At 29.6% G+C, this 69,559-nt stretch overlaps 3 protein-coding genes and 1 non-coding gene across 4 annotated transcripts; 2 read left to right on the top strand and 2 right to left on the bottom strand.

Moving 5' to 3' along the window:
* Positions 1 to 13,913: 13,913 nt before the first annotated feature.
* LOC102668006 (bZIP transcription factor 2) lies at positions 13,914 to 14,859 on the bottom strand. Its single transcript, XM_006595934.4, has one exon. It carries the CDS (start codon positions 14,759 to 14,761, stop codon positions 14,321 to 14,323), a length of 441 nt encoding a protein of 146 aa, XP_006595997.1. The 5' UTR covers positions 14,762 to 14,859; the 3' UTR covers positions 13,914 to 14,320.
* A 3,529-nt stretch (positions 14,860 to 18,388) lies between these two features.
* Positions 18,389 to 18,460, top strand: TRNAD-GUC (transfer RNA aspartic acid (anticodon GUC)). The gene has a single exon. It is a non-coding gene; the product is annotated as a tRNA-Asp (tRNA).
* Positions 18,461 to 47,074: 28,614 nt separating this feature from the next.
* PSK5 (phytosulfokines 3-like) lies at positions 47,075 to 47,971 on the top strand. The gene is made up of 2 exons (NM_001253923.3): positions 47,075 to 47,217; positions 47,577 to 47,971. The coding sequence occupies exons 1-2, from the start codon at positions 47,110 to 47,112 to the stop codon at positions 47,706 to 47,708; spliced, it is 240 nt and encodes a 79-aa protein (NP_001240852.1). The 5' UTR covers positions 47,075 to 47,109; the 3' UTR covers positions 47,709 to 47,971.
* A 9,894-nt stretch (positions 47,972 to 57,865) lies between these two features.
* Positions 57,866 to 59,411, bottom strand: LOC100803878 (U-box domain-containing protein 30). Its single transcript, XM_003545299.5, has one exon. The coding sequence runs from the start codon at positions 59,229 to 59,231 to the stop codon at positions 57,939 to 57,941; it is 1,293 nt and encodes a 430-aa protein (XP_003545347.2). The 5' UTR covers positions 59,232 to 59,411; the 3' UTR covers positions 57,866 to 57,938.
* Positions 59,412 to 69,559: the final 10,148 nt, after the last annotated feature.

The following is a 69,559-nucleotide window of genomic DNA, read 5'->3' as shown; positions in this document are numbered from 1 at the left end:
AGATAAATACAAATTTAATTTGTTTGCTTGTTTTTTTTTTTCTGTTTTTGTTAAGTATATTTCTTTTATTTTTATTTTTTAAAAATAAAATATTCTAAGACGGTTATTTAAAAAATTGTCTTAAAAAGTGTATATTCCTCGTTAAAAAATCATTTTAGAAGAGTATCATTTTCTAAGATAGTTTTTTATAGAACGATCGTCGAAAGTCTTTGGACGACGTTGGTTTTAAAGACGATTCAAAATCGTCTTTGAAAGTGGTTTAGAACCGTTGTTGTAGGATCTTTTTGCATTAATGTTATGTTCAACCTACTCAATCAAATTGAATTAGACCGCTTGACACAATTTGTCTTTGAAGTAATATCATCTATTATCCATTATCACTCCTAATTTTGTTTTTCAATTTTGCTTTCTCTTTCTTTTTATTTTTTTTCCTTTAGAATTTCTTCATGTTTAAATCAACGATTTTACTTCTCAAAATCAATGATTTTAACAAGAAGGATTATCTTAATAGCTAAGAGTTTGAATAATATGAATGTAGTTATAGATTATAACCTTTAATTTAATTTTCCTAATCATATAAATACTAATTTAGTCCCAAAACTAATAGATAATGATTATCTTATTTTCTAATATATTAAATGATCATGATTATTATTTTAGTTGGTAAAATCATAAATATAAAGACTTAATGACATGTTACTATTAACGAAGGTTAGATCTAATAGAAGAAATTGATTTATTTATACATGTTAAACTAGGTTTGAATTCTATAAAAAAAGAAGTTAAAATATGTTTTTCGTCCTTATAAAATATCCAAAGTTCATTTGTAGTCCTTGTAAAAAAAATTTGCCATCAAATTCATCCAAACTTAACTTCAAACCAAAAAATCACACAATATAATTTTGTGATGACAAAAAATATATTTTAACAAAAAATTATTCATATTTAGTGTTCAATCATGTCTTAAAAAGAATTGTCTCTAAAAAAGAATACTTTTAAAGGGAAAAAATAGTTATGTTAATTTATCACTTAATAACTATATTAAATTGTTCTTTAAAAAAAACTATATTGATTTTCATTTCTAAACACTAGAGCTAGATACACCAACAAACTTGACCCAAATTGTCCTTGGGTCATTTCCATTTTAATATTTCTCTTTTTATTTTTATTTACATTACTCATTTTTATTTTTATAATTTAATTAACTCTTTTTTCAAACTAACAATATAATCATTGAACACATGAATTAATTGATGTAAAGGTATTCCAACTTAACTAACGATATTAAATTTGAGTCCTAAGTATGTAGTTGCTACTTGAAGGAGTAATTTTATCTTTTACAATATACGATTCTACTAAGTTACCTTTAATAAAAAAAATACATGTGATTTAAATCAATAAAAAAATTCAGTAACATATTAATTGTTTTTTATTAAATGAGTCCTAGACATAACTACACAATCTTACATTCCATTAACATTAATTGATAATAACTTTTATTATTAATAATATTATTTAGAAAAATACATCTCATGTTTTTTTTAAAAAAAAAGAAAAAGAAATAAGAAACTTTTAGTACATGTGCTTATATAAGAACATGATACTTTTTTTAAGCAAGCACCTGATACTTAAAAAGGTCTTATTAGATAAGTTCCAATAAGAGATCTTATAAGATATTAATCTTATTGTGAGAAAAAGAGAATAAGAACCATGCTCTTAAAGACCAAACATTTAAACTGACTAACATTTAAATGATATGTATTTAGTTACAATATAACACGTCAAATCATCTCAGTTGTCTTCATTGATATATAGAATATGAGGATTTTGTTTTTTAAATGGAATATCGAGAGCTTTTTTTTTTTTCTTTGCGTGAATTAATTTGGGTGAGGGTTGAGATGTCGTTTATAGTATTAAAACTTGAATTTTCTTTAATTAAATTGAATTATAAAAATATGGTAATAAGGATATATTTTCTGTACCACACTGTCACTAGAGTCTGAACTGTAGACACATGAACAATTAATGCACAAACTGCTAAACAAACAGTAATGTATGTATGTATACGGAGTATATAGTAAATAATATTCTCTTATCCATTGAAAAGAAGGAAGACTTACACCGCAAATAAATAATGCACAACCATGGTTTGATATCAGATATTGTGGTGTTGCTTATCCTTTTTCTAGAACTCAAGAAAGTGATATTATTATCCATGTGTCTAATCTGCATTTCTAGAACTAAAGAGAGTGATGCACAACGATTTCTGGTAAGTTCTTAGAACTAGCATATGAAGAAATAAAGGAAAAAAAAATAGAAGGCAACCACGAAACATAAAATGAAAAAAAAAGATAGTCAATACTAAGATAATAATATTTGTAAACCCTCGCCCAAAGATATCGTTATCTATATATATATATATATATATATATATATATATATATATATATATATATATATATATATATATATGAGTCTTTCTTAAGGTGTTTTCCTTAATTCTTTTAACTTCTCGAGACTGATTCTTTGTGGATTTCATGGGGCTACAAATCTGAATTCCAAATCGATTCTTTGCATTTGGATAAAAAACAACCAATCATCAAAAAGTGATTGCGACTTTGCTAGCTAGGCGGACTTTACTTGACTTCAATGTGCTTGTCCATAAATTATTGATATTAGGAAACAAAAATATAATATTATTATAGTTATCGAAAAAATATAATATTATTCTAAAAAGTTATTATTTATTAATATTTTTTATTGGAAGTTACTGTTTATTAATATATATATATATATATATATATATATATCAAAAATTAAAATTATCTTTACTAATTTAATTTTGATCTAGTAATAATAATATATGTGATGTTAGTATACAGAGACAGATGAAAAGAGAGAAAGAGAGATATTATTCAAGGAATATAGAAAAGTTATTTTCATCAATAACTCTTTGTAGATATTAAATTTTATGAATTCCCCAGTTAAATTAAAAGTTTGTATTGATAAGTAAAGTCTACATTTTTTTAATAAAAATTAAAACAATTCGATATTTAATTAAGTGTATCATATTGGTGTACTTTAAAAATAAATTTTGACTATTAGATTACGTAATTATAGATATTAGATTTATTTAAAATTTAACATACATAATTGTTGAATTTATATCTAAATATTAAATAATTAAATTATATATATATATATATATATATATATATATAAATTTATTAACGAAATTAACTTTACTATAATTACTCATAAAGTAATTTTCTCTATAAAAAAAGTCACCCGTTTTAGCTGTATTTTATTTATTTATTTGAATGGGTGGATATGTCTTTATAGCATTTTTAATACTATAAAAGATTGATCAAATCACAACAATGCTACATCAACTTTTATCAAATTACACATAACTTTATCTTCTTCTTTTTTTTTTACATTAACTCTTCTTTAAGTTTGAAAACATTAAAACTCTTATATGTTTAAAAATATTACCTTTCTATCTTAGCATCCCCTTTAATTTTACACTAACATCTCCTATGAGAAAGGTAAATATAATAGTTTATAAAATACAAGATATTTATGTAATTACACAAAATCTCAAAAATATTACTGTAATTTGCTCTAAAAAGGTTTAAAATCCGATTTTCATATAGATTGATATTGCTCTCATCTGCATTCACACAAAAAAATATTGCTCTCATGCATCTTGAATAAGTTTCTTCAAATGATGGAAACATTATTTTAAAAAAAAAATTGTATTTATATAAGATTAAATTTATTTTCAGATGACATTAACCATTAATAGTCATCAACACACAACCTATATTTTTTCATGTGAGTCAAACTCAAATATCAAAAAATTTATAATACATCAAAAATTTATAATAACTCGTACATAATAACTTAAAGTACATTCCCTCTCAGAATAAGTTAGTTGTACTTTTCATGACAAGGCTTGTTAATTAAGTTGAAGAGGAGCCACCAAATTATTATGATTCACTCAAATTAACATCTAACCACATGCATCTTCCATATTTTGTGCTTCCGCCACTGAAACTTATTACGGACACTGGTACAAGGAACACCCACATGCATGCGTGCTTATAGGGATCAAATATTGGAGATTAGAGAATTGCTTACGAGGGAGTGGGAGGCTAAGGTGTTTACCATCTCTTGAGAAATGAACGTGGTTGCTGATTAGCTAGCAAAGTTTGCTGATTAGCTGGTAAAGTTTTTTTCAATAGATATTTTTCATAAATGTATATGTGGATGTAAAGGATTATATAATTTATTACTGCATGTTAAATATATAGTAAACTTTAAAGCATATTTATAAATTTTCAATGTAACATTTATAATATTCCCGAAATGCTTCTAACTTTATTTAAAAAGTATTTTCGACCTCCTGAAAGAACGGTATACCAAACAACAAAAGTGGGATGCTTTTTGTCACGGATGAAACAAATCCTATATGCCTAGCTAAGCCCTCCTTGACCACTGAACCTTCGAGGTATATACGTATTTGGCTTCCATATCATACGAATAAGCCTAGCATTTTAATGATGAAACACGTGTAGCTTCATACTTAATCCACAAGACATTAAATATTCTATAGTTTTATATAATTCATAAACTGTACGGATCCATATGGACACATATTTGTTTATTTGTAAAAAATATATAGTTAACCCTTAATAAAGGATAGATTTATATTTATGCTACTTCTCTTGTTTTTGTCATTCCGTTAGCTATTATTTGAACTTCAAACTCCTTTCCCTTGTTTTTCGATCGGGAATTTCAAAATTTTAAGAAATTTAAAATGTTTAAAATTTAAATTGCTTTGATTTTAATTTCTTTTATTTTTTAAATATTTTGTTTGAATAAATCAATTCAAATCTTTTCCATTTTAAATTCTTTGTTTGGATAGGACAATTCAATTTTCTCCATATGCAAAATTTCAATTTTATATTTTAAATAGATGAAATTTTAATATTAAATTTTATAGAAAATAAATACAATCTAATTTTGAAATATTAATTAAAAAATATTTTCAATTTTTAATAATTTATAAATACAAAATATTGATAATTTTAACTAGGGTTGTTTTGTCTGACCACAATCAGTGATGTTTTTAAACCGACATCAACTAAGGCTATTTTTCGGTCGATATCAAATAGGGTTTTTTTGTCAAAGTATGTCGGGAATATTTGTCAGCTGACATCAATCGGGGTTATTTTTTTGCTAACGTTGATTGAGTCTATTTTTCAGCCGATGTTGGCTAAATTTTTTTACCAACGTTGGCTAGGGTTTGTTTGGCCGACACCAGCTAGAGTTTTTTCGAACGACATTGATCAAGGCTATTTTTAGCCAACGTTGGCCTAAAAAATCCTAGCAGGCGTTGACAAAAAAATATACCCAATATCGATTAAAAAATAGCTTGGTCGATGCTGACCAATAGAACCTACCCGATGTCGGCTGAGAAACATCATTGGTCAACATTGGCTGCAAAATCCCTAGTCAAAGTTGGCTAAAAAATAGTCCTGACCAATGTCGGACAAAAAACCCTACCCAACATCGACTATAAATTAGCCTTGGCAGATGTTGGCTAAAAAATAGCTCTAACCGATATCGATCGAAAAAACTCTAGTAGATGTCGACTGTAAGAACCTAGTCGATGTCGACTAAAAATAGACATGCCCAATGTCGATCAGAAATACCTAGTTGGTGTTAGGAGAAAAATCCCTAGCAACATCAACCAAAAAACCCTAGTTGATGTTCGCAAAAAAATCCTAACTAATGTCGGCTAAGAAAATCTAGTTGACATCAACCAAAACACCATAACTAACATCGGCTAAAAAATAACCCTAGCTGATATTGGTTAAAAAATAGCTTGGGCTGATGTTGGCTGGAAAAACCTAGCTGAAGTTGGCTGAAAAATCCTAACAGGTGTCTACTCAAAAGTTAGTCATGACCGATGTCAGTAAAAAAAATCTAACCAACGTCAGCCAAAAAAATCATTGGTCAACATCAACTGAAAAAACCTGGATGACAACGACAAAAAAAAATCCTTAGCCAACGTTAGCAAAAATTTCCCATAACTAACGTCAATGAGAAAATAACCCTAACCAACATCATCTAAAAAAAATCTTAGCTGATATTTGCAAAAAATAACTTTGGTTGACATCATACAAAAAAATTCTGACCGAAAAAACACCGGCCAACGTTAGTGAAAAATAACTTATGTCGATATTAGCCGTAAAAACTTTAGTCACCCATAGTTGTGAGTGTTGAGCGAGAAAGAGTTACTTGCATGAACGTGAATTAGAGTGAGCATTTCCAATTTTTTTTTTCAAATTATATATTTTTTGAGAGAATTTGAAATCTCATTGTTTTAGTCAATCAAAATAATTCATAAAAATACCAAAAATTAAATCTCCTTTCAAATACTCTATCAAAACAAGCTATTTTTATCATGAATCATTTTAAATTCCTTAAAAAAATGAATTTCCCTATTAAATTGTTCCATCCAAACACACTATAGTACATCTGTTATGGTGATCCACTAATACACGGGAGCTTGACCTCAAGCAACAAAGAGGACATAATACTATTGTCGAGTGGGAAAAATTTCCATACAAATCCATTGAAATGTTTGCATTGCTAGCTATTAACAGTCACAGTAATGTACTCCATCATAATTCTTTTCCTTTTTAAGATTTTGACACACTCTTATTCTTTATTTTGTAGGGTAGTTGACTCCAATTAGTTGCTATACAGTTGTTGTTGTGTTAAGCATGTTTATTGAAACAAAATTGGCCTTTTTCACACAAACTACATTAATGTTGTTATGTGATTCTTGGCATGTCAAGATGCTCAGATACTCAGATATCCCAATTCTCTCTTGTAGTCTCTTTTCTTAACATAGATGAAAGGTGTACCTATGAAACGCCTAAATTAGCAAAAAGAATATTGCAAGTGTGAAAATAAGAGGGATTAGAATGTGTCATACACCTCCTTGTAGACCAAGGAAATTACTATATATCTTTATAATAAGGTAACTTCGAAGATATAATAAAGGTGAGAAAGTAAAATTTTGTAATCCTCTTTAATCGTAGATAAATATATTTTAATTAAAATATTTGAAGATTTTTCTGAATTATGATCCTCAAAATTATTGTGGATAGAATATTATTGTTATATATGAAATTTTTTACTAAAAATTCACCAATTTGATTAATTTGTTATTGGACAAATACTAAGAAAGAATGAAAGGTTATGAGAAAGGATTAAAAGATATCATAAAGTTTATGTCTTCTCAACTTTAATAAATGATGTTAGTAGAGTGTTTTCCAATTGGTAAGTCTTATACTTTGTATGATGCAAGTTAATTTGTATATATGAGGATTAAATGACTGAGTTTCTCTATTAAGTATGTAAGAGTTAAAGTACTATTTATATACATATTTTTTTATTTTAATAAAATTGATCTTTGTTTGATAAAAAATAATAATAAAAGAAAACTAAAATTTTAGCAAAAATATCGACATCATGACCTTTTGTGTACATTTTTTCTTAGAATGAGTTCGTAAATGATCATTTATCTTCTTCAAAATATTGTGACTGTCACATGGCTACTAAAATCTCTCCCTTTTAAAAAAAAATTATTTTCATAGTGGCTAATAAAATCTCTTTAACATGAAAATCTTGTGTATGTTTTTTGAAAAGCCAGCATGACGCATGATAAGCTTCATGCTTTAGAAGGATAGGGATGTATCTTGATGAAAGTGCAGCGTGGAGAAAATTGATGTGAGAATTTTTGTTCATTTATTTAATTATTTTCTGCTACAATTGATGTATCTGACCTTCTTTTTTATGAGAAATTTCTTTTTCTTTTCTTATTAAATTTAAGAAAACATGAAACAAATGTAACTTTTGGTTCTCTAGATTCCTTATACCCCATACGTGCATGCACCATTATAAGATGGATGTTAATGTGTCAACGACTCAACGGACTTTTGGAGTTTTGGTTAAGCTGGTATTGGTCTAAGTTTTTATAATTTAAACGGATTGCACTGTGTATTAAACTAGTTAAATTAAATTATAAATAATTAAAATATAAAATATTTTTTTTCATTTTTTATATATAATAATAAATTTAATGAAATATATAATATAAAAGTATTTTTATTGGAAAAATTATTTACTGTACGTGAATGGATATAAATTATTTTGGAAGTAAAGTGTATGAATATTATCAATTGGAACATACAATTAGTAAAAGAAATATAATTATTAATTACGTTAGCATTAATATTCTTTATAATATTGTGTTTCTACACGAAGGCTTGTAGATATGTATTCTCCTTGAATAAAATCCAGAAGCCATAAATAACAAGAAAAAAATTGAAGATAAATGTAAACTGCAATGATGAAAAAAAAATGTAGAAAGATTTGATGGGATTTCATTTCCTTTTTTTGTGTAGCTGATTATATGCACCATAGGTTAGGTCATCCTAACTATAGATTTTGTTGATTTCTCTTTGCTTATGGGTATTGGTACAATTTTCCTATGTTTTTTTTTTATTCCCTTTTTTTCTTTAATGATATTTTGTAAAAATGTTTTTTTTTTCTTTCTTGCATGCGGTGGATTCAACAACAATTTAAAAGGTTGACCCATAAGCATTTTATAGGTATCCACCAAATAAGTTTTTCTTCATTTGAACCTCGCCCTTAACTTTAAGGCCATGTCATCTAAGGTGTGCTAAATAGAAAGATCTTATCATGAAACTAATCCAGTTCATAATGATTAAAATCGAATCATGATCCTCTTAATGAAGTAAATTCAATGAAGTAACAACCAGTACCATAAAAAAGTGCCTATAAATTAGATAAGTTTGATCAATTTGAAGGATCATTTATGTAATTGAAATAACTGAATTTTTGATCGTGTGATCAAGTAAGAAAAACTCAATAAAATTTATAATTGATTCAATATTTTTTTTCTAATTGTCTAAATAGTCAGAAATTAAAACCATTCTAATGCCCTTTTCGGCATGCATAAACTAAACCAACAATTATGATAAATACGAATATGAAAGCTTTTATAAATAGGAATATCCCTAATACATCAAAACTAATTGTCCAAGGAAAAAGAAAAATCATTTCTAACATCAAAAACTACAGAAATGAGATCAAACATATAATAACAGACTCAATTGTAATCAAGCATCACCTATTGGTTCTATTTCTGATTCATAATTAGTCTCTGATTTTTTGTATTCTCCTTCTTTTGTGGAAGTGGGTGTCAACCTAGTTATAACTCATGTTTCTTTCTTGCAACTACAACTTGCAATTAAAAAAAAGAAATAGAAAAAGATAAAAACAAATGAAAAGGAAAAAGATCTACAAAAGAGGTTTAAAAGAAATGAAAAAAAAAACAGAGCAATAAAAAATATCCATACTCCTAATTAATCCCTTATTATCAAGTGCGGGCATAAACTAGTCAAGTTAAGCACGGTAAATTGTTTGGCTTGTCAAAGAATGAATTACTTAAGTTTAACTCATTTATATAAATGAGTATAATTAAAAGTTTAAATTTGACTTATTTAAAAATTAAATAAAGCTTTAGCTTGGTTTGTTTAATTTATTTATAGTTTAAATATTTTTTCTTTTGTAATTAGTTTTTATCTTTACTAATTTCACATTTGATAAATATTTTAATATTAGATAATAATCTATAAATAGAAATATATGCTAAACATGATATGATGTTAGTGAGGCGCACATACACACAAGATATTCAAGAAGAATTAATGTTGATTTTTTTTTTTCATTTATAAGAACTTAAGACACATATCATGAGTTTGTAACAACTTGCTTAGTCTCTACTCCACCAACTTAACTACACCACCCCTCGATGATTAATGTTGAGTTTGTAAAATTGAAATTTGTCTCATTTAAATAATCAAATATAATCTTAAACTTAATTTTGTCATTAAATTAAATAAATTTGAATTTTTAAAACTGAAATTTGTCTTCTTTTTTTTTAAACTAAGTGATTAGGCATAAGTGATTTATGTGTTGAAATTAAGGTTAAATCGTTTAGGTATTATCTGAATTTATTCCTTGACGAAAATAATTCTTGAATAGGCTTTACTTACCTTCCGATGTAACTCTGAATTAGTCAAAATCACTTTATCTTGATATACCGAAGGATTAAAAAAAAGAAAAACTATTTTTTTAGTACAATAAATAAACTAGTTTAATCAAATATTTTACAAATCAAACTCGAATAATTGGTTAAAAAAAAGTCAACTAATAATTTAAAACTCTGTTAAGAAGTTCAATCTCCAACTTCTATAGAGTGAATAGACAATTTAGTCCCTAAGATTGTACCCATTTTACATATTAGTTCCTAACTTAATATTAAATTCAAAATAATCTCTAACTTAATATTAAATTCAAAATAGTCCATATTTTTGCATAAATGTTACAAAATAGTCCTTTCGTTAAATGGTAAAGTAACATCGTTAGTGAGATCAATTTTAGTGTCACGTGGACTATCCAATGTGACACTAAAGGATGACGTGGCATGACACGTGGACGTGCCTCCTAACAGATGTCATGTCATTTGATGATAACAAAACGAGTAAATAGGCAATTTAGTCCCTGACTTTGTTCCCCTGTTGCATATTAGTCTCTAATTTAATGAAAAATTCAAAATAGTCCCTAACTTAATGAAAAATTCAAAATAGTCCCTATTTTTTGCATAAGTGTTGCAAAATAGTCCCTAACTTAAAAGATGCCAGAAATCGTGCTTAAAGTGTCAATGCATTGCAAAGGTTGTGCCTTGCACGATTTCTGGCGACGCAGATTCCTCCTTGGATTCCTTGTCATCTTTTGATTCTTCTAGTTTTTTTTCTTCTTCTTTCTTTTCTTCTTCATTTATTTTTTTCTCCTCCACTTTGTTTTTCTCTGGTTTTTTCTCTTCCTATTCAAAACACATAAAAAAAATCAGAACCCGGAATGATACATTGATGGTAATTGAAGAAAAAAAAAGAGGAAAAGAGAATGGTTATGCAGACCTCGCCCATTGGTGTTGACGGCTACAGAGATAAGGTTGTTGTTGTGGATTTTTGGTTCTTTTTATTTGTGCAAGTGTGTGTGGGTTTTTTTTCGTATATATGCCTCAATTGGTTCAGAACCATCAAATTTGAAGAAACCACTCATTTTATCATCATCAAATGATGTGACACTAAAATTGACCTCAGTAACAGCATTACTTTAAAATTTAATGGAAGGACTATTTTGTAATACTTATGCAAAAGATATGGACTATTTTGAATTTTTCATTAAGTTAGGGACTAATATGCAACAAGGATACAAAATTAGGGACTAAATTGCCCATTTACTCGTTTTGTTATCACCAAATGACGTGACATCTTTTGAGAGACATGTCCACATGTCATGCCACGTCATCCTTTAGTGTCACATTGGATAGTCCACGTGGCACTAAAATTGACTTCACTAACGACGTTACTTTAAAATTTAACGGAAGGACTAGTTTAATCAAAGATTTAACAAACTCGAATAATTGGTTAAAAAAAAGTCAACTAATAATTTAAAACTCTGTTAAGAAGTTCAATCTCCAACTTCTATATATACTTATCATGATTTTCCTTATACAGAGATAATGATCCCGGGAGATGACAATCATTTTCAATTAGGGATGAAAAAGGAGATTAGACCCCATGGATACTCGTAAATATCCACAAGCAGGACAAATAATTACCAATATTATTGGGAGTAAATACAAGATAGATATATACCCATATATATATATGTGTGTGCCCGTATGTATATATATAATATAATTAATATATGTTATAGAATAGTAATTATTATATATATAATTAATTATATTTTTTATGATTAATACGGTAAGTCTCTAATATCTAATGATAACAATATCATAGAGTAGAAAACACTAAACATGTGATTAGAGTTTTTATTAAACGATTAGAATATTAATTTTAACAATCTCAACATTGGATGATTATCTTTATAATTTTGATAAGTATTATACTATTTTTATAACTTGATATAAAATATAATCTTTATTGATTATACCATTAAATTATATATATATATATATTATAAGTTCGCCAATATTAAATTTTATCAAAATTGAACAATAACAAAAAGATAATCAAAGATCCATATTTTAATATATTTTAAAATGTTTATATTATATTAATTTTAATTTATATGAACGAGATAATTAATGATTTTAAAATAATATAAAATTTTGTATATAAGATCCATGTGAAAAGGACTTTCAATCCAACACTAAATTTTTTAAAAAATATTATCTAATTGAAAGTTATAAAATAGTGTAATAATTGTGAATTTGATTTTATATATATATATATACCCGAAGTTACATAAAGGCTCCTAGCAATCAGGTTAACTAATATTATAAAGAGATATAAATATAAGTTAACCCTTAAGTTCAAACAAGATGGAAAATTCCCACCTACCCGCCGTCCCTTCCTTACGAGACTAGACCAAGCAGGCTGTAGTGTTGCTACACCACTGCACGTACGAAACACCAAAGCTCGAGGACAATGCACTAACCCAAGACCAAACCAAAAAGTTAATGTCCTGCACCATAGACTTCGGATCAGCTGAATGTTGAGTGAAGATACACTTCATTTTTTGAAAAATATTTTAATCAACACTCGTGATGTTATCCTACATTTAGAGAGAATTGAAAAAAAAAATGATATAATCTATGATGTGATAAGAAACAAATAATAATAAAAAATATTAATTAAATATTTAAAATAAATAAATAAATATATGTATTATTATTTTATTTATTTTGCTTAAAATCCTAAAGATAACATCACACCAAATGATTTTCCAAATTTGGCTCTCTGCATACGATCTGCCTAGATCCGAGGGAAGCCAGAAGTGACCCACAATCGAATCTGGGACAACCAAGGCAAAATCAAGAGACAACCACCTATAGCATTCAGTCCAAACTGAAGAAGCAATCATACAGTGAATGAAGACATGAGTTAGATTGATAAGTGGTTAATATGATTTTTAAATAGTTATATATTATATAAGTTATATTGATAAGTTGTTAAATGAGTTTTTAATACTATTATTCATATACTCTAACAATAAATCATTCTTCTCATTATAGATATGTCACGCATTTAGTTTTATACTGTATAACCAAAAAAATACTTGGAACTTCTATATTGTGTAGTAATCTCCACATTTAATCACATGTATTGAATAGTCTGAATGTTTTTGCTTTTTAGTGGATGAATAGTCTGAATGCAGCAAAGACCCTTATATACGTAACACTAATTTGAAAGTATTTTTTTCTTAGATTATCTCATTTATTTATTTTAAAAAAGAAGGTAAAGTAGTAATTCCATTTCTTATGATTAACAGAGTTGTTCACATGTGTGGGGTCCTCTATGACCTCATTACCCAAAATTTGGCCCCACTTTTCTTTTCCTTCTTTAATCACTTTTTTTGGGGGGTGTTGGGGCAGCTTTGTTTATTTTAGTATTTTATTTTCTTTAAAGAGAGGGGCAGGGCAGAAGGCATGATCAATCAAATATCTTTGTCCACATCAACTCATAGTCAAATCAACAGTTTCAATTTAGTTGACGATTATCCAAATCCAAAAGACACAAAAAGAAGAAACAACAACGTTATATAGCATTAATTCCTTCCTTGGCCCATAACTAGCCTATTTACATGAAATTCTGATTGGCACAAACAATATATTTCATGAAGATTCCGATAATGGATACTCAAACAATTGTCACTACACAATGCTCGCCAGCTCTTATTAATTTATAGCTCCATCACTCACTAGTAACCTCTTATAATTTAATTACAAAAGCTACCATATATAAGACAAATTAAAGTAGCAACTACACCAAAAAGTAGACACCCCCTAAATTTCTCTAACGTTCTCCAACAACGTGGGGTTTCACGAAAACACCCCATGCACATTTCCTCTTTTCATAATAAAAGAGAAAATAATCTTAGAAAAAAAATAATAAAAAGCTTGAAATCAATAAGAACTAGCTTCTAACTAGCTTGTAGCTACTTCTAACTTTAACACATGTAACCATATCCAAATTTTAATGGTTCTAGTAAGTACATAATCACGAGCTTAATTTATTATACAGTAAGCTAAACGACGTGGTACGTACTCAATTCATATACACATAGTCTCTTTTTGTTGTTGTTACTTTTAGTTAAAATTTGACACTATGTGACACTACTACTGTGAAATCATGGTGCCTAAAATTTGATAGAGATCCGAGAGTCTAGCCATAAGGGTCATGGATTCGGATCTAAGACGTTCATTCTCCAGGGAGAGTAGAAGATTCTGGTGCATGGTTAAGAATAACCGGTTTCTATATTTCTGGTTTTCCATTCTCAACCGGTTCAGTTGGTTCATGAGGTTCTCCAAATGCCGCTTCTTTCTCCAGCGGGACCGCCTGGCCGACTCCCGGTTCGACTGCATTCGCCTAAGCTTTCTCTCGTGCGAGGACCGGACCGCCCGGTTCGAACCCTGCGAACCGGATCCAGACCCCGACCCCGGGCTGGCCGGTTCGTTAACGAGGGAAAACAGCTCCTCTATTTCGCTTGGAGTGAACATGGTTTCGAGAACCGGAAAGTATGAGGACTGAACCGCTTCGGCTTCTTCGTGGAAGAACATTGTTGTTGCAACAAGAAAAATAAGGAGGAAATTGAACCGGGTGTGTTCCAAAAAATGAACCGGAGGGAGGAAAGGAGGGGAAAAGGGAAGAACGTAAGTGTAGGGGACGGGTATTTAAGGTGTGAAAAAAGTTGCAAAACACAACATGTGGGGCCTACCACAACAAAAGAAATTGGAAAGCTATACGCGCATTTGTCCAAAGAAAAAAAAAAGTAGGGTAACGTATGTTTTTAACTTTTAGGTGTTTGAATTTTTACACTTTAAAAATTACTATTATTTTTAAAAAAATATTATAATAAGAGAAGGTACTCTCTCTTATAAGGTCAGAGAAAATCGTTAAGGTCAGTAAAAATTTATGGACAAATTTATATATCGCCTAATAACAAAAAAAAATTGATAAAACTGGACCTAATACGTCAACTTCACTTAAAAAATTATTATTTATATTTTAAAAATAAGTGAAATTTGTCCCCTGTTATAATTTTGTTAGTGTTATTAATTTGTTTACATGACTAATGACTAGTCAGTTGACAACATGTATGATGCGATGATTATATAGTATTTAGAAACTAATTCCGATCCACTGTATTTTAGATAAATGAAAACTAAAATAACAAATTTTAAAATATAAGAATTAAAACTAATTGTATGCCAAATTTTAAGAGATTCGAAACACATTTGTTGGAAAAAAAAATAAAGTGGGTTTTTCAGACTTTCAGATGTTCGTATGGATGGGTGTCTTTCTTTTAGTAAAATCATCAACTGTTCAATTCCATGCAAACTTTAGTGGTGGGGATTCATTGGAGGATGTAAGAGCTCTTTTTTTATATATATTTTTTATATTTGGTTATGGTAAAATAATGGGGTCCTCATGAAGATTGGCTTTAGCTTAATGACGAAGGATCAACCAAAAACGCATATGCAACGAATTGGATTAGAAAGTTACCGGTCACCACTGCCACTACTGCGCCGAAGTCATTTTGGACACGCACATGCATGGAAGGTGAAAAAGGTTGTTCCTCCATGAATATTGTAGAAAAGAAAAGAAAAGACAAAAATTTAATTAGTGTCGTCAAGGTGGACTAATTAGTGTTTAGTACATGGAAAATCATGGCCACATAAGTCCACATAACTCTATGGTTGTGGCTATAAATTTGTTCTTTTTCACTCCCACCCTAATGCACCCACGTTGTTAATCAAAGACTGCAAATCTCTTTGAACGTAGACACTTAACAGTTAACATAATTAAAAATCCAGAAGTCTCATCGTTGTCGCATTTCACAATGAATTTGTCATAATTAAATAAAAAAGGTTTGTGAGTCATAGATCAGCTTCCATAGATATGACTTATCCAAGCCCTTCATGAACATAAATAAAGGGAAATTGTATATAGATAAATACAAAGAAAGTTACTTGCTAGGTTATTTGTTGAATCGAGTGCTTATTACTATGACCAAAGTTAACTTTACATGTATCTTTTGAACTAATATCACTAGCAAATATATATAACAATCTCTCTAGCTATTAATAAGCATGCAATTTAAATTTATTTATCTATAAAATTTCAGCCCAATTAGTGTTGTCATAATAAAATACTGTACGTCAAGCGACCATAGTAATGGTCAAATTGCATATTGGGAGATGGAAAATATAAAGGACAACGAAATTTCCTGTTATAACAAGCAACCAAAACTCATTGATTGCTTTTTTTATCCCTCTCATTCTTTTTGTTGATTTTACTTATAGATACCAAGTAGTTATGACATTCTTGAAGAATATGATTACTTTTTCTACTATTTCACTATACCTAGCATGATGTGATCTAGTGTAAAGATATATATTGCAAAGATTGATGTCGTTATATCACTATATAGTGTACACTCATCTTCAATAGTTTTTTACGTAAAGACATGAGAAAGAATGAGAATCCAAATAATTGCTATTACACATTTGATTTTTAACAACTTTTCAGCAACATGAGCAATATATAATATTTGATAAAATATGGTGAAAATATATTAATAACATTTATTTATTTTAATAATATTTTTTAAATGTTGTCAAAAAAATTTAACAATATTTTTAAGTGTTAGATAAAAAAAAATTGTTAAAGGTTACGAGTAATAGTGAATATACATTTGCCTTAGTCGATGTTTAATATGAAGTCCTAATACTAATGCTTGTAGAGGCTAAATAAATATATAAAAAAAAAAAACAAAAGGAATATTCTTGAGTAGTTTTTATAGTCGAGCACATTCTATAGGTATCATGGGACAGTGTTTTGCTTTGGTTGGAAGTTGGTTCCCCTGAACAATTAGCAAAATACTAAAGTGGTTGTGAGTGGAGGATAACATGCGACCCCTTCTATGCCGTTTCAGTGTACTAAGATTAATTTAACAAGCCGAAAAGAAGAGAATTCAGCAACTTCGTCTTTTAGCAAGCCAAAGTAGTTTGCATGTGCTTCAAGTAAATTTTAATGGAAAGAGGAGTAGTATCATTGGGATGCCCTCTCCTTTAATTTATATCATTTATCAACTGTTTGCACGTTGTCTTGTACATGCATTAGAGGGCATGTCCCTTTTATGTTTCCTTTGATGAGGAGTGGTAATTAAATAAATTAACAACACATTAATTTTAACAAATTCTAGCACATTCTTTAATATTATCAATAAAAAAAATTATTGAATACTATAAAATCATGAATGAATCTTGTTAAATAAAGAGTACAATTTACATAAATTTATGATTTTTTTATAAATTCCAACCAATACTAAAAACTATAAATTATGTTTAAAAAAGTGTATTAGAGAATATGCTATTAACATTTCCCTTTCTTTGATTTTACCTTCCCACCCTCTTGATTTGGGGATGCCCACATCACATGCATCATCTTATTCTCTCATACAGTTGAGTTATAGTTCATGGACTTGAGTGTAATCAGTGGCCGCAGTCATCATTATAATAACCAAATTTTTTTATTTTTTTTAAGTAGTAGAGATGTATAATATTAATCAGCAGAAGAGCCCAAAGGCAATACATGACCATCTTGAACAATGTCAAAAAGCTGAGGAGGAAAATCCTCAATCCAAACAATATCTTTCGATAAAAAAGCTAGTGATGTATAATAAGCAAATCTTGAACACACGGGTATGGAAGTGATGAGAAGAGTGTGCCTATCATGTAAGGTATCATATGCATAGTCCCCTCAATTCTTTTTTTCTTTTTTTTTTTGTCCTTTTTTCCCGAATCGTTAAAACTTACAAGCCAATAACAACTCAGGGGAAGAATTAATTGCATATATGATTTGCTTAAGTATGCGAAATTATATTGGTTCATCAAAGTACATACAATCATATGTCCATGGCAGTACTATATAACACTTTACAATTAGCAGTGCACATATATATATAACTCATCATCCATTTGCCAGTTTATGTGCAAAATTCTAGCTCTTCATTTTCTATTGGACATGAACACTTGATTTTATCCATCAAAACCTACTATGAAATAGTTAGAATAATTCAATCATTGGCAAATTTACGAAGTGTTTATTCTAATTAAAATGGTTTTGTTGGACTATTAATATAAGATTTTTTATATTAAAATAGGATAACACCAACTAAATAAGTCGTTGTAGTATAGTGGTAAGTATTCCCGCCTGTCACGCGGGTGACCCGGGTTCGATCCCCGGCAACGGCGCTTTCATTTTTTTTTCTTCCGTTTTTCAGTGATTTGTTTACTTTATTTTATTATCAGAGCGTTATACATTTTTCTTTGGGTTAAGATTATAAAGCAAATATAGCCCAACACAAAAGCAGCTGGACATAGCCTTTTCAATAAACGAAATATGGGCCCATTATGATCTGTTGTCAACGGCACAGAATCAACCCAAATTAATGTTTAGTGCTAAAACTTAAAAAGTGTCCTCAATTCTGGAGGTTATTAAACGTAATAAAATTTATAAATATAAAATGGGTTTTGTTAATGTGCCCTAGCGAATGAGTTCACAAATAAAAAAATATTTATTATTTCATTTAATTACATAGAAACAAATATTAAATACTTTTTGGGGTTTTTTGTTTTTTCTTCCATGGTTTAGTTTTTGAAACATTTAAGCAATTGGTTAGGTCACGTTACACTAATTGCACTTATATTGGATCGTAGACGAACCTATTACCATACCTCTCTTTTCCTATCAAGGTAAATGATTGGTCAATCAACAAAGCGTGGGGAACTTCAATGTTCTATGGAATTGTGTTTTTTTTTTTCTTTTTCTTTTGGTCAAGAAGACAAATACAGCAGGATTTTATGGAGGAGCCCCTAGACCCTAATCTCAATTGGGTCCTTAATTAGTGGCCTCCAGACAGAGCTTGGGATCAGGATAAAGGAAGAAAGGGAGATAACCAAGCAAGATAATTGAAAAGTAGTGGGGACAATGCTCCTTACTTTTAGAGATATGATTATTTTAAGGATTATAATTTAATGAATAAAAAAGGTTTAACTAGGCTTATTTCTTTAGTTTGGTGTATGTGTGATTTTATATTTTTTTATAAGTATTTTTAGTTAATTATGTGCTAGTTTTTTTATATATATATATACTACAAGGGACTAAAAGTCCGAACTAGAAACCATGAAAGAAACCAACACCGAAAACATCCACAAGGAAAGATATTTGTGTCCATGCAAGAGGATCATAAAAAACTTGGACACCTTTCGTAGAATTCAAACCACATCTGTCCACCTAGTTTGTCTCTTTAAGGATATGATTGCACGGCTAAACTTCTTTTATTATTTGATTCCAATTTTCTCACTAACATAACATACTAATTATTATTGATTTTTTTATTATAAAAAAACTTCTTTCACCATGTCCACCACCTTGTTGCACAAGGAATAACAAGCATGATTCCTATTGCACCCATCCTTCAGAAACTGTATATAGCTGAATCAGACACAACCAACACCTCTCTAGTTATCCCTTTATCCATGATAATTTTGAAATCATAATATAGATCCCATAACTCAGCTTGGACGACAGAACAAGCTCCCATTGGACAGGAAAACAGACAAAAAGGTGCCACAACCACCACAAGCAGATCCTTAATTTGCCTTTTGAACCATTTTGAATTGAAAATAAGAATTTGTTGTTTTAGATAGGAAAATTGATACAGACTAAAATTCTTAATTTTAAAGCTGAAAGAATTTAATTGACTAAAAAAATGAGAAACTAAAATCACACACAATTAATCTAAGCTAAAATAAATTAAACATATTTGGTAATTTAGATTATAATTCAAAATTAACCTTAACAAAGAAAATTACTTTTTTGAGGATAAACAATTGATAAACTTAATTATAAAACAGGTATTTACAAATAGCTCCACGCCTTTCTTTTTTGTAATTTATTATATTTTTTTAGAAAATTCAAACGAAATAAATTATCTTAAAAACCACTGTTCACCTTAAGACGAATTTATAATCTTATTTCATTATGTCTATAATTAACCATCAAAATAATCTATTTTTCACTTCTTATTTCAGCACACACTTAATTAAGGGATTGAAATCACAATTTAGATATTCTTTTTTGGTAAGAGATTATAAATATCCTTTACATAAGATACTTTTGTGCGAGCTACTAGGATTACTAAATATAAAAAAAATATTTAAATATTTAATACAGTTATATAATTAGAATTTAAAGTCAAATCGACTAGTTAAGTTGAAAAGACTTCATCCCAATTGTTTCACATATTTAATATCAGATCATGATCATATTACATTTATGAAGTTTACTTAGATTTTGTATATTAAATTATAGGTGCAAAACATACATAATAAAAACACACACATGGATAAAAAAAATGTATTTAATATGACCTTTTTTTCATAGCATGTATTTAGTGTCGACCTAGTAATAGAGAATTTGAATAATTTGCATGAGATTTTAAGATCAAATTGTTGTCATTATACACACAGACAAAATAATATGTATTTAATACGTTTTAAAATAAAAATTTTAAATGAATAAAAGTGAAATAAATTTTAGTTATTTATATTTCATTTGGTAGTTTTTATTATAATAGAGTAAATTAAACAATGTTTTGTATTTATTAAACAATAATAAAAAGATTTTTAAATTTTTTATGAATTACATATTTAATTCTCTCTTAATTCTCTCTTGTATCCTTTATTTAACATGTAATTAGGGGTGGGAAAAGATCGGCCTATTTTATCTCGTCCCATCACTAGTTCATCAAAAATGGATTTGGGTAGGCTGACCTACCTTCTAATGGTGGGTTAAAATTCCTAGTCCGTCCCGCTTAGGAGTGGGTTGGCGGATCGACCCGCCAAAATTTTAAAATAATATTTTATTTAAAATTAATTCAAATAAATAAATTTGAATTTTTTAAGAGAAACAAATTTAGTTAAAAAACATAAAATATATCAATTGTTTATTCTAAATTAAATTTTAATATATATTCTCCTACAAGTATTAGATAAATTGAATTTATAAAATAATATAAAAACAATAATAAATATGTATTTTTTATTTTTGAACAACACTATAAATTTAATTAAAACACTATAAATTTAATTAAAAATATATATAAAGTGACAACCCAAACTTTAAACACCTATTAATATTTGTATTTTTTTTTCAAAAAAACATGTGTAGTGTGAATCAGTGGACCAACTTGCCTCGTTCTGCCACGCCGATGGCTTGCTGGGCTGACGGATTAGGTAGGATGGACCACAGCTAAGGTTGGGTTTTTTCATCCCATCCCATCAAATTAATAGTGGATTAACTGGTTAGTTCACCTCCACCGACCTATTTTATCATCCCTATATGCAATCATGCATTTTAAGAGCCAAAAGGTGATAAAGATTAAACATATCTCTTATTTGATTAATTTAACGATAGGTAATTTTTCCAGGGGTTCGTGGGTCTTCACAAGTCTGCATATTTCCCTGTCCAACGGAGGAAAGCATGTAAAATGTTATTTTTGTGTACCCTACATCTACATTTATTTTTATATTAACTTATTTGTTGATGAAAGTCATGAAATTAATAAAGGATCGGAAAAGGAAGTTTCTTTTTCTCCCCCTTAGTTTAAAATAATTATTTTTCTTTAAATGGATAAATAAAATTACTCTCGAGATTGTCAAATAGTTTATCTAAGATGAATCAATTTGAAGTGTTGTTTGGTTTTTGGGGTGTTAACCTCGTAGGGATAGGGATGTTTTCTCCTGCTTTTATTAGTGTCCCTTTTTGCCTTAAAAAAAAAACATTTCGTTATAAAGAGTTATTGATTTTGGTCATTAGATAATTGTGTGAACCTAAACAATAGTCATACAATGGCGACTTCTAGCGTGAGGAATTTAGCAAATGGTGAAGTTAGGAAAATTGAAAGAAGTGAATGATGTTCATTAAAATAATATTTTCGGTGTATTATTTATTTATTGTATTAATATCAAAAGACAACTATGCCACCTACTAAAGTTAATAAAAATGAGGTTGGTGTCACTTGTTAAAAAAATGTATTGTGGCTGTTATATCCATTATAGTAAATTCCGAACACCTTCTCCGCTGTGGACTTTCTCGACGACGACGCAGAGAGAAAGGGAATGATTGATGCAGATTCTCAACTAAACATATTTAATTTTAATATTTTCAGTATCACTGACTACTAAATATAAAATCCTCAACTGTAACAAAATTAACGAAAAATCAACTGATTCAAAAAGGGTCATAAAGTGATCGAACTATTCCTAAAGCTCAATAGGGACAACAATGTCTATTCCCAAGGGTCAAAAAGGACAACTTCATTTTATTTTTTTACAATATCATGTAAGACAAAACAGAGCATTTTACGGTAGCAAATCTATCACCGTAAACTTTTAATAAACATATATCTGACAAAGCCCATTCTTCACACTTCAAAACAGTCTTTATTTGCTGGTTTACGGGTCAACCATTCATTTGCTAATTCATCCTAGAATTTGTCCATATAATATTCAATACTAAACCATGTATTTCAAAGTTCAGAAACTTTTTTTTTCTTAAAAAATGTATTATTTTGATTTTTTTAATATTTTGTTAAAAAATGCTAATGTTATGTTAATTTTTGAATTTTATAAAATGATCAAAATGATATATTTTGAAAACATACAAAATTAGATTGAAACTTTTAAAACTTAATATACTAAATTGAAATAATTATCAAACATAATGGACCAAAAGTGATATTAAAGCTTTTAAAATAATTAAATTTTTGTAATACTAGTTAAAAATCGTCACTATTTTTATTTTATTTTTTAAGAAAATAAACAACTAAAATTATTACCATCTCTTCCAATCTCTTCTAGATCTAAAAAGGTAAAAATATAACACTATACATATGAAACATTAATACATAATTTTGTTGAAACCATCGAAAATTCCACTAACATAGGTAGGTTGTGGCAAATATGAAAGTGGGGGCAAGACAACAACTGAAAACATTATCATCTCCTCCAACAGTCTTTTTTGAATGAAGAGAGTAACACTAATAATAATATGAGTGAAGATTGTTGCTCATGATTTCAAATCCATTTTTTTCATTTACTTAATAATTTTTAAATAAAAAGATAGTACCAAAGCATTGACTAACATTAAGTTTCTAGCAAAAAAATTGAAAAAAAGACAAAAATGAAGATATATTTTGAAAACATATAAGATTGAAATGAAACTTTTAAAACATAATGTATCAAAACAAAATAATTATGAAATATAATAGATTAAATGTGACGTTAAACCATTTTAAAATTTAAAAGTTAATAAAACACTAACATTTTTAACAGAAAATTAGAAAAGGAATCAAAATAATACATTTTAAAAACATAAAGGATTAAAATAAAACTTTTATAATCTAATAGACCAAAACAAAATAATTAGGAAACATAATAATCAAAAGTGACATTAAACCATAAAATGTAAAACAATATGACAAATGTAACATATCTCATAACCTTTGCCACATTGTTACATGAATTATAAAATGCATTTATCACATTGCTAATAGTGAAACTTCAAAGGCCTTTATTAGCAATGTGACAAAGTCATTTTATAATTCTTTTAAGACATCCTATGTGCAAAATTAAAAAATTCATTTTAATGCATTAGATTAATTTATTTTAAAATTAATGGCTATCATTTTCTATTCTTTTTTTCTTTTTTCATTTTTATTCTACTTTTCCAATTTTTTCCTTTTTTTTTCTCCTCTTTTCTTCTTTCCCTCTACTTATCCGTCGTGCTTCCACCTTCTCTATCTACCTCCCTCCTAGCCTTTTACCGCAAAGAAACCCAATGCCCCCCCCCTCCACACACACACACACACGGCGACGCAGTAGCTTTGCTTTCTCTGTCAAGTGCTACCCACCTTGCTGCCGGAGCCTCCTTTCACGTGTTGTCGTACCAGTGATTTAGGGTCGCAACTCCAAACGCACTTAGTTATCATAATCATCAGTTGATCACCAAAGAAAAAAAATTAAAATTTGCAAAAGTTTGGAGTAGAACAAAAAACCCATCAAACAAAAAGCCACAAATCGGATAAAAATGTGTGAACCATTTTGGTGTGCAGACATCTTAGGGTTTTAATTTTTGTCCCTAATTGGGGCTTGAGAAATGCGTGATATTCAACTTCAAAAACTGAAGATTCTTTTTCACTATGTTTAAGAAATTCCAATTTGAATACCACAGTAAACAATGGTTATTATTTGTTTGGTTTGTTGTTGTTCATGGAGATTGTGGGTGATTGCGGTGAAAGAGTGTGATTAGTAATAGTGGCAACCTGCGGTGACGGTGGTGGTTTCGCCGCCGGCGGTGACGCAGTGTTGTTGATGTGGGTGGGTCTCCAAGGAAGTTTAGATCGATAGAGAGAAGGGTTTCCAAGGAACAAAATTGGGACAGGAGAGAAAAAAAAAATAAAAAAGAAGAAAATTTGGAACCGTAGATTTAAAATTAAGAAGATGCAACTGAATAAGACAACTTTCGTATGCAGCAAAGTTCCAAGGAAACAAAGAAAGGTGTTGTGACACCATTGATGAACCACATAGCCACACCATCAGGTTTTCCGCAACCAGACTCTGAAGAAGCCATTGCTGCAGGTTGAAGAAGTAGGAGTGGCTGCATGGTACTTTCAAATGAAATGGCCAGCCACGGCACACAGCCAAAATAAGAAGGCGAAGGTTTCAGAGCTAATAAAGTCTAGCTAGGTTTAGTTATAATGATACAATTTGATTATATGGACATAGACCAAAATAAACAATCTTAATTACAATTTTGGTCTGCTTCTTCTATTTTATTTTTCCAAAAATTTGGTTCCTTACTGTTTCTATTATGTAATTTTGATTTATTTGTTAAATTAACATATAATATTACAAAACAGCTATATGATATTCTATCATACTATCATGTTCGATGTAATTTCAATGATACATTAATATTTATGTTAAATGTCAAACATTATATCGAATTAAACTAAATAATTGAATAAAACTAATGATACTAAAATGTGTTTTTCAGCGTCAACCTTAAGGATTGTATTTAGGTGCAATGACACACGATTCCATAGTTAAAGAGAGCTTTAAAAAGTCAAATAATTTTAATGTGAGATTATTTTAAATTATCTTGTTTAGTGGTGACTAGCTCTTTCAAAACTCTTTTAATTCCTAAATTTTAATTTATTCAAGTATTAAAAGTAACAAAATTTAATTTCCACAAAAATTAAACTCCTATTAATATGTAATATTTTGTATTTGTATATACTAATGAGTAGGAAAAATATTTTATATGTATATATACTTTATTTTAAAATACTTGTATATTTGGGAGTCTTTATTATTGGGCTTGGGCCCATAAAAGGTTAGGATTGGATTGGTGTTTTTTTTACCCCAAACACATCAATCAACTTACACAAAATTGTTTTAATTTAACTAATGACCTTGAATTTGAGTTTTGAATTTACAATTACATTAAATATTCAAAGAGAAAGTTTTGTAGTTGATGATAGTTCTATCAAAATTGAGTAGGAGACAAGAGTTGTTCTTAGTCAATAAATGATTTAAAGTTTGAGTTTTAAACATGTAATTACGTTAAATATTTAAAGAATTTTTTTTCCAAACATAATAACCTAATCTTTCTCAATCAGGATTACCTTTCAACATATACTTGTGGCTTCCTGAAAGGAATTTTTTTGTGGAGAGTCAATGTTATTAGCACTATTGTTTGCTTTTATTATACTAATATTAAAATAATAGGAGGGTCTGCAAGTCACATGAAGGACCCCGTAATAATTGTCTCAATATATTGCTTGCAAAAGTGATGATAAAAGAAAAAACACTATTTTTACATTTTATTTGATTAAAGGAAAAGAAAATAATATTTACGTATAATGATTCATTTTTTTTATCAATAAATATTAATTTAGTATTTTTTAGAATGCTAATAGGAGAGATTTGATCTCGTAACCTATTCCTCTTCTTTTAACTATCAAACCAACCTTGTATATACTAAGGTTTATCCATTCATGTGATTAGATCGTCTCAAATTTAGAAAAATTCAAAATTCAAATATGTTATCAGAATTTGAGTATAATTGGATTGGTTCCAACAAAAATATTCAGTCAACCAATTCAATCTAAAATGGTAAGTTTGGTCAGGTGTTTGTATTAAGTCTTTTATTGTTGTTGTTTAACAATAAATTGTTGAAATGGAATGTTCACTTTAAAATAATATTTTATGGAAGAGTTTGTAAATGTAGTACATTTTTTAAAATCCAAGATTAAGATTTTTTTTCCGTTACATTATGATAATGATGTCATTCTCGCATGAAAATCATTGGTCATTGGTGTCATAAACTTGTTTTCTGATGAACTAATTTGAGGTGTATAGGTCAAGCTGAGGTTGTCAAGTGAATGAAGTATACCTTTTGCATGATTCATGATTGCCTTTCTTTCTGGATTAGGTCATAAACATTCTGGATTAGTTCTTGCTTTATGATTAATTCTTATTATAATAATTAAGTAACCTTCCTACTAGCTAAAGTTTAATATGGTAAATCGATCCAAAGTGACAACCATGTCCACTTTTTGGAGGAAAAAACACTAGGTAGGGTAATTAGATGTAGATAAATGGCTAAATACGTAATTGAGTCTTTAATATTATAATCACAAAGATTAAAAGTGCAATAATCTCCATAAAAAGTGCAATAATCTAAAATAGTAGAGAAATAAATGACCTGATGATAAGTAATGGAACATCTAACATTTTATGTGGTCAAATTAAATGAGTTTATTAGACTACTAAATAAGATGATATGGGCTCAAATGAATAGATGTTAGTATTGGTCCATTAGGAGATAATAAAAAGCCTATTAGGTTAACCCATTATAAGAAGGTTATGATCCCCAATATACTAAGTTACCACACATAATTTATTTTCTCACCATCTGAAAAGTTATGAAGATCCCACTAAGGAATAAAAAGGTTTCGACTGAGGAAAAATTATAATGTCATTGTCCGTGTTCATGATGGATACCCACAAATATCTTATAACAATTATCGAAGAACACTTATATTATGAACCAACTACAAATTCATGTATTTTATTTAATCCTTAATAATCAAACATGTTATAAATCTTAAGACTGATATAGAATAAGAATAAGGATTAAAGATTAAGAAATCCAACAAGTGTATTAGAGTTTGATTATTAGGATTCAAGTTTCTCTATTACTTCATATCTGGATTCAAGTGTATTAAGAAATCCTTCTTCTTTGTGATTAAATCCCGTTGCAGATATGATTTCAGTTTTGATTTTTTTTTTTTGTTGATGTTCGATATAAGAGAGATTTGTGTGGATCATTGCTTTCTGTCATGTAGCCTTAATTCAATTTGAATTAAAGAATGATGTAAATCAGATCCAACCATTTGGTTTTTATTTGAAATTTATGATTTGGTGAATGACTTATGTGGATAATGGCCATTTGATTTTGATATGAACATTGATTCGAATCCAAGAATGGTTGAGTTATGATTGTTTGGCTTTTGTGATCCACACTTGGTACATATGAGATTGGTATTAGTGTATGTATATATAAGCTTTTGGTATACCTGGATGGTACAAGAGTATGGTATATAGCCTTATTATGTTTTATTTATTCGTGAATTACAGAATGGCTGATAATGGCTAATGTCTTCTGTAAGGCATGATTTGTGTTTTTGATTATATTGTGATGTAATTGTTTTACCTAAAAGTAATATTGAAATCAACAATATATTGCTGATTCATTTATAGAATATATCTTTTGGGATCTTCTAATATATTTTGGATCAACTATTTCAATGCAATCATATTATATGTTTAAAATGTGACATGAAATTTAGTCATCAAACAAATATTACGTTAAATTGAGTAAAAGTGTGATATGAAAGGTAGTTATTAAACATTATTTAGTATTTGATTTGCCGATGCTAAATATTGAACATGATGGAGCGTATCAAAGTGGTGCTTCTTGCTATGGGACAAACAAAAAGCAAAAACCACTTAGAATGACGCTTCCTATATTTCTATGTGACAAAAATCACCCATTTTAGAAAATATTTTCTTGATCAACCCATTCTGATAATTAGTTTTCATTTTTAACCCATTTTGTTCAAAAAGTCTTTGTATCAGTTGCATTAATGCACTGCCCATGCATCACCTTTAACTTTCTTGAAAAAACACCTTAAGAAATTTTTTTCATGACAAAACTGAAATTCTTAAATATTTTCTTAAACAAGTTCATCAACGTAGGGTAGAAGGGATTTTAATACCCCAAAAGACAAAATAAATTAACCTCATTCTAACATAAATGATTGAAGATTTGGCACTTATTTGTGAACTTTAACACATGAAGATCGTAGTTTTAATTCAAACATGAATGCACATGTTTACCTGAAAACCCTAAGTCCTAAACCCTAAATTTATTATGAGCCCAAACAATGGATTCAATAAATCCTTTCCAATAACCACGCCCGTTGAATAGAAACATTAAACCAAAATCTCATATAAAATGTGAACCCAAGAAAAAAAGACCAAATACAGATAATGAGGAACCATAAAACTGAATTACCTGGGATGCTTGTGCCCATAAGAAATCACGGAGCATATATGAACAAAATTTTGTCAATTCTTTTCGTGGAAACATCAACCACAACACGAAAAAACCAATCATAATTAGTAGATTTCAAAACTTGACATATTCTTCAACAACCCCTTCATGAAGGGCATCACATCAAAAGAATCTAAAACAATCCATGAAGGATGAAGAAACAACTTAGCTTTTCCAAGTTGTTTGGCAACAATCATAAATGCATTGCCAAACTTATTCCTTTCAACCACAGCCAAATTTGGCCTCCTACATGCTCCAACAATCAACTCCTTTTTAGGCAAGACCTGTAAACACATATACAAGGCCTCAAGTTCTTCTCTTTCATGACCTCCAATAGAAAGTGACACAACATAGTCATCACATGTGGGTGTCCCAATTGCTTGTTGAATATTGATGACATGTTGCATCCCTTCTTTTAAGTAGTGCATCTTGACAGAGAGACCTCATCAACTAGCATGCTAAAAGGCTTGAGGGACCGGAGCAACAAAAAAGATTGTGTTATACTTGTGAACTCTAGTGATACTCTTGTACAATCCATGTTTTGAAGAAAAACTGCTAAAATCGAGTTTGGTAATTGGTGAGTGCACACCCTATCAGCGTAACAAAAGAGTGTTTCATGGAGTCAAAGATGTTTCACTCTTTCACCAAAATCAACATCAGATAGTCCTCCCACATAACACGTCTATGTGCTATTGTAGTGTTCCTTTGGATCTGGGCCCAATTATCCTTGTTCAGATCGATCACATTTTTTGTGCCTTGGGCAAACAAAAAAAATTATGTACTCATAAATATTAAAATATTATCCGTCTTGAAATTTTTTGTTTCAAAATTTATTAATAATCCATTCATAATTAAGATTATTTAATGCAACGATAAAATTGATAGTTAATATTATTCTAAAAATCTATTAGTGATAACATGAATAGTTAATAATTCGTACAAAATCATTTAAGGCAAATTAAGCAAAATTATTAAATCTACCTTGTGACATAGTAGATCGCAAATAAAATTTTAACATTTTCACTTATTCTAAAAAAGTTTATCAAAATAGAAAATGTTAAAATTCTATTTGTGATCTACTATGTCACAAGGTAAATTAATTACTTTTGATTTGCTTTAAATGATTTTATGCAGATTATTAACTATTCATGTTATCGTTAATGATAAATTTTAGAATAATATTAATTATTGATGTTATCGCTACTTTAAATAATCTTGATTATAAACAGATTATTAATGAGTTTTGCTTAAAAAAATTCAAGATGAATAATATTTCAATAATTATGAATGCAAATTTTTTTGTTTCCTCAGGGCACCAAAGATCGATATCAACATTGGCTTGAAGAATTATCATGTCTTAGAAAAGTTAATTGTTTTCTTTTATGTTCAAAACTTATTCTTCTTTACACTTTACCATCATATTGAACATAAACAATTTTTTCAGGCTCACATTGATATTGCTAAATTTTAATATTATATAAAAATATAATACTTATATAGACTAAATAAAAATTTGGTGCCCTCTTGAATATGGGGACCTAGGCAGTCTCCCACCTTGATCATGCTCAGGACCACCACTAATCATCAAGATTCAAATTTTCGTGGTGGACCGAGTGGTGGGTATCTACCATGAAGACAGACAAATTTGATTTGAAATCCAGCGTTGTGTAAAGGTCTATCTGGTTGCATAATTGATCAAAAGGACAACGAATGGCTCGTCCTTTGACACAGAAGAGGTGTTCTTAGAGATCTTATCGAAAATGATAAGGGAAACATGGAGTAGTTGATGTCGTGTGATTCAAGGATGTGCAACATGATCTTGGCTACATAGACGAAGTCTATGTCGTAGGTTGATGGGAAGATTTGGTCCCCGTAAGAGACGTACTCATTAAGCTTGATGTAGAATGACTCAACACTATGTGTCTCTCATTGTGGTGGTTGAAGGGGTGGTAATTCAAAGGGAGAAGGAGCACTCATTTTCTATAAGGGCAAGAGAAGATCGATTTATTTACTTAGGATAACTTGGCTATTCAATTTATCTCAATCAATTTAATCTCCAATGATTGATTAATGATTTTATAATCCCAATCAATATAATTAAATCTTATTTTCTACTATAATTGGGATTCTGATTTAATCTCTAGGGATTTTATTTAATTTAAGTAATTATAATCTAACTAATGGGATATTAATCTTCTTTAAGAAGTAAAAAACATAATGATATTTGATGTTTTTAAATAAATATTATATTTCTCTTTTTATATGATATTTTTTATTTTTTGTAGTTGTGAGGACAAATATTCAATTCAATCATGAAAGTGTAATTAACTGACATGCGAGTATGTAAAATATGACAAAATGGGATGTAAAGGTTGGATTATGTAAAAATAATGATGAATCCATCCTGTCGTTAATTTGACCTATTAAGTGAGGGTTGAATTATGATAACAAAAGATTATCAAATGAGATATTGGCTTGATAAGAGTAATTTGATATGAAAATGTTGATGGATTATTTTGTTATTTTTTAATATTTTAATATTGTTAAAAAAAAAATTATAACAGCCTCTCTCTTGGATTTCGATCCTCTCTTGCTGGAACTTCTGTCCAACTGTCTCCAGCAGCAAATTCTCACCCTACGTTTATATCCGATGGTTGTTTAAATCAAATTATCAAAATAATTAAAATTAATTTATGCTTTTAGATTTATCTAACAGCTCACAGCTATGTTCTCAGCGCTTACCAAGAGTCGCCTTTCCCTCTCCCCAACTACAATACCCTTCTGCAATTGATGGCAAGCTATCGACGCTGATGGCAAAACTATGCCAGTTATGATAAGCCCGTTACAACATATTCCTCTGTTACGAAACCATTGACTTCAATCCACATGTCGTTCGATTTCGACCCACATCTGCTAAAATGCCCTTCTTTCTTTGGATTAAATTAATTTGAGTCTTTTCTTTATGTGCCTATTCCCATTTTCTTATTATGTTTATGTTTATTACTATCTACATTTTTATTTTCAAGGATCTTTCCTCAAATAATTTCAACGAACCAATTACTTCCAGCTATGTAACAACCATTGCCTCTCATGTTTAATTATGAATCTGGATGATACTGTATGAGTTATAGTACTTATATTATACTTATTAATTTTTTCATAAACAATATAAGGAAAACCAAGCTTCACTACTACATAGTTGTTTCGAGCACGATGGTTGGTGGCGGACCTCGTAGGCGAGGGTGACATCTTCATAAACAGTTAGAAGAACCATATCATTTTATTACTTATTAATTCTGGTTGTGTTGCGCGGCAGAGGTGGCTTTGAAGGCGACGTCGAAGATTTGGGAAAAAGGTTGTGTTGATTGAAAACAAATGAAATGAGTGTTGATTGTGTTTAGATATTGATATTTTATGTTTTAAATAAATAATATATTTCTTTTTTTATATGATATTTTATGTTTTTATAAAAACAGTTATTATGATTATAAAGATAAGGTACTTGATATTTACAACCTCAATTTTTGTTAAGTACACTCCCTTTTTTCTTTTTTATATTTTAATTATTTATTATACTTTTTTCCTAAAGAAGTACACCTCTTGAGACCTATTTTTTCTCTTCTGGAATTGTCTTTCCTAATAACATATATTTATTATTGACATACATTTCTAGAATATGTATATGTTATTTCGGAAAGACGTTTTTAGTAATAAAAAAATACCTTAATTAACTCACTTAAAAGTCATTATAGCTTGTAATCGTTGAAGTTGTAAACCTAAATTAAAAATGAACACTTATTTGAATGCACTTAAAGGAGAGAAGTCACTATGTGTAATAATATTTTAAAAAAATAAACCAACCAACAATAGTCTTAGTGACGATGAAGAACAATTGTCCAAATTAGATCACAGAAAGGAAAAATCAAAATCCATCTTGCAATTTCAAATTCAAATCAAAATCCAAAATCAAATATTAGCTTCAAATCAAAATCACAAATCTAAATTTGATAATCAATCAACCCCCCTCCCAAAATCACAATCCTAATCGAGAAGCTAAGTGTTTCATCGAATTTGCATCTAGAAACCATAACGAGCAAGCATATCGTGAGTCAATAGCACATGTCCTCACTCCCCACCTTTGGATCTATTGTTGTCGTTGTGTTTATCGTTGGAGCATGAAAATCTAGGAACAATCGCACCGAAGTGAGACCCAAAATCACCATACGAAGATTGCTGTAGGAAATCCAAAGGTTATTGGTTGTTTTTGTGGGATGTTGGGTCAATTATATTTATAAGGAGGCTAATATGTGTGCCAATGCTTTAGCTATTTTAGTTGGTAGTATTGAGAAGGAATTTTTTATGTTGGATTAGTTGCTTGCATGTGTGCAACAATTGTTGTGGGCTTATTTTATAGGAGTTTACACTCCTCATGTTGTGTTAGTGACTTAGTGTAGCTTTTTCTTCTTTGGGCCCTTGACCCGGATAAATGTAAAAAAAATCACCATTGTGATGAGATTTTAAGTTTCTCATCATCACCGAGACTCAACATTTCAGATAGTACTTAAGGTCATCGTTTAGGGACATGATGTTGACGTCGTCTACCATGGTGGTGTTGGGGCTACTTGGTTCAATCATGGCAGTTAGGAGTGATGGTGTGTTTGGGTTGGAGGCGATGCATTTGGCTACATTCTGAAATTATATTTCATACACCTAATAAATTTTCAATATCAAATTAGTATCAAATATTAAAACCATTAAAATAATCACACTAAATAATGTCGTGCGTTGAAGGGATATCAAATTTTAGATGATAGAATTTGTGATTAGCAAATAACACAACTTAAGTATGTTTTTGTTCCGTATAAATTAACACTTTTTTATATTTTGTTTTTATAAATTTATTTTTCTAATTTTATATTCAATAAGTTGACACTTTCTGTATTTTTTTTTTCATTTTTAGTTCTTGTTGTAAGTTTGTGTTTTTTTTAATTATATTATCTTTAAGATTTAATCTACAGTTCCCAAAAGTTCTTGTTGGAGGATCAAAATTGGAAAAGCACGAATTTATAAGTAAAGTATCTTAATAACTAAAATGACTTAAATATATTTTTTATTTATGTGAATAGTTACTTTTTCAATTTTAGTTCCTACTAAATCTTTTGTTCATTTTTTTGTCTTTGTTTGTTTGTGTCTTTTTAATTTTGGTTAGATAATTTACTTATTTTTAGTCTCTGTCACTTTCTCATTTTTTTCTAATTTTGATCCTTATAAGGGTGAATGTATGGAGACTATAAATGAAAAATTAAAATTTTTAAAGAGATTAAAGTTGAAAAACAAAAAATTATACAGATTGAAAATGAACAACAAAACTTATAGGAACCAAAATTTTAAAAAATATCAACTTATCAGAATTAAAATTAGAAAAATAAGGAACAAAAAAAAAAATACTAACTTATTAGAACCAAAAACATATTTTAGTTTACCAAATTTAAAAAATACAAACTTACAAAAATTAAAAAATACAAACTTATTTTATATGAACCAAAATTTAAAAAATACAATAAGAACCAAAACCATATTTAAATCAAACATAAGATTAAAATCAATAATGGTTTAGATGACTAAACTGAAGCATTAAAATTTCAATAAGTTTTAAAAGACTACGCTTCCGAGCACTAAGCAATTAGTCTCGTGACTTTCATATTTAAGTTGCCCTTGCATCACCAGCAGGTCACATCTAATTACATTATGACCATGTAAAACTTTTGTTTCTAATTTTATAGAAACTCTCAATGAAAAGTTAATTAAAATAAAACTTAAATTATCGTTTTTTTACTAGTTACAAATTACAATAGGAGGCAACAACGAATCTTTCAAGCATATCAACAAGCCGTGTGGTGTTGCATGAAACATTCCAAAAATTACAATCAAATAAATAAATACGCAAGTGCTTGGGTTAAGATTTAACAAAATGAGTATTTTATAATAATGATTAAATATGATGATCAGTAGAGGATGATCAGCCACATTGGGATTGAGACACATTCCCACGGGAAGCAGCAGTGGAAAATTTTCCGAGATGGGTGAAAGCTGACACAGCAATTCCGGAAAAATTTACAAGATATAAAATTCTCTGCAATTAAATTAAATTTTTGTACTGATTGTCTGTAAGTAAAAGTAAATTGTCTGTGATTAGGATTGTAGAAAAGGAATTTGGGTGCAAATTTTACCTTGATGAAAAGATAATTGTGTTATCTTTAATCTGGAAAAGTTCAACTCAAATTAGTTTTGGAAGGTTTAGAAAAGTGCAATTCTTTGAGCCAAGGTCATTTGGAGTCCAACGCTATCTTACTGCCTTGTAGAATTTTTAGGAAATTTTGTAGATTTTTGCTGGACAATTGAGGTACCAAGTTAGCAAAAAGAGTAATGAGATTTGATTCTATGTAAAAAGTTGTGTTTTTCATTTATAAATTTTACTTTGAGCCTACTTTTGTTATGTTTTCTGGAAATTAAGCTTTGATATTTCTGCTTTATCTATGGAAATTTATTTGCTATTCTACTAAGTGATTTTAATTGCTTTTGGGTAAATTATGAATAAATGTTTAGCTTACTGTTTCCAATTTGATTAAAAGGCAAGGGAGTGTGAACCTTGGGTAATTATTAACTGAGTGTGTGATGACTTTTTAATTTAACTAAGTATAGGCATATATATATATCATTTTCTAATATAGATGTCTATGTTTAAGCTATAGGATACTGATTTAATTTTTAATTTAATGACAATAAGTTAGATTTAACTTTTAACAGCATCATACAATTCTTTTGGTTATACATGAACAATAGTGTATTACATGCAGGTTATCTTAATATAAAAGGATTATGTTTGTGTACTCGTTCAACTTACGATTGCTGTGAATTTCAACCCCAAACAGGGTTCTTTCTGGTTCGGGAGCTAGGGAATAAGCATGCAGAAGCAGTGCCTCCAACAAATTGAACTGATGGTTTAGCTAATTAATTTAAGCCTGACAAACTTCGAAAATCATTTGATACATCAAAAAATTAACTTAAAAAAACCAACCAAAAATTCAGAACTGAAAAGAAAATATTATCACTGTAATATAAAAATCAATATACTTTCCTTACAACAATATATTAACTAACTATGTACCAATCTATATGATTATATATTTTCTTTAATCTCTCTCTTTCAAAAAAAACGTAACCCACGATTAACCAATCTACTTTAATTATCTAGAATCCCCAAGAACTGGCAAATTCCCAAAATAAAAAAAAAAACTAAAACAGTCACCAATCCTCCAATTCCTTCAATTATGTCAAGAATTGGCAAATACTCTAAAGTTACAAAAAAATAAAAATAAAAACAGCCAGAGCTTAACAATTCCATGAAAAAACAAAGCATAATATAAAAATGAATTAAGAAAAAAAGGGACTCACAATGGGAGAGCTTCTAAAAACTTGTCGTGCTCCTGCTTATCACTACTGCAATGTAAAAATCAAGATACTTTGCTTATAGCAATATGAGTATATATTTTTCTTTAATCTCTCTCTCTAAAAATTTCCAAAATAAAAAAAATAAAAACTAAAAACAGTCACCAATCCTCCAAACCCTTAAGAACTGGCAAATGCCCCAAAGTCACAAAAAATTAAAAATTAAAACAGCCGGAGCTTAACAACTCCATGAAAAACAAAGCATAATATAAAAATGAATTAAGAAAAAAAGGGACTAACAATTGCAGAGCTTCTAGAAACTTGTCGTGCTCCTGCTTATCACTTCAATGTAAAAATCAATATACTTTCCTTACAGCAATATGAGTATATATTTTTCATTAATCTTTCTCTCTCTAAAAAAGTATCTCACGATTAACCAATCAACTTTAATTATCTAGAATCCTCAAGAACCGGCAAATTCCCAAAATAAGAAAAAAAAATAAAAAATTAAAACTGTCGGAGCCTAACAATTCCATGAAAAACAAAGCATAATATAAAACTTAATTTTAAAAAGAAAAAGCAATACATTTTCAGCTCATTTTGTCTTAGCTAACTTACCAGGAAAAAATATCCAAAAAAGAAACTAAAACTCTGGATTAATTTTAAAAAGTTTCTGTGCATCTTTTTAAAAAAATGGGTTAACTCATTCAATAATGAAGCCTCAATTTCGAGTTAGATGTCCTATTTCTTTTGGTAGTTGTTGAATTAAACTTTTTTCCAAGCTGAGAATTTCTAAATTTGTGAGTTTAACAATCACTCTTATGAAAAAACTTAACAGAAACTCTAAGGATTATATAAGAATGTTACAATATACATGTTATTTGTTTTGGACAGACAGACTTGTATTTTTTTTTTTTTTTACTGCTGTATGTTTCATGTTATGGTGGTAGGAATATTATTGGTAGAAGGTCTTCTTTTTTTTAGGTCCAGAGTGCTGGCCACGGGCTCTTTTTTGTGATGGTGACTTTGTATGGTTGTGTTGCTGCAAATGTGTGTGTATATATATATATATATATATATATATATATATATATATATATATATATATATCAGAGTTGATGTAAATGGGATGGTACCCCTTGGACCATACTCTATATCAATATAGTCCTTTAATTTGTTGATAAAAAATAGGAATTTGTTAATCTCAAATTTATAGTTTTGATATATTAAATTAATTTTTGTCCTAAATCAAAGGGGACTCTAATTAATTTATATATGAGCAATATCAATTCTTCTAACTAAGTTACTAATAAATTCTTTAATCAAAATGCTGCAATCTAGTTGGATCAAAAGCGAGTTAAGGATTATTCCAGCTTGAGGTAAAATAATGTAATGTAGGATATACTACACCACCAAGGATATTCCCCATCAGAAACTAAGGTGTGGAGATCACTAAGTTTTGGCTCAACACACAACTATATGATTCATGCACAATCCACATTAAAATCTAACCGAAAATTATAAAAATCAGCACAGGAAAATCTAATACAACACCAATGAAGGGTTTGTATATGTTGGTTTTATACTCTGCCCTTGATAAGGAATGCAAAGCAAGCAGAGGAGATGTCACAAAGAGACCCAAGAGGAAGATCGTACCACCCAAACATTTACAAGAATTTGTTTAACAATTAGTTAGTGGAAATGATGCTTAGTGGGGTAGGAAATATGTTGTCTGTTTTGGCATTTTATTTTCTGTTAGACAATGTTCCCTGCATTGGCAATTCTGTTATTTGTCCATTAATGTAGAATCAACACACTAGCTATAAATTAGGACCTTAATGTAATGAAGAAGGCAAACAAAAATAACATCAACCTTTTCATTTTTAATTCAGTAAAAGGAGATCCTCTCTAGTCCTCAAACTCTAGAGAACATATCATTTCGGGTGCTTTCATTGAGCACTATGGCATAATCAACAAGTTCCAAATCAAACATGGATCGTCTTGAGGAAGCTATTGCAAAACTTACGTCGAACCAACTTTTGTTAATAGCCAACCAAAATTCCATGACCCTTAAGCTTGATGAACTCTTGCAGAAGGTGGCTAACCTCGAGTCTCGACCTCCATCTCCTTCTTCCTCTTCGGCGCAACCAGATACTTAACCACACACAAACACTTCCTTTTCGCCTCATCGGATAAAGTTGGATGTTTCGTGGTTTGATGACACAGACCCTTTAGGGTGGTTTGATGACACGATTGCCTCGTCATCGCGTCGTTCTACATGGACGGCTTGACGCTCGCATGGTTCCAGTGGCTGGTGCACAACAATCAACTGGTGTCTTGGTCTGGGTTCCTTCAGGCGTTGGAAGTGTGTTTAGCATCTTCCCCATATGAGGATCCCACAGGAGCGTTGTTCAAATTAACCCAACAGGGATCCGTTGGTGACTACCTGTCAGAATTTGAAAATCTCGCTAATCGAATTGTGGGGCTCCCACCCTCTTTTCTGCTGAGTTGCTTTATTTCAAGTGTGGCCCCGGAAGTTCGCCGTGAAGTTCAAATCCTCCAACCCCTAACTCTGACGCAAGTAGTTGGTTTGGCCAGACTACATGAAGAGAAATTTTGCGACATTCATCACATTTCCCGTAGCCGATACACCAACCCCCTCCCTTAGCAAACACCATACACCCCTCCCACCTCTCATCCCACCCTACCTTTTCAGCTTCCACCACCAACCCCGAAAACATGCCCCATTCCTCTCAAACATTTGTCGTCGGAGGACCTTGCGACTCGCGGAGAGAAGGGCCTTTATTTTAATTGTGATGAGAAGTATCACTGCGGCCATAAGTGTACTTCAAGGGTTTTTCTCCTCAGTGCGGAAGAGGATAGGGCTCTGCAACCAGAGTTCCCTATTTCGGAGCTACAACCCTAGAATTTGGAAGATATAGGCTCTCCCAAGGCCCAAATCATTTTACAAACTCTATCTGGACATCTGGCACCGAAAACATTACGCTTGGTGGGCCAAATTGCACAACAGGAAGTAATAATCTTAATTAATGGGGGTAGCACCCACAATTTTGTTCAAGAGAATCTCGTTCTCACTTTGGGACTACCTTCACGCCCCATAACTCTTTTACGCATCATGGTTGGTAATGGCCATGAAATCGAATGTCGTCGACTCTGTGAACAGGTTCTGGTGCACGTTCAAGGTCAAGCATTCTCGATGGACTTTTATGTTCTACCTCTTTGTGGTGCCGATTTGGTTCTCGGGGTGCAGTGGTTAAAATCTTTGGGACCAATCTTGACAGACTACAATGACCTCACCATGAAATTCCTTCGCTCCGATCGTGTGGTCAAGCTCAAAGGGGATAACAATTCTAAGCTTTATGCCATGAGTCCACCGCAACTTCATCGATTGATGCAAATAGATGGAGCTAATGAATTTTTCCACATTCATTTGTTGGTCGCTGAGCTTCCTTCGACCCAAACACCTCCCTCTATTTCTGCCATTCCAAAAATAGCTTCCCTTATCACACAAGTCAAACCCCTCTTCCAAACACTGACAGCCTTACCACTACTAGAAACAGGAGATTGAACACCAGGTGGAACTAATGTTGTAACAAGGAATCATCCGACCAAGTACAAGCCTGTTTTTGTCTCTGGTTTTGTTAGTCAAGAAGAAGGATGAGTCTTGGAGGTTCTATGTGGATTATCAGGCCCTCAATGTGATCACCATGAAAGATCGTTTCTCGATTCCCATCATTGACGAGCTACTCGACGAGCTCAGAGGTGCATGTTGGTTTTCCAAGCTTGATTTACTCCAGGGCTATCATCAAATCCTCATGGATGACGAGGACATTAGCAAAACTGCCTTTCAAACCCATCACGGTCGTTTTGAGTTCCGAGTGATGTCAGTTGGCCTATGCAACACATCTTTCTCGTTTCAGGTGACGATGAATAGTATTTTCAAACCTTATCTCCACGTTTTGTTCTTATGTTTTTTTACGATATATTGATCTATAGTTCCACTCTTGAGGAACATGTCTTGCATCTGGAAAAGACATTCCAAGTGCTCATGGAAGGAAGATTCTTTCTGAAATTATCCAAATGTTCATTTGGTCAGCAGCAGGTGGAGTATCTTGGTCACATGGTTTCTGCACAAGGGTTCAAACCAATCCATGCTAAGGTGCAAGCAATACAACAATGGCCTTCCCCAAATTCATTTAAGGCTTTACGCAGCTTTTTGGGACTTGCGAGGTTCTATGGCCGCTTCATCCACGGCTATGCTTCCATAGCAGTGCCTTTATCCACAATGTTGACTAAGGATAGCTTTGTCTAGAACTAGTCAGCCCAAATTGCCTTTGATCAATTGAAGAAGGCAATCTCGGCAGCCCTTGTTCTGCTATTGCCCGATTTTTTGATTCTATTCGTTTTAGAAATCCATGCCTCGAAGATTGGTATGGGTGTAGTCTTATCTCAAAAAGGTCACCCATTGCTTTTTTATTAAGACCTTCAACGCAAAACTCCTCCAGGCTTCAATGTATGTCCGGGAATTGGCCGCCATTACTGCTGCCGTTAAGAAATGGCGCCAGTATCTTCTTGGTCACCACTTCACAATCCTGACTGATCATAAATGTCTCAAGGAACTTATGACGCAAGTGATCCAAACTCCAAAACATCAATTATACTTGGCCAAGATTATCGGCTATGACTACTCTATTCAATTATGATATGGAAAGACCAACATGGTAGCTGATGCCCTTTCGCGAATTCCTCAAGTCCTTTCTGGTGAACTTTTTCTTCTCTCTATGCCCAATTTTGAGTTTATAAATGAACTCAAACGTGAACTTGCTCGACATGCACAATTCATTGAGCTCAGACAGAACATTATCGAGCAACCTCAACATCACAATTATTACAAACTCACCCAAGACTTTATTTTAAAAGAGGGACACATTTGGTTGCCATCGGGCTTCAAACTCATTCCATTGTTGTTGACAAAATTTCATTCGACCCCTACCGGTGGCCACATGGGCATCATGAGAACAATGGCAGGGCTCAGTGATAGCTTTACTTGGTCCAACATGAAGAAAGATGTACAGGAATTCATTGTGGCATGCTTAGATTGTCAACATACGAAGTATGAGACAAATAGGTTTACAGGGTTGCTCTGCCCTTTACCAGTGCCGGCAAGGCCGTGGGAGGACCTATCCTTAGATTTTATTGTTGGGCTACCTCCATATCAAGGCTACACCACAATCTTAGTAGTTATGAATCGTTTTTCTAAAGGAGTACATCTAGGAATGCTTTCCTCTCAGTACACTGTCCACAATGTGGGAAGTCCTTAGAGTTTTTGGATGACCACAAAGTGGTACTTGGGAAATAATTGCAAGGTTTTACTATCTTTGGGGGTGTGGCACCAAGTGATGACTAGGTCACAAAGCCAACTTGACAACCCTGATTGAATGCGAGCCATTATCCGTTGGTGAGTACTTGTCATTGTACCATGGTGAAGAGGTGTACTCCTAACAACCCTAACTTAAATATGAAAGACCAATAAGTTCTAGGAGTTCTAGTGTGAGATGGCTAATGAAAAATAATTAAAGAATTAATAATAAAAATGATTAGTGTGTGTGCACCCATGCGTGTGTGCATGCACCCTTATTCATAAATAAATGTATGTTGCCTGGTTTGAATTTTTGGTTTTATCTTTTTGGTTTTGGTTGAATTTTGTGTAATTCGCATATATTAGTCATTATCCTAATTATTATCATTCTCGCAACTATTATTTCATGAGAGTGACAAAATGAATGCCTCATGCATCTACGTACATCTTCGTGAAATCTTAAGAGTAACTACTTCTTTGGCTATATGTTTCTCAAGTTCTTTTTATCATTAGATGTGAATAAATTAATAGTAATAATATAATCTTAGTTACTAGTTAGCATCACACTTACATCCTGAAACCTCTTCCTGCATAAACTGCTGCTATGAAAACTACTTGTGTCTGTTTCGAAAGCAAGAATGTGAATTTGTGTAATAATTAAACTATACTTTAACTGTACCTGGAATAAGCTCTCGATAATTGTTGCCATAAGAAAAACAATCATTTTATTTCAATTAAAATACTAATTAAAACATGACTAAATAATTTTAGTTTGATGTTTTAAAAATGGTAAGGATAGAAGGATATAGAATGAGTGTACTGTATAGCCTTAGACAAAAAGTCTCCGTTCAACAGCTATATGGTCCCTCTCAAGGCTCAAAATGATAGGAACTCGTCAATTTTTACTTAACAAAAAGAAGACCGCGTCCACATTTAAAATGGAGAAGAAAAAAAAGGAAAGAAAAGAAAAGGCCAACAATGAACAGAAGTTACATCTATATAATCTTGTGTTTTGGGTTTCATCTTGCAAAATTGAAGAAGAGTGAAAAACTTTAGTGTGACTAAGTTTCGGATCAAACTTTAAGTGTGAAAAACTTTAAATATTTGATATAATGCAATCAATACTAGTGTAAAAAAATAATATAATTATTATATTTGTAATATAATTAATACAACTTTCTACTAATCAATTGAATGTATCATATTTAGACAGAGATAATTTAATTGTATAATTTTAGAAAAATATTATAAATAAATAAATTAGTATTATATCTCTTTGAAAAAAATAATTCAATACTATGTGAAAATAAATTTCAGATCAATGTTACATCTATATAAAAATAAGGCATCAAAATATTTGAGTTTTTCAATGAATTATTTTTTGGGATAACATTTGTTCAATGAATTTTACATTCCGATAATAAAATAGTTGAAATAATTAAATCTTTATATTTCTTGCAACTTATTAATTACTGTAGTTGATTATACGTAATAATATTTTATTTGACCTACAATAAATTGCATTTAATAATATATTTGGTTCACCTGATTGTCTGTGGTGCTTACAATTTCAAATCTTAAACACCCTAATTTTATCTTTATATTAAAGGCTCTACTCAGTGTGTTTCCCACTAACACAGAATTTGATCAGTGATAAAAAAAAAAAAAGATTAAAGAACTCAGTGTGTCTAAACTAGCCACCCTCTTGACTTTAGTTCTTCTACTGAACTTCAATTTAATCTATGCATTCCGTCCAAACCCTTCTTATCTTAACAATGTCTCTTCTTATGTATGTGCATGTGTACTTATTTCATTAATAAACGAATGCTTTGGTTGAATTTTTGCATATTTTCTCCTAATTATTCCATGCGAGTGAATAACAATTTAGCATACTTCTTAAACCTCCGGTTCTCTGCAATTGTGGATCGATTATGAGGAGTATTAGGTCACACTCTAACATATTATTCTTAATACAAACTTTTTCGTTGATTAAAATTTATTAACAATTACAAATCATTAAATAAGATATAAATTTTTGTCAAATTTTATGATTCTTAATAAATTTTAACCGAAGGAAGAAAATATATTAAAAAAGGTGTATTAGATAATAGATTCTTATAATTTTTCGATTAGCCAGGGTTATTCGGTCTTTAATTTAAGGTGAGAGGCATCAATCTTACCTGGCACATTGAATGACTGTAATTGACATTAAATGAATGACGCATGCATTAACATCGTCTTCAAAACTTGTGACTAAATTAGGGACGGTAACGGAGCCAGTTACATTTGACTTTAACTATCTCTTACTTTTTTTTTTCTGATGCAGCAGCAAAAATAGAAAACAGTAGACAAAACAAAAACAAAACTAGCCGTGCCTCATGAAACAAACACCAAGGGCACCAACTACTTTCGTGTCTTTTTTCTTATTTTGGTTAAGGATGGAATAGGTTTGGGATGAGTATAAAAAAATGTGAACATAAAAGATATTCTTCTATTTTGGATTGGTTAACATCTTACTCCTAGTTTCTTACAAAAAAAAAAAATCTTATTCCTAGTATTTTTAAAAAGAAAAATATATTAATTGGTGTTCTTAGTTTTCAATTATATACTAATCTCTTGAGATCTTATTATAAGATCTAATTAATTAATTCAAAACTAATAGAAATAACTTTAATTAAATATGTTTTTGTAAAAAATAATGAATACATAAAATATTTTAAATTAATCTTTATAATAAGAATTAAGCCATACTTTTAAGGATCGAAGGATAATTAAATAATTGTGTGAAATATTTAATGATTTCAATTATTGTTCCCTGAGACCGAGGCAATAAATGTTTCTCCCAAAAACAATTAATGTATCTATAGTTTAATTCATTAAATTGTTTATGTAAGAATTTTTTAAAATATTTTTGTTTGTTTAAGATTTTACAAGAATGAAAAAAAAAACTTAGAAGAAAAATCAATAGCAAAGTAGTTTTAAATTTTATTGATTTCAAATATAATACTCTCTCCGATCTTAAATATATATATATAAATAAATGAGTCACACTAACTAAAAAAATTAGTTAAATTATTTAATTACATCAATTTCAATTAAAAAATAATTTTTTTCAACTTACCATTCATTAGAATTTAATATCAAAAATAAAAAAAATCATTAAAATTAACCTCAATCAAATAAAAAGTATTTTAGATATAATAATATTAAATAAAATAAAATCAATTAAAACTTTCTTTTATATATATATATATATATATATATATATATATATATATATATGAAAATAGATAGTGATATGTGTAATAAGTCATTCAGTAGACAGAGATATGAAAAAAAGAGAGTAGAAAGACATGAAAGAGAAGTTTTATTGTATAAATTAACTTTCTTGACAGCTGCATAGAGACCAGTATAAAATAACTAAATTATTCATACATGAAGTTAACATTTATTTAAGAATATATAATTTAATTTGTAACATTTTTAATTTTTTAAATTTCAGTAACTCTTATATTATGACATTTCATGCGGTGACACAACACTCTATAGGTAGTCTTTTTGAGATCTCAAACATCAGTTCTACTTACTTACAGGATCAATGACTAACCCAAAAAATTAACATAAGACTTTTCAGCATATTTTGTCTTCACTCACACCATTTTCTTAAAAATTTTTAAGAAAGTCATTCATCTTATAACTATTCCAAGTCAAACACGTTTAACTATGAAGTTCTTATGTGATAGACTATCGAAAAATAGATGTATTTTGTTGGTATATGTAGTACCAATTAAGTCCTTTAAGTCTTTTTCAATTGTACAGTCTCAAACTTGCAGAGTCTTCGAATGTCTTTCTTTCTTGGTGTGATTAGTTGGGGTGTTACATGTTATTCAACTTTCTCCTAGTTCGTCTTCAAATCACACCATAATGGGAGAGATATTTGCCCTGATACCACTTGTAACATTCCTGATTTTTTACTTTTTGGCGGCTATCATACTATGACACTTCATGGATGATACATCACTCAACATCTTTGTTGGTTAGAGCCCTCCATAGATAACCCTTTTCGAGATCTCAAAAATCAATTTTGTCTGCTTCGAAGATCAGTGACTGACCCTACAAACCAACACAAGACTTTTCAGCAGATTGTCCTTACTCACACACTTTCTTAAAAATTTTCTAAAAGGTCACTCATGTCATAACTACTCCAAGTCAAACACACTTAAATGTGAAGTTCTTTTGTGATAGTTTACCGAAGAGTAGATGCATCTTATTGGTATAAGTAGTACCAATTAATTTTAAGTCTTTCTCAACTGTACAGTCTCATACCTATATAGCTTCTAAATCCCTCTCTTCCTGGTGTGATTTGTTTGGGTGTTACACAAATTCTCAATGTATATACTTTTATATTATTTTCATCAACTAAGCTTATAACCTAATTAAAATAAGTATAAACGGTAAATTATATCTAACTCAATTGATCGAGTAGAATGAGTAAATTATTATAATTCATAGTAATGTTTTTTATTCTTTTATATATATATATATAGAGGGCGAGCCCTGGTGCAGCGGTAAAGTTGTGCCTTGGTGACTTGTTGGTCATGGGTTCGAATCCGGAAACAGCCTCTTTGCATATGCAAGGATAAGGCTGCGTACAATATCCCTCCCCCATACCTTCGCATAGTGAAGAGCCTGTGAACAATGGGGTACGAAGTTTATATATATATATATATATATATATATATATATATATATATATATATAATAAGTATAAACTATTAAAGTGGATTACTAAATATGCTCTATTAGTAGACACCAAAAGTTATTTGACTATTAGAGAGAAAGTGAAAAAAGAAAAAAAAAATAGATATGATAAATGATATGATGTGAGAAAAAAATACAAGTAACTAATAAAAGGTTTAAAATAAATAAGTGTTAAAATATATATATTAAAAATATTCTAAGTTAAAAACAACAAATAATAATCTTTTAAAATACACAAAATTATAATAATTATTCTAAAAATAACTCTTAAAATTATCCTTTATTCTTATCAAATATAAGATAGGCATAGAAGTTGTACTCAGAGGGATCGACATCCAATTTCCTTCTTGGAAACGGTAGATAGAGAGATATTCCAAACCGTGGCAATTAAAAAGTCAACAAAGTATGAGACACGAGAATTTCGATAGGTTGTTTGTGGTGTTTACACTCTTAATCCCAACCATACCCTCAATTTTATATCTATATAAAAGGCTCTCCTCAGTGCTCACTGTCTTACCACCCAGCACAAAGAATCTGAGGTTGAGTGATTAAAAGAATAGAACTATGTCTAAAGTGGTCACACTCTTCACTTTGGCTCTTCTATTAAGCTTCAATTTAATCCATGCCTCTCGTCCTAATCCTTCACTTAACGTTGTCTCTTCTTCGCATGAGGTAAATTTTCTTCTCATTTTTCATCCACCCAAGTAATCGTAGTAATTAAATGAATCCATATGATATGAAACTTCTTTTCTATTTATTTTTTTTGTCTATGTGTGTGATTTTAAAAAATTGGTTCTTATTTTGGTGGAGCCAGTCAAAATTCCAAAACATTTTATTTTATCATCAGATTAATTGCGATGATGAATTATAGGATTAATTAAATATCTAGATTATATTTGACCAAAAATATAAGGATTAAAAATATATATTTTTATTTTATTTTATCATCCCATGATGAATTGTGATATTTGATAGTATTGTTTATTCTTTTTTCAATTTTGGTTTTGAGAATTGGCATGTTTGAACTGTAGGATGTTGCAGCTACAAAGGAAGAGATAGATGAAGAGAGTTGTGAAGAAGGCACAGAAGAATGTTTGATAAGAAGGACGCTAGCTGCACATGTCGATTATATCTACACTCAAAAGCATAAACCCAAACCTTAATGGCATCATCGCAGGACCTTCTTCGGGGACCAAATATAGCAATACATTATATAAATCAATATACCATACGTATATATGTGTACTTATTTCATAAATAAATATATGCTTTGTGGTTGAATTTTTGGTTAGTTTTCTCCTTTGGCCTTGGTTGAATTTTGTGTAATTTGCATACGTTGGTCCTTCTCCTAATTTTTATTCCATGAGAGGGTGTGATAAAATGAAGGTTAAATTAATTTATTTGTCCTCTAATTTATTTTTTTAGATATAATTTGATTCTTTAACTTATTTTAGATTTAATTTGATTATTTAATTTTTAAAATTGTTTTAATTCGATGTTGCCGTTTAAATTGGATTAATAATATTAAAAAATCTTATTTTGTAGCTCCTTAAAATCATTAATGGTTTTAAACTGTTACAAAAACAAGTATAACCTTTAGACGCGACAATCCAATTTAGATAATAGGATCACTCAAATTAATTTAAATGATAAGAATAAATTAAACTAATTTTAAAATTTAAAGGATTATATTAAACATAAAAAATAAAAAATTAAATTGTTAAAAATTAAAAGAACAAATTAATCCAAAAAAAACAAAGTAGCAAATCGAATGAAAAAAATTGAAGACAAAAAACTAAGTTAACGTAAAATGAATGTTGCATGCGCATCTCCATCTTCCTGAAAACTTGTGAGTAAATACAAAAAACTTGCTGACTATGTTTCTCGTTATTTTTTAACAGATATGAATACAACCATCCATGATTCACATACAAATTTTTTAACCTGAATTTTCTCACTTATAAATTAATTATAATAACACAATCTTAGTTGCTAGTTAGTTAGCATGACTGCACTTATATCCAGAAACTTCTTCCTGCATAAACTGCTGCTATGAAAACTACTGGTGTCTGTTTTGAAGGCAATAATGTGGATTTGAACAATCAACTGTACTTTAACTGTACCTGGAATAAGCTCTCGATAATAATTGATGCCATAATAATAGAAAAGTAATCATTTTAGTTCAATTAAAATAATAAAACATGACTAAATAATTTTAGTTTGATGTTTATAGAAAGTGTAAGGATGGAATGATACAGAATGAGTGTACTATATAGCCTTACACAAAAGTCTTTGTTCAACAGCTATATTGTCCCTCTCAATGCTCAAAATGATAGACACTCGTCAATTTTACTAAACAAAAAGAAGACCACATTTAAAATGGAGGAAAAAAAAAGAAAGAAAAGAAAAGGACAACAATGTACAGAAGTTACGTGACTAAAATGTCATCTATAATCTAGTGATAAGACTCAACTTGGGGACCGGGAGAGAGAGAATGCACTAAAAACCATGCTTTTGAGTCAAACAAAGTCAGACAGCAACCGGTGGTTTTCATGATTAAGAATATAATGACAGTTTATTTACCATTGTGAATAGAATAATGGACAAATGTATTTTTACTTTATATTTTTAGTTAAATATAGTCAAGATTTTATATTTATATTGATATATGGTTCTTAAACTTTTTTAAAAACTGTAAATTTAATCTCTTTTAAGAAAATTATTACATAACAATAATATTTACAGATAGTCATATCATAAAAAAACATATTAGGATAATTTTATGTAGTTCTTTTAAGAAAACTTTGTCTTTAATATCCTTATTAAATAGTGTGGTATCGTCAAAGGTTTTTCTTGACAAAAATAAAAAAATATTTAAAAGACTAAAATCAAAATAATTTTTTTAAAGAACTAAAATATAAAAAAATTCTGATATTTTATAAGAAAAAAATATTTATCATTTTTAAATAGTATAAAAAATTATAATAACAATACATAAAAATTAAAGTCTTACTAATGAAGAGTTCCAACTTGTAACATCGTTCACGTTTTTCGAGCAAAATTCAACCTTTGTTGTAACCATCAATATCATGGTCCTCCACTGTGGTGTGAATTGGTGCCAACACCTAACTCTCTTGGCACAAAAGTAAAAGCAGTGTCAAACAAGGCTGTGTGTTGTTTGTCATCATGCGTCAATGTTGTCCCAAACATCAGCACAATGCATCGGTCACAGAAGAAAAATCAAAGTGACATTAAAATGTGAGGAGGAATCAGATATTGGCTAGTGTTTCTGAATTTGGATAAACATGATTTATTAGTGGATTTCTATGAATACCCTTGACAAAATTAAAGTAGTAGCTCCAACGTGGAAACTAAATAAGCGTGTGATCTCATGTGCTAATAATAATACATTCAAATTAAAATGATTCTCATAATTCCCTCACACGGTGTGTACACTCAGTGGGACATTGGAAGAGAAAACAAAGAAATGAAGGATGTGCAAAGATAAAAATATTAAACAACTGTATGAATATCATTGTTGTGATATATTTATATATGGGTCTATTCAATGTGTAATAATTCTTCTAGTGTTCCCTCTTTTTGTGCTAAAAGGCTCTCCTTATTTGAGATGGAGTGACGAATAAGCATAGTTGTAAAAATTGGACAGCACTAAGAAAATAAAAATAAAAAAATTGGTGATGATTGATGGATTTAACCATATATTTCAATCAAAACGCGGTTGATGTTAATCAAATGAAATTCAGTTTAAGTCAGCAACTATAGACCCCAGGGACGAAGCAGAAGCACACTCACACACATAATTCAAAATTAAGTGACCCATGTGCACAAGTAAGAATTTCTCCACAATTTCTGACTATGATCCAATTCTTTTTTTCAGGGGCCAATCTCTGTCTGCTAGACTAACTTGTGTGTGAAGTTACTGATTCAGAATTGCGATAAAAAGAATGCAAAGATGGTGAGTGAACAAAGCAATTAATCGTTGCACTTAAAATATATTACAAATCAGTCACAGAGAGGCACCAACAACATATTATAACAACTCCTAAATAGGAGTACAACACAATCATTGCCCCTAAACAATATATTACGAATAATTCAAATTTAAAAAAAAATCATATTATAGTCAAATTGACAAAGGGCAGCACCAACATGTTCCAGAAACCTTAGACAGAGTGGAGATAAAAAGTATTTAAACTTATAAACCTCTTGCCCTTGTACGATGGGAGGCAAAATTATGGTCCTTTGGAGTAGACTCAGATACAATACCAGAAAACAGGGATTTTAATAGTAATCAGTGCCACTAGAGTCCTTAAACAAGGTTTAATTACTCTGAAAGTGTATCACTGATTTTCAACAAATATGGTCATATAAAATATTCAAAATGTTAATTACATGTTACTCTATAATCACCAGAGCACCATAGCTGAGCAAAGAATACGTGAGACAAAAAATAGTAATTAATATTATAACATATATACCCTCTTTGTCTCGTACATGTTACTTGTCTAAGTAAGTACTCCCTCCCCCCGACTCAAATACAAGAAACAAAAATTAATTCATGCTAATCAAGAAAATTAGAACATTTAAAAAAATATTTTATTTCCTAAATTGCTTTTCATTATAATTTAATAATATGAAGATTAAAAATTATCATTAATTAGAAAAAAGAATACAATCTCAATTATATAACTAAAAGATATTTTGAAAATAATGTCATTAAATAAGATAAAATCAGTTAAAAAGTTATTTATATTTTAGACCATTGTATATAAATTTTTTTATTGTATTTGAATATGGAGGGGTATACCTTATAAGAAAAATATTAATTACATAAGTTATTAGGATAAAAATGATTTTTGTTAGAAAAAAATTCATATCAAAAGAGTTAGAATATAATTGTGAATCATTTTAACATGTAGATGAGACACTAATAGATAGAGATATTATTAAAAAGGTTATTAATATTTTCTTATTTTTCTAAAATGACACATTTTGAGACAAATTAGAATACAAAAAGTCGAAATAGTATCATCCATGGTGTGAAAAGAATGTTAAGCATGCGTGCTGTGAATGTATCAAGACTCGAAGCACTAGGTGTAGTTTGATGCTCCAGAAATTGCTGGCAAAACCCTCGTGTTGTGCATAATTAAGGAATTTGTATATTACATTCACATTGTTTATGGTCACGATACATGGATAATATTATATATAGAATACATCATGATAAAGCCTTCTACAGCAGACTCTAGAAGATAAATAGAAAGTTTTTATAGAAGATAAAAACATGGACTTTGAACAACTAGCTCGTTAGATTTAATAAACTTAATTATGACTCAGACTTAGTGATGAGTAAGCATAAATATATTTATCGTGCATATAAAAATAATCATGAACTCCTAACAACCACGGTCAATATAGTCAATGAGGAGATAAGAGGAGGTACACCAAACTACATTATTAACATTTTAAAAATAAATTAACTATATATATATATATATATATATATATATATATATATATATACCAGCAGTCAGCAGTGTAATTGGTAGTTCCAAACTTACAATAAACACTGGTATGTAATCCTCGTGTTTAGCAAAAAGCAAATTACTGGTTAGAAAAAAGATTGAGAAAACAAAACTGTGTTTCTTTTCGAAGGAGAGAAAAGCAATCAGAAAAAGGAAAATAAATTAAATTAAGAAGGAAGATACCGGTTAAAACTAAGGATGTTCATGATTGGTCTCATCTCACTAACTCAGCCTGATCCAAAATTATTTTAGATGAGTTTGTATTTAAGAAATTAGACCAAAGTATTTTGGTACGTGATCACAATCACACCTTCCAATATTGCAATTACTTTGTTACTACTTTTTTCTTTTTATTTATTTCTGTCCATAATCCAAACAACATATTTTTCATCTATTTCATTCCTTTCTAGTTTCCTTCCTTTTTTTCTCTATTAATTTTAATCGAAATAAACAATCTCTTTTTTTTATTATTATTATTACAAACAGACCATAACTCTACATTTACTAGTACCACCACCAAATAATGAAAATTTAAATTCTATGATTGATGACAAATTACATAATCTGTATACAGTGGCTGATATATGATGTATCGTACGTCTAACACTATGTTGTGTCTCAAATTGATGCATATGTTTCATCCAACATCAATTTATTCTAAAGAAGGATCAAAGTCAACAATGTATCACTATAGTGGCTCCACTCTTTCCCTTTGAGTCGTGTCCAAATACATCATCCACTTTGAAAACTAAATCTAGCCTTGAAGCAGAAGCAACAAAGAAAAAAAAAAGTGTACAAAATTCAATTCCCAGCCTCAAATAACAGTATACAACAAATCGCAGTATTTTCACAATTTCCTAATAAGTGTGTGGATTTAATGGCACTAAATTGCCACAATTATATAGTTTGAATTGGTGTTTCACACCAGCTTTGAACTTGCATTGCAATTAACAAGTTCAATGTCATAACTCATAATCATCATCCTCAAGATCATTGAAAGATACTCTTTCCAAATTCATATATAAACAAAAATAATTAATTTCATATTAATTAAAAATTAATTAATTATTTAATTTTATTAATTTCAAATAAAAGAAAAGAAAATTATCTCTAAAATATCCTTCTTCGAACTTGTTATCATAAATAAATAAATAATAATTAAAAATAAATTATATAATCTATCTCAAAATCATCTTTAATTAATGTGAGACTTCAACATGTGAGATTTTTAACATATTCCTCTACTTAAGGATAACCATAATTTAGGTGGCTTTTTTCAATATCATTGATTCATATTTTTTTTCATTGATTCATATGATCATATCTGTGTCCCATGAGGTTTTTGTCATAATTAATAAACATCATCTAGTAAGCTGAGAGCAAAATTGTCATGCTGAGCAATGTGTTTTGAATATACATTGCTCCTTCCAAACAATTCAAATTTGGGCTTGATTTCTTTCTACAACTCCTGCATCCATATTGCTCTGGCTGCTATTGAGAACTAATTTGTCGGGAGTGTATTTTTGTATGGACTTGTCATTTGAATTTTAATACTAATAGCAAGTAGACAAGTAGTATTAAGAATACGGGGCATCAAAATTAATTCGAGTCAGAAGAACTAAGATATCAGTGACAACTTTTCCTAACTTTTTACTATTCAGATAAACTTTATGTTTTTTCGTATAACATTAACTCTGATTGTGTCAGTTAACCGAAATACGAGAAAATGATATCCTAAACAGGAAGCATTTTTCTTAAAAAAGTACTTTGAATATTGAGTTTGGAATGTAGATGAGATAAGAAGGGTATCCAGCAGATCCCAGCTAAAATCACAGGCCACGGCACATGCATATTTGCAATGAACTATAAATCCACCCTTTTAAAAAAAATTGCACATGCTTTTTCTTTTCTTTTTTCCATGTAAATGCTTCAATCTTCTTATTTTTTTAGGCTTTTCTCGTCAAAAACTAGAGAGAAAAGGCTTGGTCTTCAAAATTACCCGTCTGTCATGAGAGCTATCAACAGATAACAGTATTGGCATTAATTTCTTGATTTTTGACAATACAATGAAAGAAATGTATTACAAATTGATGAACACCATTTTATCGAAAGAATAACATCCATACATCAATAATGTTAAGAAAAATTCATAAAATTGAGTCTTAAATTTTGAGTTAAGATATGGTGTCAAATTTTTTTTTGTAATTATTCATGACGTGTAAATCTCTTTGATTTTTATTTTTTTTATTATTTCTCTTTACTTATCACATCCGATCATATATTCATACTTACATTTTTCTTTCTTATATCTTTATCATTTTAGATATCTAGTAGCACACAGGTTTCATTGATTATTTTAATTTTCTTACTGAAAGATGCTTGTACTAAACCTTTATAAGTTCATGCATGATTGAATAGTAAACGAACACTTTTTCCACTGAATAAATACACTGTCAGACTCAGTAGTATATTCTATCAAATCGAAAATTGATTGAGGATGTAAGTACGAGCAACCATTTGAGGTATGGTGTCACTAATTAAGTAGTAGTATAAAAGCAAAAGCTACAATAATTGTAAATTAAGTTACTAGTGAGTTGGTTGTATAGAGTACCATTTCCAAAACATGTCAATACAGAAAATAATTTGTAAGACATAAATGAAAAAAGTTTAGACAACGTTACTCCTTAGTAACTGACCCACCAAACTCATACCTGGATTCAAGACAAACAGAATTTACATGTCGATGTGGAGCATCTTAGCCAATTTAGCCAATTCAACCGTTGTTGTACCTAGTAAACAATGGGCAGTTACTTCTTGCACTTCCAATTTTATTTTCTGCAAATTTTTAAGCTTTTGAAACACTTGTAAAATTACATTCCGAAATGACTTTTTTGGAATTGAATTTTACATTCCAGAGATTAGGTGCAGGAACCAATTAGGTCACTTCTTAGTAAAGCCCAATTCTATGCAGGTCACCTTAAGAGATCATCAGTGAACTAGCTCAAATTATATCCTTTTTTTTTGGACTACAGAATTTGATTCGGTTGAAATCCTTCCAATTCTTTCAACAAGAAAGTGGGGAAGAAGGCCCAAAACTGACATGATTTCAGTTTCAGGGATGCCCTTTTAAAATTATTAAAGCTTCACAGTCGTAAAATGACACTCCCTAGTTCATGACATGTTCTCATATACTAAACTTAATTCGTGTGCTTAAAAAACATTTTAATACATATGACTGAGAATTGTTAAAACTTGCAGCTAACATTTTATTTTACTAGTATTATAACGGAGTCTAATGTATGTGACCTCCTTAGGTCCAGTACGGTGTGTAAGTTTTTAACGGTCATTGGATACAGTGTTAAAAAAATTAACCATAGAGATTTTGAGGGATAGGGTGGTCATAAAGTATTGAATAACAATTGTCAGCGGCACCGGTTTTTAAAAATTTTGGGTCTATAAAAAATACTAATTAAGATTTTTTTATATTTAAGTATTTAAAATTAGACACATGATATAATATGATAAAAAAATATATACATTTTATTTCATTAACTAAATAACATAATTTTAATAAATCTAGAAAATATATATCATATTTTTTATTTAATTTACTCTTATGATATTGTCTCTTATTTAATTTATATCACTAAAAAAATTACATACACATAAATATTTATATATAAAATACGATAAAGAAATGGGTTTGACTCTCGCAAAAAGTAAAAATATTTTAAAAGAGACACTATTATATTTTTGAAATCAATGCACACTTCTATCAAAATTTATCAAGTTTGAATAAATCGGATATATATTTTAAAATATTTAATTATATTGATTTAATTTATTTTTTATATTTGGTCCCACAAAATAAATTCTCTAACTTTATCATCATCATATATCATTGATAAAATATTATTTCATATTAAAACTTATATATATTTTATTATAAAAATACTAATTTTAGTCTTATTTCCATTATAATTTAATTTTTGTTTGTGTTTCTTCCCTATGTTGATATATTTTAGAGTTAAAAATTCAATCAAATGAACCAATAATTATAATACGTTAGGAAAATTAATCAGAAGAGTGACACTCTTTAATAACATGTAATATTTTAATTTAAATAAAATAAATAACAACTTTAATTAATTTATAAAAAACAATATAAAATAGTATAAAATATATTGCAAAACTATAATTTTTTTATAAAAAATTGGATTCCTTTTAGTTATTGGCCAAATACCCTGGCACCTCTGAACCACCTTGAGAGCCAGCCCTGGTTGTGAGAGAGAATTGGAGAACACCGTCTTAGTTGGGCCCTTCTCAATACTCACTACACGAGCACATTGGGAAAAAAAAGAAGAAAGAAAATACAGAACTCATAAGTCATAACACGTGTAATTTCCCAACACTATGTTTACACATGAATTATTTGCTTAAAAAAAAAAAAAGTTATTTGATACTTTTGTGAATAAGTTGCAGCTTGAGTATCTCTACCATTAATATTTTATTATTGCATCCAATGACTGTTAAGAACCAATGCACCGTCCGGGACCCAAGGAGATCAGACACGTGTCCTAGTGTTATTACTGGAGAATTGAGCGCGAGTGGTTTTCTAGTTGTGAAATTTTTGAAATGGTTAAGTGGCCCAGCCTCACCAAGAAGATTAAGGCAAAATTGGTTTCAAATTTGAAAATGGACAGTCATAAATTATGTCCTCTTTCTCTTCAATTAAATAGGGATGTACGGTCTCAGATCTTGACCAAGCCTAAAGGCACCTGATTCAGATCCTTTCTTGTTGACTGATTACCTTTTTCGAATAAACAAACATTTAATTATCATTTTTTTATAGTTTAATACTGCAATTGTTCAATATTTTATATTATTTTCTTAAGCAAAATAAACATTGCACATTGGCACTTGACTAAGCAGGCATTTATTAGTCTCAATATCTCATTCTTATCCATTCAATTTTGTAGTGTCAAAATTTTATTTGCTTCTTCCAAGTCACCACAGAAAATTATGTTCATGGATAAATGGAAAACAACTACCAAGGATTCTTCAAAACATAGAGACATGCAATTTTCTTTAAATACATGTCCATTTTTGAGAAATTGCGGTAACCAAGGACGGGCTAATTTGACACAAAAGATCCTATTTTACCCTTGTCCTTTATTTTCTCCATTTTATATTTATTTATCCCACCTCATAATTACTCCCAATACCAAAATTAATTAAAGTTAATCAAATTACAATACCAATACATACTGGCAATACCAATACTACTAAATGGCATTATTTTTGCTTCGGTATTGAAAAGCTCAATTGGCATAGTTCGGTTATCAAAGTTTTTTAAAACTCAATTGAAAAAACTTCCCTCCATTATTAATTATTGTGGACAAAAAACTAGAATCCAATTAATTAGTAGGCAAGGGCAAAATAGTCAAAATGCATCCTTAAACTATCAAATGGACATGTATTTTGAAACAAAAAATTTCTTCAAAATGGACATGTATTTTGAAACGGAGGGAGTACTAAACAAATTTCAATAACTCCAATTATTTGTAGGAAAAAAACAGCATGGATGAGTAGTGGCTGCTGGACCACTAAAATATCAATTCCTATAATCTCACAACTCAGCTTCCAACAAGGATGCAGATTTCAAATCACCAACTAGCTATATATATATATATATATATATATATATATATCATGAGCCTTGAATTTATTTACAGTTTCTCAAAATTTATAAAAAGAAAAAAAAGAGGGAATAATATAAAATTCATAAACATATGAATACAATTTGACTGAATATGATGAAGCTATAAACAAAATCTCTCTAGTCTTTCATTGTATTGTTGTGGTGAGCATACACTTGGAAACCAAGATGCTAGTTGAGTAATTCAGACTGCACATTTTCAAAAACTCAGAAGACATTTGCTTCAACACAGGGTTGCAGCCACTCTGAATCACCAACAGAAGCTTTGCTGCCAATCCAGCCTCCACAGCCTTGGAGGCACACTCTTCAGGGGCAAGCTTGTAAATAGCCCACAATATTGACAATGCAAATTGTGTGCACCTCTCTGAGACTCTCATCAGCAACTTCACCACATTGGGAATGATATTTGGACACTCCTTCAAAGCCATTCTTCCCTCTGGAAGTGTTGACAACACCTCAAGTATGTAGAGTGCTTTCTCCAAACACTCATTGTTCAAACTAGGCAAAAGCTCAATCAATAGAGGAATTGCTCCTAGGCTTATCAAAGAGCTTCTAACTGATTCATGGGAACATATTATAGCCTTCTTGAGTAGTATGAGACCAATTGAGACCACCCCATTTGGGTGTTTCTTATCCCTCACTAGCCTCAACAACCCAACTAAAAGACTCAAACTTGAAACAGTCTCATTGTTCCCTTCCACCAACAACATCTCAATCAACTTGGCACAGTTCATTTTGGTCTCAATGGTTCCCTCATTCATGATATCCACCAACAATGACACCTTAGCAGGATGCATGAGACTTCTCTTCACTTCAGAACTCAAATCCAAACACACTATGATCCCAATAGCTTCTGACCCAACAGCATGGGAAGTGAAAGGACCCAAAAAATTGAAAACCAAAGCAACCCCACCATTTTCCTCAAGTGCCTTCCTTGCATTGACATGAGAAGCCACAAGTTGCCTTAGATCTTGAAGTGCTCGAACTCTAGCTTGACCCTTTACCTTCTTGAGCATGTTCAAGATTTCCAAGGCTCTTCCTTGAACATCCTTGAGCTTCTTCTTCAAGGCCAAGTACTTTTGAGAGAACCAAGTGAGCATCAAGTGGGAGAGGGTGCTATTGGGAGTGACAACATCGTCCCAAAGCTCTTGCATTGTTGTGGGACATGTTTTGTGGCCAAGTGAGAACCATTTGAGGATGTTGGATCTGTCGTAGGTTTGACCAGTGCAAAGGGTCACAGGGTCTTGCATTGGTTCAAGGGAGATTGGGCAGATGAACACTGAAGGCACATCAATGGATTCCATTTCCTCAATCATCACCTTCAGATCCACACCAGCTTCTTCAATCTTCGCATTCTCATCTTCTCTCTCCTTAGATGGCTGAAAAAATTGCATTTTTGCACACCCTTCTTCTAGTATCATAAGCTGAAAAAAAATGCACAAAAACTTTGGGCTGAGGAAAGAATGCTAAAGAAGAAGGGACCCAAATGAGATAAGAAGCGTGTGGGAATGATGGAAAGGAAAGAAGGAAGCAATGCGAGAGAAGAAAGAAATAGTGGTCAAAGGGACAAGCTTTAAGTTCTTTCCACGTTTTGTTTTTTTTTTTTTTCCTACTCTTTCTTTAAATGGGGTTTTTTCTATGGTCAAAAAGTATTGGCTTTGCTTATTCATCATCAACCACTTGATTGGGTTTTAATTATTTTATTCCCTAACACCAATGTTCCCTTCCTCTTGAAGCTCCCTCAAAAGTAAGATATCATCAACCACAGATCGACAAAAGAATGGAACCAAAAGGGTTCATATGAAGAACAAAATGACTCCTAGAGAAAAAAAAAAAAAAAAGAATAAGAAGAAGTTTGCATTGTGCATTTGTGCTCATCTGGGGTAGAATTATCTGTTTTTTTAAAAGGAGAAAATTGGCATACAATTTCTTATGTATCTTTTGTGTTGTTAATGATAATTAGGTAGGTACATCAAATCCATAAAATAAAAATTTGTATTAAATGTTAATAAAAATGTTAAAATAAAACTCAAGTTTTAATTGAAAAAAATTAAAAAATATTTATAGAACTTTTATCTTTTTTTCTTAAAAAAAAAAACAAAAAAAGCTAGCATCCCTCCTTCTCAATATACTCTTGGTTAGAGATTGTATTGAAAGAAATGAGTTAAAGAGTGATTTTTTTTATAAACTTTGAAATTTCTATTAAAAGTGGAATTCTATTTAACAGTAAAAATTGTATTAGAGAATATATAAAAAGTGTTTTTAAAAACAAATATTTGCAATTTTATACTATTGATTTTTCACAGTGACACTGATGAGCATTATAACACTTTCTCCCTGTAACACACGTGCTGACATATAGTTTAGAGTCAGTGACACTGTGGTGTGTGGTAGTTCTTTAATTTTTATATGATAATAAAAAAAAAGTTTGATTCCCCTCTATCTAATATCTATGACTATGAGTTGCGCTGCGGGGCCACAAGGGACAATCTTGAATTTGAAGACGCAGCCTGGAACAGATAGTCAAAAAGGTGAATAGATTGCCATCACCCAATAATATCCAGAAATTATATTTTTACGATTTTTTTATAGAGTTTCATTTAATATATTATTATAATAAATAGATATAGTTTTTACAATAATTTTGTGTACGTAGTGTTTCATAATTAAATAACAGTATAAAAAAAAACTATGTTATCAATATACAACAACTGAATCTTATTCCAAATGAGGTTGGCTATAATGATCATAACGTGATTTTGTTCGGTTGAAGATTAAAATTTTAGTGTTGTTCATTTTAAGATCTCTCTTTTACATGTTCAGTAAATTTTAATTAAATTTATTTTTATAATAGTGTTTATAACATAAAATAAATAATGTGCTAAAAATAAATAATTCAATTACAGGTCGCAGATGGAGATGCTTCCTGCATTTTGAATAATATATAAAAGGTAAGAAAATTAAAAAGATTGTCTTCTCTAATTTGCTTACTATATGGTCAAGTTATCGCTATTACTATTCAAAATAAATTAAAAAAGTGAAAAAATAAAGGAAATAAAAAGAAAATTATTCAGTAGATAAAAGTAATATATAGATATATATATATATAGATATATATAGATAGATAGATAGATACACACGAAAAAAATATGTGTAATTTCTTCTTTTTATTGCATAAAGTAGCTTTCCATCTTTACTGAACGGATCATATATAGCTACGCATTGTACATTTATTTGTTTTATCATGGGGTGTTTGCTGGTTTGGTTCAATATTTAAATAAGGTCATTCAAATTAAATATAAAATAAAGATATCATTTAATTTGATTTGTTTTAAATAATGCAAATTAAATTAATCTTTTATGGTTTGATTTAATTTAGTTTCATGATTTTTTATTTTTAATTTATTATCATAATTTAAATTTATTAACCAAACTTACATAATTATTATATATATGATATATTATTTTAAAAATAAAAATTATTTTTATTAAATTTTATTTAACATATTTTAGTTAAAAAATATTATTTTCACCTTTATTTAACATAAATATAAAATATTATTATCAACTCTTTTTTAATATAATAGTAATTTACACATTACTTAATATTTCACACTATTTTTTAACAATATTAGTTCATCCTATTTTAATATATGAAAGTAAAATATATATTATAGAGCACAGAAAAAATAATAAATTATTTAATACTCATTATTTATTATTATAATAAAAATCAATATATTATGATATACAGTTTGTTCAGTTTTTTATAACAAGATCTGAAACTTAAACCAAATAAAAAAAATTATGTAGTTTTTTAGATTTTTTATTTTTACATTTGGTGGTTTACAAGATTTAGTCCGATTTTTAACGCCTCTAATTTTATCTATTCATTTTAAAGACATACTAAACGGTAGAAAGAAGAGAATCATTGCTTCTTCTTGTTCTTCCTTTTTTTTCTTTTTTCTTTTTTTCCACTCCTCAATATGGGACACAGCTTTAGTGCATGTTTGGAAATCCCTTATATTATCTCTAAAATTGTGTTCAAAACTGAAGTTGTAAAAGAGATCTTTTTCACGGTAAGTTATAAGAGAGTTGTTATTAGTAACCTACTTCATCATTAATATTCAATTATCTAAATATAGACTTGTGTTTGGTTTCTGAGGAATTGACTGATAATAACATTGTATTATTTTTTTTATTTTTTAGATATTTTTATATTACATAATTTATTTTATTCATTATATTGTTTATAATATTTATTTTATTATAATACCTTTTCAATTAAAAAATACATTTATTCTTCATGAACAGAAAAAGAAAATGTGTGGAGCCAGGATCGTATATAGATATTTTTGGGTCTAAGGCAAAAATGTTAAAGGAGTCTTTTTTTACAAGAATTTTAAATAGACTTAATATATTATATAAAATATCAATTTTTATATTAATTTTTTAGTTTTTTTAGCCGCAAAATTAGTTATTAGAGTTTTATAATCAAACAATTCTAACATTTCACTTTCAAGACATTCTCATTATTCTTTACAAATATTAGTAAAAATATGAAATAAAAAATTATATTTTCTCAAAATAGTTCAGAAGGGTCATTGACCTATATATGTTCTAATCAGAGTCATATATAGAGATTATAAAACCTAAAATAAAATTTACTTCAAATTTTAATTTAATACACTTTGTTAATTTTTTTAAAAAAAATTGTGAGTTGTTATTTTAAATATTATTCAAATTTCAAATTGACTCAATTAAAGATTTAAATTAATTTATGTATATAAAATATCAACAAGAAATAAAATTTTAACTAAATGTGTGATCTTATAATCAATATTTTTTGTCAAAATATCTTTTTTTATATATCAACCATAGACATTAAATTTAAATTTTGTACTAATTTCAATAGATTTTTTTTAGGTAAAGGAGAGGTTAAATATAAAATAGATATAAAATAATTTTCTTTAACATTTTGAAATAAAATTAAAATTTTAGATAAATAATTTATGATGACCATTACATTCATAACTTAAGATTATGTAGTCTTATCAATGAAAAAATGATTACAAATAATAAATCATATCTTAACAAAATTTATCACTTAATAATTTAAATTGACAAAAAAATATTAAAAATGTAAAAATCATTATCAATGTTAATAACAATCTGCCGCAATCTCTTTTTTTGGATCTGTAACAATTATTTACGATTATAATCTGAAAGAGAGATTGTAATATTACATTTTTCTTTTGTTGAATAGACTATAATATTATATAGTAACTAGTATATTAGTAAAAGAACGGGAGCCTGAGGCTGTGGCCTAACTGGCCTCACGCTGTACACGCCCGTGTCTGGAGGGTATCACTTGCAAGGAGTAAGAAGCTTAAATCAATTAAAATAACTAAAAAAATCAATTAAAATATACCCTTGTGTCTTGTGAGTTTTACTCTGGTATATATACCTTGACATGTAATTAATTATGCATAAATGTTGATGATGTAATCCGAAAAAGTTGAGTAACATTCATTGTCAAATAGAGAGAATTCCGTTATAGTAGCTACCCATTTTGAACACAAAATTGTTATTCTACATGTGCATCATCGCTGTCATACATTATTGGCCCTATCTCATAATTGGGCCGATTTCTCTTTCGGCCTCCAGACCGTTTTAGTCCATAGTTCGGTCCAGAACTTACATAAATAAACACAGATTAAATTATTCATTTAACCTCTATAATTATCTACATTTTAAGTTTTAGTTCATATACAAGAAAAATTATAACAATATCTTTTCATATATAAAATTTTAATTTTCATCCTTGTTAACAATATCAGAGAAAACTTTCTAACAGTATCTTTTTCATATAAGAAGTAAACTTGACTGATAAACCACTACGAAAAATTATATAAGGAGTAAAACTTAAATGCATAAAAAAACATTATAGCTATAAACATATTAAAAGTATTATTAAGCATTAACCTAGACTAAGTTATGTGAATTACCCTCCATTCCTAGTAAACACCAGAACTGGACAGGACAGCAAGCTGCTTTTGTGCCCATGATCACTTTAGTTTTCCTTTGATGTTATGAAAAATTATTAGATTGTTTACAGTCAATATTCGTCTACAATTCTAACTAATTTCTACATGATTCATATTCAATTTTTTTAATTTAAGAAAAAAATTAACTAATAGTAATACTTAATTATATATTATGCAGAAAATAATAAGAATTATGAGAGTTATCAATTAACAATTTACCTGGTTCGCACGTAAATTCTTTGGTGGTCCAAGTCCAATTTTGCGTCACGCAGCACCTTTTAAAAAACTTTGAAAATCAAATCAAATCAAATATCAATCAGAGAAAAATGATTATAGATTAACAACTTATATTATAAAATTATTTTACACATAACATTAAACTTTATCACTTAACACAGGTCATCTGTTACAGAAATATTTTAAGTAAGTATGCATAGACTTATTAATGAATGAATTTGATTTTGTAAAATTTATTTGCTTTAAAGAAAAATTAAATTAATGTCGGTTATGTTTAGAATTTTTTTATCTTAAAAAAAATTTCGTAGTCAAATTTACTTTTAGTATAATTTTTTATGTTAATATGAAAGTTATAATTTATAATATATACTTAAAGGTAAAATTAGTTTTTTTTATGTGAGAATCAAAGATAGTGTTTGAGAAAAATAAAAAACACGTAAGTGTTTCTTAACTAAAGAGGTGCGTAAACACTTTAGTTTTTCATGTCTATAATAATAATAATAAGTAAAAGATAGGCTTATCCTCTAAAATTTCAATTTATTCCGTAGGTTAAACGATGATAAGAGTATAATTTTTTTCTTCTAAATTATCAAACGGGGTAAAATTTAAATTAATACTTAAAAAGAAGTAAATTGTAGAATATCTTACTACTTCTGAGTATAAAATGGTTTATGAATTTTATTTTATTTTCATTGAAACCATAAAAAATTTTATGATTTCAATTTTTTAATACGACTTTAAAGTTGAAAGCTTTTTTATTTTTTTTCTTATTAGAAGTCGTAAATTATTTACAATTTTAAAGTCATAAATAATTTTTTAAAATTATTTATAAATGAATTTATATTTGTTTTCATTTTTAGTTTTATTTAATGTTTTTCATATTTTTGCATATTGTTTTTTATTTAATATTTGCTCTATTTTTGTATCATTTTATTTAATATATTTTCTATAAATCAAATACTAATAAAATGAAGTTAAGATCGTGATTATATGTATAACTTTAAAGTCGATCTCCTTGAAATGTATTATAATTAGAAAAAAAAATTCTTTAACATTAGAAAAAATATAGAAAATATTAAATAAAATAATATAAAAATATAAAAGTTGTAAAATTGTTTATGACTTTATACTCAGAAGTTATAAGATATTGTACGATTTATCTTTTATGGATATTAATTCAAATTTTATTTTCTTTTAATAATATAGAGAAGAAGAAAAATTACACTCTTGTTGGTCGTTTCGCCTTATTCCGTATGACTTAGTCGCCCTTAGCTATTTTCTTAGCTTGAGTGGTATTTATTTAACCAAAAATAATAATCATTCAAAGTTGAAAATGCCATTGATGAGATGAAGTAATTAACAGACAAAGAGTGGACGGCTTCTCATCATAGTTGAACTTGAAATTAATGGTCCTTCTGCTCCAGAGTAGGACTTGCCAATTCTCAATTTTTAACGGTTTGAATTGAAACAAAATCTATATTTGAATTCCAATGTAGCCATGGATTTTTATTATGATCAAACATAGCGATTAAACAAACTAATAAAACTAACTAGAGTTTCTTGGACTCAGTCTAGTTTGAACAGATACTAATCATGTTTGGTTTTTTTTAAATTGAGCATCTTTAAAGTGAGGAAACCTATAGAGTAGGAAACTAAAAAAATATTTACTCTTCATGGTGTGTTTGGAATGTGGAGAGAAAGTCAGTGAGGAGAGAAATATTTAAAAAGGGTGAGGATTATTTGAATACAATCTTTTTTGTTGGTCCGCACAAGCAAACGCTCGTAGTGAATTTGTAAGGACTACTTTGTTGTTTAAGTCAACATTACAAATTAGAAATAAATAATATCTCTTTTTTAATTATTTTTGTTTAATTTTTGTAAAGCAAATTATAATAATATAATTTTTAAAAGAATAATATAAATATTTTCATATCAAGAAAAATATAATTTATTAAAAATTATATTTTTTAATTAATGTATAAATGCTTTTATATATATATATATATATATATATATATATATATATATATATATATATATATATATTTGAGATAGTCTCAGAATCAGGTTTTTAGAGAGAGAAGCTCTGCCTAGGAAAAACTCTTTGTAAGCTTTTCTTTCGGTTTCAATAAATTTCAAGTTCTATTTTCCACATCTCCCTTCTCCCCTCACCGATCCTGTGCGGCTCTGCCGCCGCTTCGATTTCTTTGTTTTCAAAAACCTGGGTTTGTAAGCCGTTTCGGTGTGCCCTTGATATCTGCTTTACAAGTTTATATTTTCCTCATTTATCATACTGCATTCTTACTTCCTATCTGTCCGTTTGATCTTATTCCGCTAATCTTTGGTATCAGAGCCTGATGGGGAAGTAGGAATACTATTTGTAAGGATATATGTTAACAAATTTTATGGATCTGAAACCTTGTATAGTATAAGTAATATTTATTTTGATTTGTACAGTAAATGTTTGAACAGTACTTCCTGGAAGTACAGCAGTCTAATATTTTAGTTGAATGGTACTGTAGCAGTAAGACCCGTGATGGATAAAGGGCGGTAAGGCTAAGGTGTACTATTTAACCTAAATATCAAGACAAGACATAATATACTGGTGGCTATAGGATTGGCGTTCAAACTATCATTCAAAAAAAAAAAGAGTTTTTCTTAAAAATAATTCAGATCCAGAAAAATTTTGTGACATATTTACTTACGGAGATATTTCTATGGAACCAAAGGAAGGCAAAGATATTAGAGAATATTATAATCATGTCTAGACTATTACGATCTTTTTCCCGTATCTCTTTTCGCTCAAACTCCTCCTCATCATCTTCTTCAAGAAACTCCAATTTATTAAATGATCAAGATAACTAGACCCAAGAGGTCGTCACAAAACACAATCTCTTCGATGAGGAAGTCCGATTCGAAGATATCAATCAAAACATGGATGACTGGAACATTCCAGAAATCCCTCAGGATCAACTATACGTTCCTGAAACAATTAAGGACAAACACAACTTTGATTACATAATCAAAACAGTAGAAAACAATATTCCTCTAGGACAAGATATAGGGGAAGAATTTCATTTACTTTCAAAAAATTCAATTTATGAACATAGCCGTAAGTATAAATATCTACACATCGGTTGTGTACAAGTAGCCATTAAGCCCTTAATTGATATGGGCATAGATGCAACAGTTTTAATGTGTCTAAGAGACATTAGGCATAATCAATTTGAAGACTCCCTAATTGGAACAGTCGAAACCAGCCTAGGACAAGGTCCAATATATTTTAATTGTTATCCAAACAAAATAGTGAGTCTGATGGACAGAAACATTCTTGACTCTCTGTTCTTAAACATCCACTTTCATGGCCTTGACATGAAAGAAGGATCAATCCCAGCAGCCTTAATTTATAGGATCCAGTACAAGGTCATGAATACTTGTGCATCTAGAGTCTTGTTAAAACCTCAAAAAGGAGAAACAACTTTGTTTATCACTGATATGACAAAGGCTAACGTTTCTCTCCCGAGAAAAATAAAATGGGATGAAGTAACTCTTCCCGAAAGATGGGTTATGGATAAGGTCACACCGTCTATTCCCCGACCCGCTCCAACCATAGAGCATATTAAGCAAGATAACTCCGGAAAGGTAGAAATAACCTTCAATAGGAGAAATTCTTTTTCATCAAGGATAGAAGCCTCTAGGTTTGAATATGAGTCAGCCAGAAGGTCTTTTTCGGTTAGAACCCGTTCAATTCCAGTAGGACTAACCAGATCTGAGTCACATAACCAGTTCCCTACTGTAAACCTCCAAGGATTAGACACTACTTCTAGCATACCTAGAACAACTTACAACCAAGAACAAGAGGACGACCAAAAGTCGATCCAATCCCCAACATACTCTTCTATGGAACCTTATGATGTTATCTGACAACTTTAGCATTGATAAGGAAACCCTTAGGAAAGATTTTTATTCTCCGGAGAATGAACCTCAAAGGAGATGGTTTTTCCAACATTACAAGGGTACAAACAGAAAACAAATCCAAGACAAGTTCTACGAATTTGTCGAAAGAGTCAAAATTAATGTCCTTTTCTTTGATTGGTTTCATGCTTATGCCATCAGAAAGGATATAGATTACCCTTGGAAACAAGACATCATAGGTGATTCAACAACAAATGTCATAACAAATTGGCAAGTGAAGGATGGTGAGTTAATCCAATCGGAATTACCTCCCGCAACACAATATCAACTACCAAATATCAAAGACAGTAACAATAAACCTGTCATGGCAATTCCATTCAAGACAAAAGATGTCAACGAGGAAGTAACCTCTAAAGACATTAAAAGCCTAATGGAACAGGCAAATTATACCAATAAATACTTACAAGCTTTAGGAGAAACCATTAAAACTAAGGTAGTTCCTAAACAAAAATCAATTGAGGAAGCTTCGCCAAGTATCCCCATTGAAAAACCTTTATTCAAACCTTTCAAAGTTAGTGAAAAGGCTAAACAAAAAATTAGGGAACTTAGAAAAACTAAATCCTTAATTGAAGGCGTAGGTGACAATCATAGTGAATTACTAAACAAGATTGGTAGTTTACTTAAGGTCATTCCAGATACTCCCCAAGCCTCAGAAAATACATCCAAAATGGTAACAAGAAGTACCTCCAAATTAATTAATGTTATTAATGAAGATAGTGACCAAAACTCAGATAACACAACTGAGATAGAATCAGTGTCAGAGAAAAATATAAATCCAATTAATTCCAAACACTGGAAAACACCCTCCAAATTATATTATCAACGTTCGACTGCCCCTGACCTTCTATTAGAAGAAAGAGGTGAAAACAATTTTAAGAGTTTTAGTGCAAACAACATCTATGAATGGAACATAGATGCACAAACGGAGTATAACATCATGAATACACTCCAACATATGACCATGGTAGCTACGGCTTACCAAACCTCCCATGAATGTTCAGAAGAAACCATTATAGATATCTTAGTGGCAGGATTTTCTGGACAACTAAAAGGTTGGTGGGATAATTATCTCACTAATGAAGAGAAATCAAAAATTTACAGCGCAGTTAAGACGGATCTCAATGGAAAAGTCATTACTAATGACGATGATAAAGAGATTCCTGACGCTGTTAACACATTAATTTTTACAATAGCCCAACATTTCATTGGAGACCCATCCTTGTGGAAAGATAGGTCTGCAGAATTATTATCAAATCTTAAGTGTAGAACCTTAGCGGATTTTAGGTGATATAGAGATACTTTCCTAACTAGGGTTTACACAAGAGAAGATAGTCAACAACCTTTTTGGAAAGAAAAATTTCTAGCCGGTCTTCCCAGATCATTAGGAGACAAGGTTAGAGATAAAATCCGTAGTCAATCTGCCAATGGAGACATTCCATATGAAAACTTAAGCTATGGTCAATTAATTTCCTATGTCCAAAAGGTAGCCT

Source organism: Glycine max, chromosome 14 (genome assembly GCF_000004515.6).
Source record: "Glycine max cultivar Williams 82 chromosome 14, Glycine_max_v4.0, whole genome shotgun sequence".
Taxonomy (NCBI): Eukaryota; Viridiplantae; Streptophyta; class Magnoliopsida; order Fabales; family Fabaceae; genus Glycine; species Glycine max.
The sequence above is the reverse complement of the archived record's forward strand: the minus strand, read 5'-3'. Positions and strand labels throughout refer to the sequence as shown.

What these genes read in the sequence shown, in the direction of transcription:
- LOC102668006 (XM_006595934.4), bottom strand. Translation starts at nt 14,761, where the DNA reads ATGTTCTTCCACGAAGAAGCCGAAGCGGTTCAGTCCTCATACTTTCCG.
- PSK5 (NM_001253923.3), top strand. Translation starts at nt 47,110, where the DNA reads ATGTCTAAAGTGGTCACACTCTTCACTTTGGCTCTTCTATTAAGCTTC. An exon ending in TTGTCTCTTCTTCGCATGAG is followed by an intron (nt 47,218 to 47,576) that starts GTAAATTTTCTT and finishes TTTGAACTGTAG; the next exon opens with GATGTTGCAGCTACAAAGGA.
- LOC100803878 (XM_003545299.5), bottom strand. Translation starts at nt 59,231, where the DNA reads ATGATACTAGAAGAAGGGTGTGCAAAAATGCAATTTTTTCAGCCATCT.